We start from the raw sequence: 60,948 nt of genomic DNA on the forward strand, positions 1-60,948 counted from the left end.
TATATATGAAACCACTGGGTGAGATCATCTGTGGTTTTGGGTTACGATATCATCAATATGCTGATGATACCCAACTTTTCATCTCTACCCCAAACCACCCAAACGATGCCCTCAACATGAAGTCCTGATGCCTGGAGGCTGTGCGGATCTGGATGGGGAGGAACAGGCTCAAGCTCAATCACTCCAAGATGGAGTGGCTGTGGTTTCCGTCATCCCGATTTATGCATCTTGTTCCATTTTTGATGATAGAGGGAGAAATTTTAGACCCCTCAGAGAGGGCCCGCAATCTGGGTGTCCTCCTGGATATGCGGCTTAGTTTAAAAGAACACTTTACGGCCGTGACCAGTGGGGCCTTTTACCTGGTACAATTTTCCTGTCACCTGGTACGTCAGTTGCGCCCCTATCTGGGTCAGGATGCTCTGTGCACAGTCACTCATGCCCTCATCTTTTCTAGCCTGGACTACTGTAATGCTCTCTACATGGGGCTGCCCTTGAAGAGCACCCGGAAGCTTCAACTGATCCAGAATGCGGCTGTGCAGGTTATCCTGGGGACCCCTAGGTGCTCCCATGTTATACCCCTTTTAGGCGGCCTGCACTGGTTGCCGGTTGTCTTCTGAGTGAGATTCAAGGTACTAATTATGACCTTTAAAGTACTCCATGGCTTAGGCCCAGGGTACCTGCGAGACCACCTACTGCCACTAGTAGCCTCCCATCGTCCAGTGCGATCCCACAGAGTTGGCCTCCTCAGGGTGCTGTCGGCCAAACAGTGTTGGCTACTGACCCCCAGGGGGAGAGCCTTCTCTGTGGGAGCGCCTTCCCTCTGGAATGAGCTGCCCCGGAACTTCATATAATCCCCGACCTCCGATCCTTCCGACGTGCCCTAAAAAGTTGGCTTTTCCAGCAAGCCAGCCTCGCCTGAACAAAACAAAATAAATTATTGATCACTGTTAATTTTAATTGGATTTTTTTAAAAAAATGTCAATTTTAATTGGGTTTGTGATATTCTATTTAATTTTTTAAACTTTTGTATTATGTGTTTCCTTTAATGTTGTACACTGACCTGAGTCCTTGGGAGAAGGGGGGCATATAAATCTAATGAACCTAAACCTAAACCTAAATCTACTCGCTTACATTGTAGTAGAATCAAGTGACCAGGAAGCCAAGCGATGCAATATAGGAAAAGTTTATTGAATGCGCAGGTTCAAACATGCCAAAACAGCATAAGAAGTTTGAACCCCGAAGGGTTCTTAAAGCCATACATTTATAGTGCAAATCACGTCATCATCTATAGAGGCAGAGTTTAAGCATATAAGGTAATGAGAGGAACCAAAAACTGTCTATGCCAGATGGCCAACAATTGCTATTCTTACAATATACATAGTCAGCACCCTATAGATCATGAGTGGGTGACATAAACGACATAAACAGGACACATCTTGCAAGATGGCAGGAAACTCCCTGTCTGGGTCGGCTTGTTCCCAGAAGTGTAAAAATACATCTTGCTTTCTTCAGCAACTGTCAGCAATTGTTTTCTGCTTAATGGTGCAAAACCTCAGCTTTGATCAGAGCATTTGATATTAAACATGGCCTATAGAACTATGGTTCGCAATTGGGCCTTTTAGCCCACCTTAGTCCCCCCTTTGGGACTCATCTGACCTGTCCAGAAGAGTCACATACTCAGGTTCAGTGGATAGTTCTCCCACTGGTTGCATTCTTTCATATTCCCATAAGGCCATTACCTGTGCCGTTGCTTTTCGCTCTGCTATTAAGGATAGACTGTTAGAAATAGTACGCACAAAAATAGGTAATACACAAGGAATTAATACACATCCTGCAGCAATTAAACCTATTAGAGCAACTATAGCCTGTAAGCCTGGCAATCTAGGGAACCAGGAACCAAAGATCTCTTTGAAGTTGAATCCTCGCCACACCTGGTCAGGATTGTGAGTCAATTGACGCATCTCTGCAGTCAATTGTTTAACAACAGTTCCAGTTTCGTCTATTTGCAGGCAACAATTAGAAAGATTAAACTTACCACATACGCCTCCTTCTTTAGCCAGCAGGTAATCTAGAGCTAAGCGATTTTGATATACCGCTGTCCTTATTTTATCTGTAGCCTCGGATATTATATTAAGAGCCTTATCAATACGTTGGCCTGCTAAATCTAATACTGCTTGGAGGCGTATAATTCTATTCAGCATATAAATGGGTGTGCGATATCCATATGACCCATCTTCTGCCCACGTAGCCCTGCCATAGGTGCAGACAATTCTCTCCGAACTCCAAGTATCACTGTCTTCTAAGGTGGCCCAATCCTTACAAAGGAAATTGGAAAAAACTGTATCAAGTTCTCGTTTCCTTCTAGTTTGTAGGCCAACCTTCTCGTACAATGGGATTCCTAGCACCTGGCGGGCTTTCATGGGTAATAAGAAAAATGAGGGCTTAATCCAACCTAAGATGCATGAGCCAGACCAATCTCTAGGCAGAGTTTTATATGCCAGCTTTCCACAAATCCAGTACATAGCCTCTGGAGCTTTCCATAGGTTATCAGTAGAGGAGGAATCTAGGTAATTCAAATACGTCATATCAAAACGTGGGGGCTGAGTAATGTTAGCCGGTGAAGACCAGATACTATAGTCCAGATTCCAGGAGCCCAAACAGATTAAATCCCCAACATGTACTGATCCATTTCTTACGAAGCAATTTCTTCCTACCAGATTAGTGGACAAGGTCCACACAATCCCAGTAAATTCTTTCCTCATTGTAATATTACCAGTATAGGAAAGATTGTTATAGATTATAGGATCAGCTTCCATGGCTTCCCATGGCCACTGTTCTCCCATGTTAGTTCCTCCACAAACAAAGCAATTGTTAACAGTTAAGGTTTTAGCCACTTGCTCTGCCATTTCTATAAACAGATTATTTGCCTTGGTACTTATTGGTAATGGGTCTTCTAATTTTTGCAAGGTATCGTATACAGACCATCCAAGGGATTTTACTTCCCCATCCTTAACCTTCTCAACTTTAATAGTTAAGTATGTTTTTGGGTCTCGCCCTTGACCATCAATTCCAAAGCCGTATGTCACTATGGGTAGGATGTTACGGGATATTTCCATCCGTATTATATTCCCAACATCTCTACGGAATGAAGTTATGTAGGAACATCCCTTATAACCTCCTCCAGTATAATCACAAACACAGTCCCACCCACTACATTTTATAGTGCCTCCACATGGTAACCATTGGTTAGGATTACCATGAGCCCAATTAATCGTGGTTTCACATAAGTATTTATGATTAGCCTTATAAGCATCAACCCAATTCTGACCTCCACAAGACAACCCAAAGCCTCTGCTCAGGGCAGTGCATGCATCAAACATTAGAATTAGGGGTTGGTTACCCTGTTGCAGTTGTACAGTATAATTAAGGAAATACAGCTTGCCCTCTCCCTCTGGGTGATTTCTAGTACCCACCTTGGGCAAGCCTGTCCATAAGGTTACATTGAGGCGAACCGGAGTGTTGGGATTATAACATATAGTCTTTCCCTGTAAAGTACATAGGCTGTACATGGTTTTGTTATGCAAGCAATTCATTTTAGTGGATTGACATCCTTGAGGCAGCTGTGTATGATATACCAGGGTGTTAACAGTTCGCGTCCCCATTTTAGCTTTAGTGATGCAGGGCGAACAATCGTCTGACCCACTTTTGGTCACAGCAGTGGGTACTCTTCTGGTTCGGGTGGGACCATCATTATTCCAATAGGGTTTAATGTCCCTGGAGGGTTCCCACAATACTTGGCATAACCCACTCCATCCCAATGGCACATTTTGACTTCTATTATTATTACAAAGAAATAGTATGTCTTCTGGGCTCCCTTCTGCAGTTCTACAGCAACTAGACCATAAGGTTTTATCAATCCAGAGACACCTTGGGTCTCCCTGATCCCAGCTGCTCTTAGTTGCCTCCTTACATAAATCGTAAATCCCTTTTCTCCATTCATCATTATGGCTACTACAAGACCACGCTAATCCTTTCTTGGAATACCTGGGCGTTACCTCTATTGTAAAATCACATCCCTTATGTATTGTTCTCCAATATTGGAATTCCCCTTTTTGGAATCCCCCTCCTTTAATACAAATAGTGCTTAGGGGTGGTCCATTGTTTGTCAGCGGCTCTCTTTATGCGAGTCCAATGTATCCAGGTTTTAGACTCCGCGATCTTAACAGCAAGTGGAGATGTCATAATTACCTCATAAGGTCCCTTCCACCTCCCCTCTAATTGTTCCTTTTTCCAATGTTTTACCCATACTCGATCCCCTGGCTTGAAAGAGTGACATTTAGTTACCAATCTGGGAGGGGTCTGTTCCAACACATAATTCCTTAATTTTTCAACCTGTTTATTTAGTTCTTGCACCATTTCCATGGCCCAAACTCCTCCCTTATGCCCCAAATCAGGCCATCCAGCCAAATTACGTCGTAACAACGTTGGAGGCCGACCAAACATCAACTCATATGGTGAGAGTCTATGTTGTCGTCTGGGGGCACTTCGAATTGCATATAAGGCAAGGGGTAAAGCATCTGGCCACTTCAAGTGTGTTTCTGCACAGATCTTGGTAATCTTTTCTTTTAAAGTCCTATTCATCCTTTCCACGGGAGAACCAGACTGCGGGTGGAAAGAAGAATGGAAGCGCCAGTTTACCCCGATCGCTTGTGCAATGGCCTGATTAATGTGATGGACAAACTCTGGGCCATTGTCTGATGAAATAAAAGAGGGGTTGCCAAATCGAGGAATAATTTCCTTAAGTAAAACCTTTGCTACTTCCTGTGCCTTTTTCGTCCTAGTAGGAAATGCCTCTGGCCATCCTGTGTACAGATCCACAATAACTAACATAGCCCTATAAAACCCACTCCTTGGCATATCAGTAAAATCAATCATAACCGTGTCCATAGGATAGTAAGCAATAGGTATAGTTCCTGGTGGAAGGGAAGGACCTTGCCTAGGATTAACTCTAGCACACGTTTCACAGGAAGATGCCACTTTTACTGCCATTCCTGCCAACCCATCTATATAGTAATCCCTCATAAGAGCTGATTCCAAAGCTGTTTTCCCCATATGGGTGGTTTCATGAGTGGACCGAACCAGTTGCCATGCCACTGTGGAAGGCACATATATTCTTCCATCCGGAAGAACATACCAGCCCTTATCGATGACTGCCATCAAGTCGTTGACTGCCTTATCACATTCAGATAAAGAATAGGAGGGTTGGATGTCTACTGGTATAACCCCTAAATCCAAGGCGACATTAATATACATGTCTGGTAAAGGCTCATGACGCAACGCTGCAGCCCGTGCTTCAATATCTGCTGCCCTGTTCCCTAAAGCAATTCTATCATTTCCTCGTTGGTGACCTTTACAATGCATAACTGCCACCTTTTTAGGTTTTTGGACAGCATCTATCAATTTCTGGATTAAATGGCCATGCTGTATATATTTGCCAGCTGAGTCCCTAAATCCCCTTTCCTTGTATACCGCTCCATGAGCATGCAATGTTAAAAAGGCATATTTACTATCTGTCCACACATTCAAACGTTCACCCTCAGCCCGTTCCAATGCCCGAATGAGGGCCCATAATTCCGCCACTTGCGCACTCCTTCCTGCTCCCAACGGCCCGCTTTCAACTACCCCCTCATCATCTACAATGGCATAGCCTGCAACTCTCATCCCCTGGTGTATATAACTAGACCCATCGGTATACCAGTTATAATCCACTTGAGGCAAAGGTATGTCAGTTAAATCAGGTCGTGTGGAATAAACGGTTTCCAACACTTGTACACAATCATGTTCCACCTCAGTCTCCGTAGGCAAGAGAGTGGCAGGATTTAATGAGGTAGATACCACTAGATGAACCTGGGGGTTTTCAATCATCATGGCCTGGTATTTGATGATTCGTTGGTTACTAATCCACAAATGGCCTTTCTGATCAAGAATTGCCTGAACAGAATGTGGGGTGTGGACCTTGATCGGACAGGAAAAAGTGAGCTTATTACAATCTTGCAGCAATTCTGCGATTGCTGCTAAAGCTTTCAAACAATGCGGCCACCCTTGCGCCACAGCGTCCAGTTGTTTTGACAGATATGCGACAGGTTGCTGCCACTGGCCAAGCTGCTGAGTCAACACCCCTAAGGCGACGTTCTTGCGTGTATCCACATACAAATTGAAGGGTTTACTCAGATTTGGCAGGGCCAAGGCCGGAGCTCTTGATAGAGCTCCTTTGATGGCATCAAAGGCTTGGTCCTGTTCATGTGTCCAAATGAAAGGGTCTGTCTTACTTCCCTTGGTAGATGAATAAAGTGGAGCCGCCATTAGTGCGTAATTTGGAATCCAAATTCTACAAAAACCTGCCAAGCCTAGAAAGCCTCTCAATTGTCTCCGATCAGTCGGCCTCGCCAGATTAAGCAATGCTTGCTTTCTCTCTGGGCCTAATGCTCTCTGCCCTTGTGTTATGTCATAACCTAAATAACGGACCTTTTGTTGGACTAACTGAGCCTTACTTCTGGACGCTCGATATCCACAATCTAACAACAAACACAGCATTCGTCTTGTGTTTTCCCAACACCCGTCTCGTGACTGTCCTGTGACCAGCACATCATCCACATATTGTAAGACCGAATCTCCTTGTTGAAAGGGAATAAAATATTGTAAATCTTTGGCCAATGCGGTTCCGAAGAGGGTTGGGGAATTTTTGAACCCCTGAGGTAACCTTGTCCAGGTATATTGGCTCCTTGTTCCGGTGTACGGATTTTCCCATTCAAAAGCAAACAACGGCTGGCTAACAGGATGAATGGGTATAGTAAAGAAGGCATCCTTTAAATCAATCACTGAAAACCATTCAGCATCAGGCGGGATGAGGCTGAGTAGAGTATATGGATTAGACACAGATGGGTGAATTGTGACTGTCCTTTCATTAACCACGCGCAAATCCTGCACTGGTCTGAAAGACCCATCTGGCTTTAGGATAGGCAGGATTGGGGTGTTCCATGGGGATTGAATAGGGACTAACACCCCAGCATCTAAATATGTTAAAATACAGTCGTATATGGACAGGATGGCTTCCCTCCAATAGGGTCGCTGCTGTCCAATATGAACAGGAGCTGCCAGGGGCTTCAATTCTACAATAATAGGGGGGTGATGTGCTGCAAATCCCGGAGGGTTATCCTCCGCCCATAATCCTGGTACATCAAATTCCCTCCATATGTCCAGACAATCTTCCTCAGAAGTCCTAACCACCATCAACCTCCACATTTCATCTGGCCGGTGACTCACAGTGAGATACTGCTTTCCCTCATCAAAGGAAATAGTAGCTCCTAACTTGCTCAACAAATCCCTTCCTAACAATGGGACAGGACATTCAGGTATATACAGGAACTCATGTTGAATTTCGGACCCCTTAAAAGTACAGGTGACTGGTTTTAAGACTTGACGTCCCACGACTTGTCCAGACACTCCTTGTACTTGAATTTGGTATGGACCAGGGGTAGTTATTGGGTTGTTTATCACTGATCGTCCAGCCCCTGTGTCCACTAAAAAAGTAGTCTGCTGACCCCCAATATTTAGAGTAACCATTGGCTCGGGGGGAGTCTGCTCCAAGCCAGGTCCCCGTCAATCTGACCAACCGACTCCGGCTAGTCCAATACCCTCTATTCCTGCAGTTACCTGAGCATCAAACCCTCTTCCTCTTGGTTGCGACCCCCATCCACGACCTGGATGTCTGGGTGGCCCCCCTTGTCCTGTCATCATCCCTCGCCCAGTCATTCCTCGTCCTGCCATACCGCGGCCCAGCGGGCGTCGCCCGGGCGGACCCCTAAGCACTCCACGTCCCCTAGGAGCTAGCCTCTTTGGACACTCTCTCTGCCAATGTCCTTCAGATCCACAATGGGCACATTGATTCGGCCCCAAGCCTGCCCTTCCTCCCTGTAAGGCCAACGCCAACAACTCCGTCTTCTTATGCATACGATCATCTTTATCCTTTTTCTCAACCTTATCCCTATTAACATACACTTTTCTAGCCACCTCCACCAATTCAGTGGTGTTCTTTCCTAATGCTCCCTCTAACCTTTGCAATTTCTTACGAATGTCCAATGCACTTTGCGCAATAAATCTTTCATTCAGCATCCTTACATTCTCTGGGGCTCTTGGGTCCATTTGAGTGTACAACTCATAAGCCTCAATTAATCTCTGAAGGAATGCTTCTGGACTCTCATCTGCTCCTTGCATAACCAGCGAGGGTTTAGACAAATTCACAGGGGGCTTTCCTGCCTTCTTGAGAGCTGCCACTATCAGGGTTTGGTATGTTTGTATCTTTGCCAGGTCACCGGCTACTTTAGGATCCCATCCAGGATCCCGTTCCGGTGCTTCTTCCAAAAGTTTCTGAGCCCTATCTGCCTCTGTATGGTAACGTTCTCTAAAAACCTCTCGCATTCCTGCTTTACATTTCTCTCTCTCCTCTGCTGTCAGCAACGTAGTTAACAGCTGTTGTATATCTCGCCAATTGGGGTTATGACTATGCATAATGGTTTGAAACAAATCTGTCATTTCCGTGGGCTTCACGGACAGCGGACCAAAATGCTTCCGCCAATTCAATAAATCCGTAGTTGAAAAAGGGATATATTGAAAGCAAGGGCGGTATTCAGGATCTCCTTGGGCGTCCACGCCCACCTGTTGTTCTGATACTCTTAACGGAAAGAGTCCTTCCTTTTCCTCTAACAATGTACTTTCCTCTTTCTCGGCTTTCGCCCTTTCCACTCCCAACCTTCTAGTTACTGGTCCTTCTCTCCTAATTCCTGTAGCCCCTGAACCACCATCCCTGGGCTCTTTTCTCCTCACTACCGCTCCTGTTGCCTGGGGATCCCCTGTTCCCCCAGCACTTCCTTTATCTCCACCATCCGCTGCAGCAACACCCATAGCCTGGGGCACAACAATACCTACAGGTGCTGAGGCATAGGGAGGAGGAGGTCTGAAGAGTTCCTCTTCATCCTGGGCAAAAATCCTTTTCTTCTCTGACTCTCTTGTCTCTGGAGTTGCTATTTTTATTGTACGTCTGGGAGCTGACCTTAACTTCCCCTTTTCCTTCGGTCTCACCACACACAGACGAACCATTTCAGCTTGACACTGTAATAATTCATCTGCCTGTCCTGCGACTGCATCTCCCCACTGATCTATATATGGGAACTGATTGGGATAGCGTTCTTCGCTTGCAGCAATCAAAGAAGTTAAATCATCTATAATTTGATTCTGAAATGTTCCTCCCATTGGCCATCCTACCCCCATATGCGGCCACTGGTTCTGACACAAGTAGATAAGCCTATCCTTGGTCAATTTTGGGTAAGGGACTCTATATTCAGTGTGGTTAAAATATGAATCAAACCCCTTAAGCATGCAGTCCAGCGGTCTGCTGGGCACGCTGCTACCCCCACCCATATCTAACACACTACCAGCGACCTGAGGCCCCAGAAGCCGGAACTCAATGGCCACCTGCAGGAAATGCGCTGGTTTAACCACCCACACAACCTATACGGACTTCATTAGGAACGCCGTCCCGAGTCCAGGGGGGTGATCAGGCCCCCTCTTCTATCTTCAAACGAGATAGGTACAATACAATTAATAGAATACTCGCCTGAGACGTCTTCTCCCCACGGATCCCGGCCAGGAAACACCACAGCTCTTTTCCTAAGCTTGCAGGGTTCTTGGACTCACGATGCGTGTCCCCCTTGGAGTAGGTGGGCTGCTGCTGTCGCTTCCCGGGGCAAAAGAAGACCCGTGGCGCCTGGAAGCCAAGGAGCAGCAGCCCCACACCCCAACGGGGCAAAGTGGCCCTCAGCAAAATATTGCCTTAGCTTCGCTGTCCCATCTGAACATGTCTTGGCACTTGTTTCAATGTTTGAATGTATATACCTTTGTGTGGCATTGTTCCCTCTCTTGTTGCTTTATATACTTCATTTTGTATGTTCCTTTTCATCTGTCTGATGTGGGCTTCTCTTGGTAGTTTATTGCATTTAGTGTAGTTTGTGTGTACTCTATAGGCTTCATCAATTTCATTCCGTACTGCATGTCTATCTCTTTGTAATACTCTCGCAATTAAATCTGACAATTGTTCTTAAATCTTCATCTTTGTTCTCTGTTACATTTTGAAATCAGAAGTAGAAGGCAGCACATGCAATTTCCAAATAGATAAACTGAGTCTTCTAACTCTTTGTTCATTGCCATTAGTTTCTGATCCACTACTTCCAATTTCTTTTCCGTCTGTTCCAATCTGATTTCCACTGTTTTTATTTTTTGTTCTTTTTTTTTCAATTGCTTGCTGTATTGTACCTATTCTGTCATCAATTTAATGTATATCGCCTCTCATCACTTCATGGTTTTTGCTCATTGTTTCCTAAAGGTCATAAAATGGTGCAAAATTCATTTAACAAATGTCTTGATTAGCAACATAAATTTTGGGCTCAACTGCGGTCATAAGTTGAGGGCTACCTGTACAGTATGTTTTCTAATTGCTGTATTATTTACTCATCCCTGCCAGGAAAAGTCTGAATGTCAGAGTGTATATTTATTATTACAGGTTCTATACACGGATGTGATTTACTGTGCTAGATTTTGTGCTTGTTTTTCATGGATTAGGACCCTTTCCTTTACCGGAACTCTTAATTCTTCCAAAGCTCCTGATTGGATTAAAAGATCATTAAGACAAACGGAGGCCATAAGGAGGAAGATCAGTGAAATGCCATCACAAGGCATGTAAAGGTTTTGTAAAGGTATAGGTGGACAGTGCCAGGTGATAAGGTCATTTACAAGGCAAAATGGCAAATAAATGTTCTCTTCTTCTGACATTGCCTTTTGATCCATTGCAGTAAATGAGGGGTGCCTACCCTTTTGAAACAAGGGGGCATTGTGGGTGGTAAACAGCCACAAAGTTCAGAAATAAATGCTCTTAGGAGAAAAACATGAAGCTAAACTCCAATGGGTTCATTTCAAAAGAAATAGGTTATGAAGAAACAGGTCTCAAAGCATAGCTTTTTTACATACCTTCTCTTTGCATACCTACCAAGAGCAAAAAAGTTTTCTTCTAGTGGGGGGGGGGGGGGTTTGAGGGAGCTAGGTATGTATAGCCTATTAACAAACAAAGGTGCATCCCATTATACATTTACATATTTTAGGTGAAAGTCTGCTTAAAATACTTAATATTAGGGAAAAAATAAATTGTCCATGATGGGATGAGGAGAGAGCAAGAATATTAAAAATATTTAAAATAGGATTGTTAAAAGAAAGTCTGTAGAAAGCATAGAAAAAAGGTGGAAGTAAAAATACAACATTATTCAGAAATGAAATTAAAGAAGTGTAATTCTGGGAAAAACAAGAGTTTCTGATATGGATATTTAGGGGAAGAAAAGTCTAATTCCCACTTACAATTGAGTGTAGTCTTTCAAAATTATTGCCATTTATGGTATATTGCAGAGCCTATTAGTGCCAACTAGGAGTGAAAACACAGGATGAAAACTTTTTAATTGTCCTACACATGATCACCCTTAAGTATGTTTTAACTAGGGCACTGGGAACATCAGACAAATTGGCCATCAACAGGCATATAGAGATAAACAACATCTATACACCATTCAAAAGAGACAATCAAAAAGCCAAAAAAACCCAAAACAGACCAAAATATCAACACTGAGATAAGCAGAAATGAACACCAAGATTAATAGAAGGCCAATAAATAAAAAATAAAATTGATCAAGGAACTACCGGTACCAACTTAGATAAACAAGCTAAAGGAAATGACACTCTAATCAAGGAACCATCAAGAACACTCCCATCAATATTGATAGGACAAAGCCACTTGCACCAATTGCATAACACGTGGATGGACATAACCATGGTTTGAATTGGAAAACTAAACATCTTTAACTAAGCCATGTCCAAAAATGCTAGAGAATGCCTGGAAGCCTGCACCCATTAACAGGCAGCTAATGTCTACTCACCATTGAAAAGAGAGAATCAAAAGCTAAACAGGAAACAAAAAGACCAAAATACCTTCTTGCCTGTAATCAATTCACAGATGAGCAGAGATTAACACCACCGTTTACACCAGGGAATAATCAAGAAGTAAACAATACTCCAAACAATACACTACTAACTCAGACAAACAAGCTAACAGAAAACAACAGTCTAATCAAGGAACTGCCAAGAAAACTTTCACCAACCCTTGTAGGAAAAGCCACTTGTACAGTATAATAATAGATAGCAAACTGTCTCCCTTCTACCACTGATGATGTTATCTAGTTTGGTAATGAAATGTCTGCAAGAAAACAGTCAAGCTCAGAGAACACCAAGGACCCCATAGTATTCATAAACAGTAGCTGCTAAAAAACCAAAACTCTGCAATAATATCAGTGCTGTAATACAATAGATTTACAGGACTGACGCCTTCATCCTAAAGAATAGCCGTACTAATAATAAAAATAAGTGATTGCCAAAAGGTTAAACAATAATTGTTTCACAGTTGGTTTTTTGAGCTCTTGCCAGCATCTGATTCAAAGAATCAGATAAAAGTAGATTAAAAGGAGATTAATGCCATAATGAATATAAGAAGCAACCTTTTTTCTCTAATCTGTTTTTTATTTGTTCTAAAGTCTCTGCTTGTTTTTATTATTTTACTTTCCAAAACTGTAGAGAGTCATACTATAGGTTATGCAACATTAGAATTAGCGGCAGTCAAGGTCATCTCCAGACACAAAAGAGGCAGGGCTTTGTGCCCACATCTTGACATTCTATTATTAACTTTCCCTGGTAATGCACATAGCTGTAGTCAAAACTCAGGAAGATCACCAATCCTGGTTAACGGGCGTGAGAACTGGGTGAGTAGTTATTCATTAGCACAATGAATAACAAATGGAGTAAAGAAAGAACTAGTTTGGTATACTGGTTAGAGATTTGCTGGTCTAGAAACCAGGAGAATACAATACAATAGCAGAGTTGGAAGGGACCTTGAGGGTCTTCTAATCCAACCCCCTGGCTAGGCAGGAAACCCTATACCATTTCAGACAGATGGCTATCCAACATCTTCTTAAAGACTTCCAGTGTTGGGGCATTCACAACTTCTGGAGGAAAGCTGTTCCACTGATTAATTGTTCTAACTGTCCGGAAAATTTTCCTCAGTTCTAAGTTGCTTCTCTCCTTGATTAGCTTCCACCCATTGCTTCTTGTTCTACCCTCAGGTGCCTTAGAAAATAGTTTGACTCCTTCTTCTTTGTGGCAATCCCTGAGATATTGGAACACTTCTATCATGTCTCCCCTAGTCCTTCTTTCTATTAAATTAGACATACCCAGTTCTTGCAACCGTTCTTCATATGTTTTAGTCTCCGGTCCCCTAATCATCTTTGTTGCTCTTCTCTACACTCTTTCTAGAGTCTCCACATCTTTTCTACATCGTGGAGATCAAAACTGAATGCAGTATTCCAAGTGTGGCCTTACCAAGGCATTATAAAGTGGTATTAATACTTCACGTGACCTTGATTCTATCCCTCTGTTTATGCAGCCTAGAACTGTGTTGGCTTTATTGGCAGCTGCTGCACATGCCTGGCTCATATTTAAATGGTTGTCCTCTAGGACTCCAAGATCCCTTTCACAGTTACTACTGTTGAGCAAGGTACCACCTATACTGTACCTGTGCATTTCATTTTTGTTGCCTAAATGTAGAGCCTTACTCTTTTCTCCATTGAATTTCATTTTATTAGATAGTGCCCAATGTTCAAGTTTGTCAAAATCCTTCTGTATCTTTAGCCTATCTTCTGGAATGTTGGCTACTCCTGCCAGCTTGGTGTCATCTGCAAATTCCCCATTTATTCCCTTATCTAAATCATTGATGAAGGTGTTGAAGAGTACTGGGCCCAAAACAGAGCCTTGGGGTACTTCACTGCATACTTCCCTCCATGAAGATGCAGTTCCATTGAGGACTACATGTTGAGTGCGGAATGTGATTTAGTTGATGAAAGCTACCTGCCAGACTTGGGGGCCAGTCATACTCGCTCAGCCCAATTGAAATCATAGGATTGTTATTGTTAAAAGGGAAAGGGAAGGGAAAGGGAAACATAAGGGAAAGGGAAGGAAAAGAGAAAGGAAAAGGGAAAGAGAAGGGAAAGGAAAGGGAAAATGGAGAAAAAGGGAAAGGGAAGGGAAGGGAAAAGGGAAAGGGAAGGGAAGCAAAAGGGAAGGAAAAGGGAAGGGAACAGGAAAGGGAAGGGAAAAAGAAAGGGAAAGGGAAAGAGAAGGGAAGGAAAAGGGAAAGGGAAGCGAAATGGAAAGGGAAGGGAAAGGGAAAGGGAAGGAAAGGGGAAAGAGAAAGGGAAGGGAAGGGAAAGGGAAGGGAATGGGAAAGAAAAGGGAAGGAAAAGGGAAAGAGAAGGGAAGGGAAAGGGAAAGGGAAGCGAAATGGAAAGGGAAGGGAAAGGGAAAGGGAAGGGAAAAAGAAAGGGAAAGGGAAGGAAAGGGGAAAGAGAAAGGGAAGGGAAGGGAGGGGAAAGGGAATGGGAAAGAAAAGGGAAAGGGAAAGGGAAAAAGAAAGGGAAAGGGAGGGGAAAAGGAAAGGAAAAGGGAAGGGAACGGGAAAGGGAAGGGAAGGGAAGGGAAGGGAAAGTAAAAGATAAGTGAAGAGATGGATGACCCCAATCCAAACTTAACACCTTTGTTGCTATGATATACTTGTTCCTCTAAATGGCAGCTGACTGGCAATCCTTACATTTACTGCATGGAAGGATAATATTTTCCTCTTAAGGCCACGTGGCTTGTTTGATGCTACAGAGATTGGTCTCCTATTCAGAAGCGTATCTTTATTCACTTTTGCTAAGATATTAAAATTTATTTTAGAACACACAGTTAAAGCGGATTGCTCTTGTGTGAGGCAATCTGCACTGTGAAGGGGGAGGGGGAGCCTCCCTTTTTCCCCGCCTTTTTCTTCTGTGTGCCTTGGGTGCTCTGTGATTTACCTCACGAGGCTCCTGTTTGCTTGAATAACTAGTTTTCTGTATATAGATGTAAATATATATTTATTTATTTATATGTAACTACAAGTTTGTGTCACCATCTCTGACTTCATTTGCATGCCTGCTGAGCAACTTTCATATATATAAAAGCCATCTTGGCATAGCCTTGATCCCTTTCTTATGGTTTCTTACTGTCATTAGCACTGGTAAAGTGGTGATGGATCCTAGTTAAACTGCTAATCAGATAGATAGCACAAATCAGATTACCTCACTGCTTTCTATTAATGGTAGAAAGAATCTCCATTCAATATTTAAAAAACAACATGTACTTTTCAGAAATAATTTCTATTGTGATATTTACCTTCCTTTAAATCTTCCAATGATTTCAGTTTCTTGAGTCATATCATATATCCTTGAACATTATTCTCCCACACTATTGAACAATAATCTGAAAGGAAGTTTTGTCCCTGCAGTTTGAAAGGGGTGATGATGGCAACTTGTTAATCAAAATATAACAATTCTCATTTAGCAGACCTTCTGGTAGTCTTTATTTGTACCAAGATTATTCAACTTCTTTAAATGGAAATTACAACAAAAACAAAAAACAACAACAACAAAGCTGAATCAGCATGCTGATGTTGATAGACATTTTTCTGAAGCCTCTCCTTTATTTATGTTCTGCTACTTACCTGAGAGACCGCCTCCTGCCAATTACCTCCCATAGACCGATCAGATCGCACAGACTAGGCCTTCTCCAGATCCCATCTGCCAGCCAATGTCGGCTGGCGACTCCCTGGGGGAGAGCCTTCTCTGTTGCAGCTCCAGCCCTCTGGAACGAGCTCCCCGTGGAGATCTGGACCCTTACTACTCTCCCAGCCTTCCGCAAAGCCACTAAGATCTGGCTGCTCTGGCAGGCTGGGTGGCTGTTGAAATAGCCAGCCCCACTGTAACTATGAATGTTGTGTATTTTAAATTGTTGTTTGTCTATTTGTCTATTTATCCCCTTCCTTTGTTTATTGTAAGCCACCCGGAGTCCTTCGGGAGTGGGCGGCATACAAGACCAATAAAATACAAATAAATACAAATACAAATACTCCTCTTCTTTGTCTGTGAAGACTTTGAAACTGGTTAAGATAAAACTGCTGAGTTTGTCTTACAAAATGATGTCACCGAGTCATGAAACTAATTGTAAAAAAAAACCAATTATAGATACAGAAGCATGGCAGGGCCTGGTTAATTGTAGAAGAGGTTTTCATGACTACAACAAGTAGATTTCAACAAGTATTAAACATATTCCTGAAGGAAAAGAGCAGTAGCTGTTGGTCAGGATAGCTTCCATTTCCAGATGGTGATTCTGGGCATGTTTTTACTCAAAGGTAAATCCTATTGGACTCCACAGGAACTACTGCTAAGTAAAAAGTGCACTAAGGAATCAATGTTAAAAATGAGAAACCATTTCACAAGGCTAATTCTCCTTGAATTGCTAGCTCAGTTTCACAACCATCTTTCTCCCAGGAGGAGATGTAGCCACTAATGACATTCAGCTTCACCTGAATTTCCAAGAGCTGCTACCAAACTGCATTTTATAACTTGATTGAAGGGGCAACAATCGTATGTATTCCATTTAATTAATTGAATTTGAGCAGAATTAAATTAGTTTTCATCCCTATCTGATGGATTCAGGGACCAGCCATAGCAGGGTTCATTCCAAATTCTCCATCTGCCTCCACAGAGTTTATTCTTTTTACACCGTTTTTACAAGCAAAGCAAAGAGCATATAGAACAGAATCTTATTGGTGCATTCTCCTTGTCAATCTTTAAGAACATCACAGCCAGGGTAGAATCTCACATATCTAGATGGTGCCTGGCACTCCTAATTAGGTGAGCTCATAGACATCTGAGGTAACCAGTTACTATGGCAGTGTGCTGCGCATGACTTTATGTAACCTTTCCTCTATCTCTACACCTATGTTTCCATTGTTTTGTCCTAACCGTCTCAAGGGCAAAAGCAATCAATATTTGACAAAAGCTTTAGTATTTCTCCATTAAGCATCCCCCTTGGCAATATACATGGAAGTATTTAATGTAAGAGATGACCAGACTGAAGCTGAGGAAAGGGTCAAATGTGTCATCAGTCATGAGTCTCTTCGCACCCATCAGAGATCCTAATCCAGCCCACCTTCAATTCCTAGAACTCTTATATATCAACAATTTACTTGGGCCATTAGTAGTTCAAATTATTGTAGAGAGATTAAGATTGCAATAAATATACCCACTTGAAGTTCCTGGACCTCCTGATTTCTCTGATGCTTGACATTTATTCTGTGAAAGCAGCTAGACTGGTTTTCTCCAGCCTGATTCAGAAGTGTTAAATTAAAACCCTTCTAGAGCTGCAGCTGTCACAAATTCCAACGCATCTGGATGGACATTGGCTTGAGACCATTGACTCTGCAATTTATTTATTTATTTATTTCCTGCCCATCTTGTGGTTCAATGTGATTCTGAGTGGCTTACAAGAAAAAAGCATTTGACAATTATAAACATAAGAAAGATGAAAATCACAAAAATTAAAACAAATGAAAACCCACATATCCTGGAGATACCAATGTCATAAAGGACTCTAAAGGTAACAACCAAGAAACAGAAACAGATCAGCAACCAGTGCAGCTCGCATAATGTAATGTTGCATATGCCACCCAATATGCCATAACATTCTGGACCAATTGTAGATTCTGAATATTCTTCAAGGTAAGCCCCCTGTAGAACACACTGCAATAATACAAGTGTGAGATAGACAATAGTTGGCATCAGGATACTTGCTGGTCCAAAGGGTGAGAAGGGTGCCCACAGTTCAAATCAAAGTGCATGCTTCTATTCTTTTTTTTAAAAAAAGGTTGAACTCTGAAGAACTATGTGAAGAACACTAACTTGTGAGATCATAATTATGAACAGTGTAAAGTTTAGGATTTTTTTTGAACAGGAGCTGAGCCACTAGATAAGACTGTGAGGTGCCATCAAATACCAGGGGGAAAAGCTATTGTGTAAGGATAGCACATAAAATATAAAGTAAAGACTCTTGAAATGGATTATTTCAAAAGGAACCTTTAATCAGTTAGGATGGAAACTATTAGAAGCAAAGCAGCATCTGAAAACCTTTAGGCCATGCAAATGGGATTAAGCTGATAATGACCCCTCCCCTTTGTCTGAATGCAGATTCTGACCAATACACAAGTGTGAAGATGCATCCTTAACTCTTCTGCCCTGGGAGTCAATAAAGCACATGTTCCCATGGCAATCTCTAGTTAGACATCAAAGTTATATATCCCACATGGCTACCATAAACCTCCCTCCATAGATATTGGGACCTTCAGTCTCCTGGTGACAGGAAACCAGTTGTAAAGTTGTAAAACTCAGTTGTTTCGGTTGTAGCTAATTATTTAACTCCGAGGTTCCCCTCCTCACAATTGAATGGCAGTATTACTTTTAGGGATCCGACATTCCTTTGCAGAAATGATTAGGGTATACAAGAGGTTTTTCACTTACAACAGTTCATATAGTGACTGTTCAAAGTTACAAGATCATTGAATTATGACCATTCTTCACACTTATGACCATTGCAGCAATCTCATGGCCGCATGATCAAAACTCAGTCGATAACTGATTCATATTTATGACAGTTGGAACATTGTGGAATCATGTGATCTCCGTTTGCAACCTTCTGACAAGCAAAATCAATGGGGAAACCTGATTCACTGAATAACAGTGCTACTAACTTAACAACTGCAATGATTCACTTAATAATTGTGACAAGAAAGGTCATAAAATGGTGCAAAATTCACTTAACAAATGTCTTGATTAGCAACAGAAATTTTGGGCTCAACTGAGGTCATAAATTGAGAACTACCTGTACAGTATGTTTTCTATATATTTTCTGTATTATTTCCTCATCCCTTCCAGGAGAAAGTCTGAATGTCAGAGTGTATATTTATTATTACAGGTTCTATACACGGATGTGATTTACTGTGCTAGATTTTGTGCTTGTTTTTCATGGATTAGGACCCTTTCCTTTACCGGAACTCTTAATTCTTCCAAAGCTCCTGATTGGATTAAAAGATCATTAAGACAAACGGAGGCCATAAGGAGGAAGATCAGTGAAATGCCATCACAAGGCATGTGAAAGTTTTGTAAAGGTAAAGGTGGACAATGTCATTTAAGGCTATAGGAAAAAGGGCAAAGAAATGTTATCTTATTCTGACGTTGCCTTTTGATCCATTGCAGTAAATGAGGATTGTCAACTCTTTTGAAACAAGGGGACACCATGGGTGGTAAATAGTCACAAAGTTCACAAATAAATGCTCTTGGAAGACAAACATGAAGAAGAGCTAAACTCCAATGGGTTCATTTCAAAAGAAATAGGTTATGAAGAAACAGATCTCAATGCAATATTTTTTACATACCTTCTCTTTGCACACCTACCAGGAACAAAAAGATATGTACTTAAGAACATACACTGGATTGGACCTCTGGCCCATTAAATCCAGCAGTCTGTTCTCATTATAGTCACCAACTGCACAAGTAAGTGCAGAAGAAACTCTTTGTTGTCCCAGCAGATGGCTTTCAGTCATTCTGCCTTCAAGGCTAACAAATGATTATTTCCATGACTTCCATGAATTGGTTTAACCCTTTTCTGTGGGGGGGGGGGTGGAGTGAAGAGGGGATTGACTTACTAAAGAGAGACCCAACCTAGAAGTAAGGACAACTTTTCTGATGGGAAGAATAATTAATCAATGGAATAGTTTGTCCCCCTCATTTGTAGGTGCTCCATCATTGGAGGTTTTCAAAAAATAAACTGCTCAACCCCATTTATACTTATTAAACTTTGCAAAGTTATTAGAAAGCATATTTACTGTATGTGCTGAAATCTGTGATTCAGTTCACTGCTAATACAAATCGTTATCAAAAAGCATGTGTAACAAACAAAGGTGCACCCTTTTATACATTTGGATATTTTAGATGAAAGTCTGAGATAAGAAAACCATTAAAGGCAGGTGCATATTTGCAGAAGCATGAAAACACTGTAACAATGGTTTATCATTTTCCTCCCCTTGATCAGAAAGGTTAAATTCAGCATAAGATGTGGATGGAGGTACTTTTATAGCTCTTCACGTAATTTTAATTAATTTGGTGTCCTTGCAAGAGAGGACTTCTGGTAAGGGCAGAAGGTTTGAAAGAGAATAAATTAGCCACCAATGTGAATTTAAAGGCTCACATACCTCCTTGTATCTAAGTAAAGAAAAGGTTCTTTTTTTTCTTTGACTTCTTGGAATGAAGCTGCTGTTTCTTCTACCGTGGCTTCTCTTTCCCCCAAATTGCCAGAGTAGTCAAAAGCAGATCTTTCTTTTTTTCTTTTTCATTCACCAAAGATTTCTGTGTTGTCCCCTTTTTCACACTCATCTTTATTGTGGTCTCATAGATATTTTTGAGGTGGAGACAAAAGGAGAGATTTAAAGGGGAAAGTGGTTCTCTTAAAGCAATTGAAATGATTCATTCTGCTCTGTGATTCATTCATTTCTGTTCAAAAGCCCTTTTTCAGAATAACACATTTGGAAGGGATCATGGAGATCTTCTAGTCCAGCCTCAAACAGGGCTCCCCACACCATTCCTGACAAACAACTGTCCAATTACTTCTGAAAAACTTCCAGTGTTGGAGGATTCAAAATTTCTCAAAGGAAGCCATTCCACTGACTTTTCTCACTTTGAATGCATATTACTGCAGCTGACATTCAAACCACCATTTTATCAATCTCCTGTTTCAGAAAATGGAGGGGCTGGCAGAAGAATTACATTAAGAGACAACAAAAGTTCTTGTTTTTTCTACAAACTAAAAAAAAAATCTATTATTGCATAAAGGGTTTCCCCCCCTGGAGTGAAGGCAGGGATCACTTTGGTAGATGCATTGACATGGATTCAGTCTTTCCCACAATAACACCAACATTTCTCAGAGGCTACTGAAATGATAATACTGGATTCTACTGCACTAGTGAAACCACACTTGAAATATTATATTTAATTCTGGTCACCATGATACAAAAAATATGATGAGATGAGATGAGATGACAGCAACAAAGATGATAAGGAGTCTGGACACTAAAACATATGATGAAAAAAGAGGGACGTCCATATGTCCTGTCTAACAAAGAGGAAGACTATGGGTGATGATAGCATCTTCCAGTACTTGAGGGGCTGTCACGGAGAAGGGGGAGTCAATTTATTCTCCCAAGCAGCTGAAGGCTGGACAAGAAGTAACAAGTGGAAGGTCATTAAAAAGAGATTCAATGTGGAACTAAGGATAAATTTTCTGATATTGAGAACGATTAATCGGTGGAACAATTTGCTTCCTGAAGTTGTAGGTGCTCCATCACTGGAGGTTTTCAAAGAAGAGATTGGACATTTGCCTCTCATGGAATAGGGTCCCCTGCCTTGGGCTAGAAGGCTTCCCCTGGCTCTTTGGAAGGCAAAATCAGCTGGCCAGTGTGCACATGGAGGGCCAGGGGAGGCCATTTTCACCCTCCCTAGGCTTCAGGATTGTTCACCATCCTCCTTCAATTTTAGTTTAAAGTCCTTCTAATAAGTTAAGCCAGTCATTTTCTGAAAACATTCTTCCCTATGTTTAAAAGGTACATCCCATCCTTTGCCAAAAGCCCATCATGTATTGTGGACTATCATCCAGGAATCCAAAGTTTAACCAGTGGTTCACTTCGAGAATCTTTTGTTCATTTATACCCCAACTTTCATCTCAAATTAATTAATCATCTATAGAATAAAAATATTTGCGAATCTTTAGCTAAATATCAGTCATTGTGAAACAACCAACATTACTGCAACAACTTTTCATAATGACGGCAAGAATGGACTATCCTTTGTGCTCTATATGAATACAAAGACTCTAATCCTATATGAAGAGGAAGAATGATATATTAGAGGGGGAAAAAAGAAAAAGATGAGAGGGATCAGGAATATAGATTTCCCATGAAATTTTAGCTTTTACCCCCAGTCACTAGTTTGTCAAGTCTTGCCAATGATGGGTTGCAACTATTTTTACTACTGGTTCGGCACGCATCCATGCATGCTCATGAGCATGCACAATGCTTCTGTGCATGTGCAGAAGAGTCCGGACGAGTGGGCAGGGCCTGATAGGTCTATATTTTCTGGATCTATTTTTTTCTTTCTTTGAAGATGGGAATCACATCAAGTCTTTTCCAGTCCTCTGGCAGTTCCCCGGTGCTCCAGGATCTCTGAAAGATATAGTTCAGTGGTTCTGAGATCTCATCTGCCAGTTCCTTCAGAACCCTGGGGTGTAATCCATCCAGTCCTGGTGATTTGAACTCATCTAGGGTAGACAGGTGCTCACTTACCATTTTCTTCCCTATTTCAACTTGTGTTCCTAATCTGATTTTTGTGGTGCTGTTTTTGGTAGGTTGGACTGTTTTTTCCCTTTGTGTAAAGACAGATGCAAAAAATGAGTTAAATAGTTCTGCTTTCTCCCTGTTGCTTGTCACCTTCTTGCCACTTTCTCCCAGCAATGGACCAATTGTTTCCTTAACCTTTTTCTTGTTTTTAACATGTTGGAAGAAGCTTTTTGTTATTTTTTACTTTTGTGTCAAGCCTTTCTTCATTGTGAGCTTTAGCTTTCCTTACTTCATCTTTACAGGCTTTGGCTATTTGCTGATATTCTGCCTTAGTTATGTCCCCTTCTTTCCACTTTTTATATTTATCCTTTTCGCCTTTCAATTTGTCAGAGAGTTCTTTATGTAGCCATGCTGTTTCTTTTGGGAGCTGTTATTTTTCTTCTTCATTGGTATTGTACGAGACTGGGCTTTTATAATCTCATTTTTCAAAATTTCCCAAGCTTCTTGAGTTGTTTTCCCCTTGAGGATTCTCATCCATTAAATCCATCCCAAGCACTCTCTAAGTTTATTGAAATTAGCTCTCGTAAAGTCCAATACTCTAGTTTCGCTTTGTTCTATTACATATGTTTGCATAATGTTGAATTCCAGTATTGCATGATCGCTTGTCCCCAAGGTTCCTGTGGCTTCAACACCTTCTATCATTTCATCTCTGTTAGTGAGAATTAAGTCCAATATGGCCAATCTCCTTGTTCCTTTCTCTACCTTTTGGGAAACAAAGTTGTCTGCTAACTTTGTTAGGAACCTGTTGGATCTTCCGCTTGGTGCAGAGTTTGTTTCCCAGTTGATGTCAGGGTAGTTAAAATCCCCCATTACTATTGTGGTGTGCTTCCTAAATACCTTAGTTGTCTGACTAGCAAAACGTTCATCTACTTCCTCTGCTCGGTTGAGTGGCCTGTCGCCCCCCCCCTTTTTAATATTGACCCAAATGTATTCAAGGTAGTTCTCATCATTGTTGTGCTCTATTTCTGTAGAGATGTAGTTAACCAACACTTCATCAACAAATGTTCAGACCTCTGGCAAGAATGGACTATCCTTTGTCCTCTATATGAATACAAAGATCCTATACCAAAAGGAAGAAAGAATGCTAAAGAAGAAAACAAGGAAATGTTAGCTTTTACCATAGTCACTAGTTTATCCAGTTTGCCAATTATTTGTCCAATTATTCGCTTAACTGATCTTCGAAACATCATTATGAACAGAAAGGCAATTCATAAAAAGGTGAAAGGAAAAGTTCTAGTTCTAGCAAAGACAATGTTGATAAAACTATTTCTAAATAAATGAAAATTGTCTAGTCAAAATACAGCTTATTTTTAAAGTTATACAGCAAATGTGGCCACATTCAGAGAATTGAAAACAGACAATAATAATTTAGACACAATTAATCTGAATGACCTGGAAATGAATAACAATCATAGAGAAAAAGTATGTGATGATCGAGAAGTTTCCTTGCCTACTGACTGTGAGTGATGATCTCTTCTTCAGGAGCAAAATATAGAGATATAGAGATACAAATTAATGGGAAGAATGAGGTTGTTCAGTTGAGTAGCAGCTATAAGGAATGACCTCGATCATGGGATTCTGATTTCTTAATCTCTTTTCTCTTCAATCACTCTAAAATGGAACCACGTTTTTACTTCAAGAAAGCTCATTGAGTAACTAATTTTTAAGATGACTGAAAGAGAAAGCATTTCCTCCTTTTTTTCTATTATGAGAGAAGAATTTAGAAATTTTAGATCAGATTCAGCATCAAACTGAAATAAGAAAAGCATTAAAAGCAGTCTATATTTGAAGAAGTATGCATACATTGTAATATTGGTTTATCATTTATCCTCCCCTCAAACAGAAAGGTTAAATTCAGCATAAGAAGTGGCTTCAGCTACTTTTATAGCTCTTCCCCCAACAGCTTTGCAATTTTAATTAGTTTGGTCTCATTGCAGGAGAGGTGATGGTAAGGGCAGAAATTCTGAAAGAAAACAAGCTGACCACCAAAGAGAGTTTCAAAGGCTCATATATCTCCTTGTTTCTAAATGAAGAGAAGGTTGTTTTGCATTTGTCCTCTTGGGATGAAGCTGCTGTTTCTACCGTGACTTCTCTTTCTCCCAAAATTGCCTAATAGTGTAATCAAAAGTAGAGTTCCCTGAGGGAAAACAAATGTTTTTGAGTTCTCTACAAAGGGAGAAATCTATTATGGCATAGAGGGTTTTTCCCCCTGTAGTGAAGTCAGGGGTTCCTTAGGCCAATGCATTGACGTGGTTTCAGTCTATCCCAAAATAACATCATTTTTCAGACTCTACTAGTCAGATCATTGAGATCATTGACTGGCAACCAGCACTAAATGCAATGCTACCAATATTGAAAGGATGCAAGATTGCTGAAAAAGTGCATCTTACTCACTGAATACTATGAAAACCAACTCTTGGCATTTAATAGCAATAGCAGTTAGACTTATATACCGCTTAATAGGGCTTTCAGCCCTCTCTAAGCGGTTGACAGAGTCAGCATATTGCCCCCAACAATCTGGGTCCTCATTTTACCCCCCTTGGAAGGATGGAAGGCTGAGTCAACCCTGAACCGGTGAGATTTGAACAGCCAAGCTGCTGAACAGCAGGCAGCTGAAGTAGCCTGCAGTGCTGAATTTAACCACTGCACCACCTCATAAATTTAAGACCCCATGCTCAAGAGGCCCCAACTTTTGTTGTATTAACATATGAGCCACGGACACCATTGATATGAGCATTTAATCCTCTCCTTTTGGCTTTTGCTTTGAAGGATGCTGTCAAAGGAGCTTTCTAGATGTCATTGTTGGAGTGACAAGCACTAAGCCAGTTGGAAAACTGCCCTCCAGTAATATTGTTACAAGTTTGAATTTGGGAAAATCCTTTAGCAAACATTTTCGCATATAAGGGCACGAATGAAGCTGAAGAACATGCTTCTCACAGTCAACAGGAGAAGAGCTCAGGTTGGCTTGGAAGCAGAAGGAGATTTCCTGTCCACAAGCCCATCCAGACTCAAAAATGATCCAAGCTCTCTTGGTAACTATATGCTTAGTGGTTTTTCCATATCAAGGTAAGATGTTTTCTTTGGTTTCCTTGTTCAAATTCTTACTGCTAAAAGTCTATGGCACCCAAAAGGTTTCTATGGTTTTTCTTTTGATACTTAACCAAAATTTGCTCCACTTCATTTTCGACAGACAGAGCAAAAGAGTTCTTGCTCTCAAAGATCACATTTGTTGTAAAGTTATATCGATGGTTTTTTGGTATTTGTTAAATTTTGTCAAGATAATAGACCCTAAGAAAGAAAAGTCCTAATATCCTCAGAAGAAAATCATATTCAATTTGAAAAAAAGATTTTCCAATAATGTGAGTAAAAGAATTAGAAGACTGAAGAGGAGAGAGAGACAGAGTTTGTGGCAAGAAACGTTCAGGAAACAAAATGTTAATAATATAGTATGGTTTACTGAATTGTGTGAATCAGACAATTGTAATTTATAGTTTCTCTTGTATGCTTATCACTCAGTGCACAAACTTGCACATTCAGTGAGATTTATTTATTTATTTTTCTGCTTATTCACGCTCCAAAATCTTTCTTTTGCACCTGCCCAAATCAATTTCTCTAGATAGTCTCCCAGTGGTCAAACATCATCCAGCAAATTTCATATCCAAACAAAACCTGGATTTGTGTAGTTTCTTCCAATAGAAAAAGATTTCATGCTTCACTGATAATTGAGTAACAAACTGAGTTGTGAATGTGAGAATAGTCAAATAACATCCAAAAGTAATACAAACCTTTCTTCTATCCCCTCCCTTACAAAGGAAGCTCTATAATCCTGGAATCTGGGAATGTTAATGATTATGAAGTAGTGTATCCACAAAAAGTCCCCGCATTGCCCAAAAGAGGAGTTCAGAACGCTGAGCCAGAGGTAAGAAAAGGATCTCAGCACATTACTTCTTGTCAGCCAACAGAGTTTTTGGTATTTCTTTGCTGCCATGTAATGATTATCTGGATTTTTGCATTACAATCTATGTGCCTGATTAATTAATTAATTCATACATACAAACATTCAACACATTTATATGGCTGCCCAATTCATACAAAATTGAGGAGACTCCTGATAACTTAGCACAGAATTTCCTAATATTAATAGGCTACTATAGCTAATAAAGTATTGGGAAACACCCAACCCTATAGGAAAGAGGGATCGAGCAGGGAATTAGCCGTGAGTCATTTCATAGCTGCAATAGATCTTACTCATCTCTTTTCTCTCTCTCCATTAAATCTTATCTATCTGTTCTGAAGAGAAGGGGAAGTTGTGTTTCTAGGTGAAGATGGTATAGTAGTTATAACTCAAGGTTAATACTAAGAACCAGATTCAAGACCATCACTGGATGACTTTCAAGCCAGTCTCTCTGTCCCAGCCTACCCTCATTCACCAAGATGTTCAATTTGAGAATGAGATCTTGAACTTATGCAGGAACGTTTAATTTAACTTAAGATTTTATAGTGCCCTTCAATCACTAGATTAAATACTCTAGATCTAATAAATAATTTGGCCCCAGATCTCCATTTGACACAGGCGTGGAATTGTTAAGAAGGTACACATTTTATTTGCCTATTTTTAAAAATAAACTCCGAACTCTTTGCATTTTAGACCAAGTATGAAGATACAATGCAATATGAATTTAAAGTGAATGGAGAGCCAGTGGTCCTTCACCTAGAAAGAAATAAGTATGTTAACTCAGAAGTTCTCTTAACTTTACTAGAACTATGTGGAAAATGTATATTTTCAAACATAATCCAAGAGAAATAATAACTGTATTGCTTTGTTTGGGAAATTAAAACTCAATTAAATTTTATAATTTAATTTATATAGGACAGTGGTGCCTGTGAACCCCCAGCAGCCTACCCCTGGTTGAAAGGGACCTTAAATGCCTTCTAGTCCAACCCCCTGCTTAAGTAGGAGACTATACCATTCCATAGCTTTTGAATCATTCCTGGTGTTCTATCCAGTGATAGAACACCCACAAATTCTCAAGGCAAGCCATTCCACCAATTAATTGTTCTCATTGTCACGAAATTTCTCTTAATTCTAGTTTGGATTTCTCATATGTAAATAAACTACTAACATTGCTAAAAGAAAGTGTATCATTTTCATTACCCCGAAACATCACCATTGAAAATAGTATGGCTGTCACTGTACTGTAAACATTGGAAGTCTCTGAAGTCCTAGTGCAATTTAATATTAGTATTAAGTCCGAGATACATAGCTGGTGCATTGAGAGTGACTGCCTGGTTTTGATTTTACAATGCATTTTACTTTTGAGCATGCTGTATCCAAAAGATTTTATTTTGCCTCTGGATGACTGAGAATCTACATAGACCATGCTATATGTGCCTCTAAATGTATATTGCCTTTATTGTTAGGTACAGGCTATAAAGAAATCCCCCTATATATGGGCATTCCTGTGTCACTTTATCTTGTAGCACTGGAGAGATTTCATATTAAATTCTAACGTGTGCTTTAGAAATTCTAGTGCCCCCTTTTGTTTTGTTTAAATATGAAGGCTATCCAGTTTTCAAGAGCAGCATCTGAATGATCACATTTTGGCATGGAAGCCAAGCAGGGCTAGAAGTGGAAGACTAGCAAGTAACATGTAGATTGGAAAAAGAGAAGGCAATGCCAGAAGGCATAGTTGTGACACTAGGAATGGAAAGTGACTCTATATATTGGTTTAAAACTTCAAGACAGATGCTTCTGTATGAAGCTTCAAGGCATCCATTTATTTGAGGTTGCTTCATTTTACTCTTAAGTTAATAGAGCTATGAGCCTCTCCGTTATAGACCAAGTAGTTTCATCAAATTGTGGCATAGACCAGAAGAATAAAAAGAATAGGCAATACAAAATGTTTTCTCCTGGTCAATCATACCACATCTGAGCATTAATGAAGAGAATAGCACATTTTCCTTGGTGCAAATCTCTTTAATCAGGCAAATCTTGTCTGTACAGCACTCCTCTTAAATAGGTATCCTCTTGAGATTGAAATTCCTGCTATTTTCCTTTGATACCAAACAATATAAGGTTAAAATACAGTAGTTGTAGACTTACTATAAAATTATCTCCGTCCTACTTAATTCCTAACATAGATATTCACTTTTTTCATTCTTTCCAGAGGACTTTTTTCCAAAGATTACACTGAGACTCATTATTCCCCTGATGGCAGAGAAATTACAACAAGCCCTCCAGTTGAGGTAATATCCAGAGTGTCTTACTTTTAGGAAATAAATTGAGAGGAATATTTGAGCACTAATATTTCAAATATGTAAGTACCAGATCAGGCTACTCAAACAAGGACTGTAGATCTATAAAGTTTCTTATACTTAAATATTCATATACGGATGTATGGATTGTTAAACCCAGTTTGTTTTATTCATTGAATTAGTAGGGCAAGAATTCAATTAAATAGTTCTTTCCTACTGGTTAAAAGCAAACATTCTGGGGAGTGAGTTTCACAAATGAGTTTGAGTTTATTAGGACTTGTATGCCGCCCACTCTCGAAAGACTCAGGGCTGCTTACAGAAAAGGCAGGGAAGGGAACATATAAAAATTAAAAAGTACAAACATTAAAATCACACAACAGTCATAAGATAAAATGGGGCTAGATAAATCAACAGCCCCAGGCCTGCTGGAAGAGTCAGGTCTTAATTGCTTTGCGGAAGGCTGGGAGAGTAGTAAGGGTCCGGATCTCCATGGGGAGATCGTTCCATAAGGCCAGAGCAGCAACAGAGAAGGCCCTTCCACGGGGCGTCACCAGCCGACATTGGCTGGCAGATGGAATCCGGAGGAGGCCTAATCTGTGCGATCTTATAGTCTCTGGGAGGTAAATGGCAGGAGGCGATCTCTCATGTAGCCAGGTCCTAAACCATGAAGGGCTTTAAAAGTAATGACTAGCACCTTGAAACGTGTCCGGAGACCAATAGGAAGCCAGTGCAGCTCACGGAGGACAGGTGTAACGTGGATGTACCTAGGTACACCCAGTCTTGAGGTGACGAGGGCATGAGTGACCATCCGAAGGGCCTCCCGGTCATGATAGGGTTGCAACTTGTGCACCAGGCGAACCTGGGAACAGGTCCCCCTGGTCACAGCTGACAAGTGATGTTCTAACATCAGCTGCGGATCCAGGAGGACCCCCAAGTTGCGAACCGTCTCTGAGGGGTGTATAGTTTCACCCTCCAGACTAAGAGATGGAATAGCTGGACCATCCTTGGGAGGGAGCATCAATACCCACTCAGTCTTGTCGGGATTGAGTGCAAGCTTGTTCACTCAAATAGATTGATTATGAGAACATCAGGTTCATAAGATATACATTTTAATTTTTAAAGCAGATTACTGTGATAAATTCAGAATCATTTGTTTGTAATACTAAAAATGAAAAAAAAATCACTTTGATCCTTCCTACATGTGTAGTAAGTTATAATACTCCCTATGGTGCAGCGCTAGATGGTCACCAGCAGTTTTTCATTCAGTTGTTGTTTCCTGAGAAGTATCAAGTACTATAATCTCTGCTAGGCCCCTTTGATCAGTGCTTCATTAAGTCCTTGGCTTCTTCCTCCCAAATTGATATAAAAGTGCATCATCTTTTTACAAAAATAATCTACTTCTGGCTTAGCCTCTTCAAAGTTCATACAAATTGTTCCTACTGAGTGTATAACAGAAATCTCCTGACTTTAATGCTACATAGATCCTGCTTCCAGATGATGCTAGGAATTACATGTCTGTAAATTTCTGAAAGCTTTCATTATGCAGGCTCAAGGGAATAACAATTAATTGGAATCATTAGTAAATGTGGAATTTTTAATACATTATGGTACGGTTTCAGAATGTAGGACTATCATCAAGTCTGAAAGTTTGTTCCGCAAATCCTTGGTTCATCAATAGATCTCCAAGAAGACAAGGTTGATGGAGAAAAAGGCTTGTAATTTCAACAACACATTCTCTTTTTTTGTGTTGTTTATCAGCCCAAAAGTTCTTAGTATTTTACCATCAATGGGGCTCCCCCTGCCGTGTGACTTGTTTTTATGGAGAGTTGTGTTTAAACTGTTTTCATTTTGGAACAATCAATATTAAGCAGGTCTTCTATCCCCTAAAAACAAAATGTTCTGAATAATTGCTTTCTTAATATTTCATTCATGCGGTGAAATACATTGGAACCGCACTTTTGTTCATCAAATCACACTACAAATAAGCTTTAACCAATGTAGTCCTCTTGCCTCCACACAGGATCACTGCTATTATCATGGACACCTCCAGAATGAAGCTGAATCAACTGCAGTCTTCAGTGCATGCAATGGCTTGAAGTGAGATAGTCTCTTATATTTTATTTATTTTGTTAAGAATAAAATGCTCCTCTTGGAGATGTCATAATTAAATAGAAGGACATCAGTTATTCATGCAAATTAGTTGGGTTTGACTAAGACCTCTGCAGAATTTAGAAAGACTTTGGTTGAATACCAAGAAGTGCTGCTGCCAGCCAATAGAGACACAAGGGAGCTAAATTGGGTTTGTATAAAGTTTAGTTTAGTTTTAGTTTTATTGAGTTTGTATGCCGAGACTCAGGGCGGCTCACAATAAAAAAGGGAGGGGATACAAAAAATAAAATAAAAACAACAATTTAAAATTCTGCAACAGCCGTAACCTCGAATGGGGCTGGATAGTTCAACAGCCCCAGGCCTGCCGGAATAGCCAGGTCTTAACCACTTTGCGGAAGGCCAGAAGGGTAGTAAGGGTCCGGATCTCCACGGGGCAATCCAGAGGGCCGGAGCAGCCACAGAGAAGGCCCTCCCCTGAGGAGTCGCCAGCCAAAATATGAGCTGCCAAGCCCATATCTCCTTTGTATATAGGCAGTAATGTTACAGGTAGAGAAGATAAGTAAGCTTCAGATTGCATACCTTGCTAGAATGACTAGATGAAGAGGCAAGCAGACTTTTCAGTTCTACCCAGAAACACTTCCTTGAGTCATTCTGCACACCTTCTCCAACCAGCTAGATATCTTAGCCACATAAAGACCCCACAATTCAAAATCATTAGTCAGATTCAATGTTGTCCCAACAGCTGATATTGAAGGAAGGCACTAAAAGATCCCCTTTGTACAGAGACTATGTCCATACAGTGGAGGAATAAATGAAATGATGGAACATAACATAATAACAACAGAGTAATAAAAGAAGAACAGGATGATAGAATAATGGAATTGGAAGGGATCGTAGAGGTCTTCTAGTTCAATCTCTTGTTCAAGTACAAGAGCTATTGTATATCATTCTTGAAAAATGGCTGTCAATCTCTCTTTAAAAACCAGTGGTGATGAAACATCCACATTGTCTGAAGGCAAACCTTTCCACTGTTTAATTGTTTCAACTGTCAGGAAATCTCTCCTTCGATCTATTGTTTCTTGTTCTGCCTTCAGAGACTTTGGAGAATAGATTGTCATGCTTTTAGCCCCAATATTCTCTTCTCTTAGTTTTCCATCTGTGACCACCCTTTTATATATTGTTTTACAGAGGACATTTCAAGCATCAAGGGAAGACATACTTTATTGAACCCTTAAAGCTTTCTGACAATGAAGCCCATGCAGTCTACAATTCTGAAAATATAGAAAAGGAGGATGAGAGCCCCAAAATCTGTGGGGTAACCCAGACTACTTGGAAATCGGATGAGCCCATCAATATGACCTCTCAGTTAAATCTTACTCCTGAAGTAAGTCTTATATTAAAATCTCATGTATATAACATGGTTAGATAACAGGGATTCATTTACTTTTTTTCTAAAATGTAAAGTAAAAGAGAAATTCTTTTTTTGGGGAAGGCGGGTAATTGGATAGAATTCATAAGGGAGGAGCCCCCATTTCTAAATTCTTTATCCTCAGCAAGTTTGGGTTATGGTATATTCATTATGTTTATTTGATCCTTAATTGGTCCTTTATCTTGAATGTTCTAGTTTCAATGTCTGCTCACTGTCACTTTAGTCAAACTGGCTCTTTTGCAGCAGAGTTAAGAAAGTGACTGTCAGACAGCAAGGAGAGAATGTCCATTCTAGAATTGGCAATTTGGCTTTGCAGTTCTGTATGCTGAAAAACACGAATACTTTTTCCTAGGGAAAGAAGCAAATAATACACCCTCACACATGCAGATCTTAGCAAAAGTGTACTTCCTGTGTAATTTGGGAATTCTAGTGGCGAGCTCTAACAGTAGCATGCTGGAGGGAAGGACTGTTTCCCAGGAAAATAAGCAGCAGATTAGCAATGAGTCCTTGGATTGCAGAAAGAGGCTTAGAAGGGACTCTTTCCCTAAAACTTTCACAGGATGTATCCAATGGTTACACAGAATGTACTTTAGTCTGGCAAGATTCCTGTGTATAGGAGAGCAGCAATAAAGAAACTATTCTGAGCAATTAACCATCTTGTTCTTGTTGCTTGTGCCTGAGAAGTCGAAAACAATACTCAAGTAATCATTTTAAAATTACATCAAAAGAAAGATATAAATCTTTGACCATTTAGAGTGAGTTCAGTGGGTCAGAATGTCAGATTTTCTCCCCTTATCTTGTCATTAATGCATAGTGTGGTATTATTGTTATTTCCATAGCAGGACCACATCACCATATTTCTCATATGATTGGTTGAGATCCTTTGTTTGAGAAAGGGGAGGAAAAGTGAGAAAGTCATTGGAGCATCAGGCTGAAAAATAGGTCAAAGAAAGCAATTCCTTCACATGCTTATTTTTATTCCTATTAAATTCTGTTCAGAACTAGGTATTCATGTATAAATTTATCTTTAAGTATTGGATTATAAAGTCCAAAAACAAATTAATTGGAAACAAGTGCCACACCATATAAATACAAAGAAAGGGATTCCTGTCATGACATACTTGGGTGAGATCATTCGACGGCACGGGATCAAATACCATCAATATGCGGACGATACTCAGCTGTATCTGTCCGCCCCATGCCAACTCAGTGAAGCGGTTGACATGATGTGCCAATGCCTGGAGGCTGTCAGGGTCTGGATGGGGGTTAACAAGCTTGTACTCAATCCAGACAAGACCAAGTGGCTGTTGTGTTTTCCTCCCAAGAATTTGGCCAGTATTCCATCACTCAGGCTGGGGGGTGAAAATTTACGCCTGGACCCACAGCTGACTTTAGAACATCACCTGTCGGCTATGACCAGGGGGGCATTTGCCCAGGTTCACCTGGTGCACCAGTTGCACCCCTACCTGAACCGGGAGTCACTCGCAACAGTCACTCACGCCCTCATGACCTCAAGACTGGACTACTGCAATGCGCTCTACATGGGGCATCCTTTGAAGAGTATTCGGAGACTTCAACTCGTCCAGAATGCAGCCGCACGAGCGATTGTGGGTGCACCCCGGAACACCCATGTTACACCTAATCTCCGTGAGCTGCACTGGCTACCGATTGGTCTCCGGATACGCTTCAAAGTGCTAGTCGTAACTTATAAAGCCCTTCATGGTATTGGACCTGGGTACTTGAGAGACCGCCTGCTGCCAATTACCTCCCAAAGACCCGTCAGATCTCACAGGGTCGGCCTCCTCCGGGTTCCGTCCACCAGCCAATGCCATCTGGCTACTACCCGGGGGAGGGCCTTCTCTGTAGCAGCTCCGTCCCTTTGGAATGAACTCCCTGTGGAGATCCGGACCCTCACCTCTCTCCAGGCCTTCCGGAAAGCCGTCAAAATCTGGCTGTGGCGGCAGGCCTGGGGTTGATGAGTTCCCCTCCCCTCTCGACTGGTATGGCTGTGTGATTTTCGTGTATTTTAATTATGTGTACTGTTGTTTATGTTCCCTTTCCCCCCTGAGTTGTTCGCCGCCCTGAGTCCCTCCTGGAGAAGGGCGGCATACAAATAAACTAAATACAATACAAATACAATACTTTTTTTTAAGGTGACAACTTTTGTTTCTGCTTGACAATCCATTGCATAATGTACTTTTTCCTTAAAAAATTAACACCACGTTCCCTAACTCTGAGTTCCACAACCTTTCCAGCTTTGCGGACTGGCAGGAGGAAGAAGGGATTGTTCCCAATGATCAGCTGGATCATGCATGCGCCCAGCTCCATTTGTGCAAGCAGTGGGTGCACACTTGGGCAAATGGAGCATGTCCATCCATACTTTCTTGCTGCCGATGCAAGTGGAGATGCCCATGCTCATGCCAATGCTCACCTAACACTTCCAAGTAGTGGGCTATGGCCCAGGGGTTGGGGGAACCCACTCTAAGGGCTAAAATTTAAACAATCTGTCTCCCTATACATGTCTTCCTCAAAGAGCCAATATTTCTAAAAGCCCAAGTATTTTGACCAGGGAGTATAACAAGCAGTTTTCTGATTATCTGATGATGACCAAAATTCTTGTTCGCTGCTGGGAGCAACATGTCTAAACAGCCTTTTGTTTATTTTTATTTTATTTTAGCAAGACAGATACTGGCAGGCCCAAAAATATATTGAGTTTTTCATAGCTGTGGATTATAGAATGGTAAGTATCTGGGATATCATTCCCATTAATTTCTGCCTTTTTTAATGTGGGTATTTTTGAAGACATTAACAAACATCCAAACTGGATTTCTCTTAACATGTCTTCATCATAAACTTTGATATTTCTTTTTCTTATTGGACCCAACCAATATTTACAAAGTTAGGAGACATTTCTGTAAATATACTCTAATTTGCACATTTATTCTTCCTGAATTCCATCTAAATTCATTTTTATCCCACATTGGTTAAACAGTTATATAGGTTTCTTTGAAACTTTCCTGCACAATTTCTATATCCAAGTTGACAACACATAAAGAATAAGATGTCTAGCGGAGAACGCATATGTTACACTTCTCTAAACATGGAAATATGGTATTCAATTTAGGAAAGAATCTCAGTAGGGTGACCCAAATTTTCACCAATCAGGAGTAGAGCATAAGTATGCTGCTGAAAAGTTAATAATTTTGATATATTAATGGCACAAATGTAGACTAAAAAATCAGCAGAAAAGAATTATTTGGATTGCTTGAATAAAAAGTAATATTTTGTCTAAATCAAAAAAATTCAACGATCCTTTCACTGATATGTTCTTTATCTTCCTCCTTCTCTCCCTTCTTCCTATAATTATGATCTCATCTTAACTTTTTTATCTTTTCTGTAGTGCCTGAAATACGAGCGCGATTTAGCTGCTATAAGAACAAGAATATATGAAATTATCAACACTTTAAATATGGTAAGAGGACATGGCAAAAATTATTTCACTTGTTGGATTTAATCTTTTCTCAGCCCCTCCCCAGTTTTTCACTGTGTTCACATAACACACTTAACCAGGTAAAGAGATCTAGGAGATGGACTTCTATAAGAACGCTAACTTTTGTGGCTTTGAGTGAGGCAAAATAAGGTCATTAGGCCAGCTGGTGATCCAGCATGTAAGGCCATCCCAGGAAATGGGTTAATTGAGTAACTAGGTTAATAGGCCTCTTATGTGAATACAGCCACTGTGTTGAGAGGTTGCAAATCCAAAAGTGTTACAAGAATACAGTCAGAACAGCACCTGTAGCTGGATTCTTTGAAGGCTGCGGTTAATGGTTCTGAACTTGGACATTAGAAAGAGATGGATAGAGTCAGCCAATTGATTGTGAAACTGATCCCTAAGAAGAAACCTGGAGAGAGGAACTTAATTTGAGTTGGATTTTGGTACCTAGGAGGAGATACACTCATATTGTAATGTTCTATTAGCCTTCTTTACATTTTCACTGTTGATGATCTGTTGGAATCAGGGAGACAGCAGAAAGATCAATGAGCCAAATATCCCTTAATCATCCTCCTCTGTTCCTGATTACAGAGAATAATCAACTGCTTCATTTTATCCTTTGATTTATTCCTCCTGCTTAATAAATCCTCATTATTATAAACTTTTATTCATTACACATGAAACTCAATCAACTAAACATTTTAAAATGTATCACAAATATCATTGGCTGCCTCTGATTACTGATAAGGGTTGCTGCTAGTGTCCTAGTTATCATCCAAGTATCTTGTATGTTGTTCCACGTTGTTGTTGTTTTTATATTATTGTTGTTATTATTATTATTGTTGTTATTATTATTTCTTTTATTTATTAAGCATGAAACTCAGTCAAGTATACATTTAAAAATGTGACACAAATTTCATTGACTATTGATTCATTTATTATTGTTATTGTTATTATTTGCCCAATATATGGAGTCCTTAGTGCTGTCTGAGCTTGTTGGTTTCCTTGCAGACATTTCATTATCTGACTAAACAATGTTAGAGCAGAAAGGAGCACCAAGGACTCCACAATTCAACCTTGAGCTACAAGGATTTGTCTTCTATTGATGCCTAGATCTTTTTTCCCTTTAACCTGCCCATAGAAGCCAATATCAATTGCTTTTTAATCTTGAAAGTTTCTCAAGGTTTACTTGTATTTGAGTTTCTGATTGTTGCCATGTCTACCTGACAGATGCTGAGACCTTTGCGAATTCACCTTGCACTGGTTGGCATAGAATTTTGGACCAACGGAGATAAGATTTACGTGCAGGAATCGACGGATGCCACTTTGGAGTTATTTGAACAATGGAGAGAAACAGATTTGCTGCCACGCAAAGGAAATGATAATGCTCAATTACTCACGTATGTCTCATTGTGGGGAAAGGGAGAGGGATGTCTGGGAGTGGAGTATTATGGGAAGATTAGTGCTTGTACAGCTTTTCCACTCTATGCTGTGTACTTTAAACCATATGTGAACTATCTCTGGCTCAAAGTCAACTGCTTTTTTTAAGATGAGAGCTGGTTTTGAGAAGCAGATACTCAGCTTGATTTCATTTCACTTGGATTTAAAATTGAAACTCAAATGAGTTTTATTATTCTTTTGTCTCTTAATTATTCTTCTGTCAATTCCTTCATGGTTATTCATTCATTCAACATATCTTTAACTGTGTCTGGTACTTTAGGGAGTTCAGATTGTTCCAAATATTGTTGTATGTTATTTTCCAGAATGTTCTCCTTATCATACAGTTCCTCATAATACTATTTTTAATGGTTTTTTTCTCCTCATTCTGATAATAAAGAGTCCCTTTCTCATTGATCTCACCTTGTTTCTCATAGGAACATTGACTTCGAAGGAACTACTGTAGGATATGCTCCCATAGGCAGCCTCTGCAGGTCAAAGGAATCTGTAGCAATTATTCAGGTTAGTAGAAATGATACCTGTTACCTATTTGTACTCAAATTAAAACTTATATATAGGCATAACGTATTAACAAATAAAGCATCTTCTTCTTTTTGATCCAAGTCATTTTCATCCATCTTTATTTGAAGACTTGACATTTCCAGATCCTGCCTCAATTGATGGCATTTTGGCACAATGCATTCTAGACATGTAGATTGAGCTTTTTGTATGCCATGAGCTATATATCAGAAGGTGACAATATATTATAATGTTTCTGTAAGAGTCTAACAGTGCTCTGACTGGCAAATAAGCAGGTTACAACAGATTACAACACTCCCAAATAATGCTTCTGAACAATATTCTTAGCAATCCTAATGACAAACATGAATCACTCTTATTTACTTACAAGAAATTTAGGATCAAGATTGCATATGATTGAATTAATGTGCATTGAGAAAATGAGGGGATACTAAATCTACTTAAAAAAAAACCTCTAGTATTTTAAGACTCTACAAGAAAACTATATTAGTTAAGGTGATACTATGCATTTATTGAGAAACAAAAAACTTAGTTTTTGTTCACATAGAAAGAATGGAGAGACATGGCAATAAAAAAAACTCATAAAGTTTTGTTTCTTAAGAAGCACAGTTAGGATTCAAGTAGTATGAGGTAATCCTAAACTTGTTTGCTCAAGAAGGTCATTTTTATTCAGAAAGAACAACTGATTCTTAAGCCTGTTTAGGGCTTCAGCCTTCAATATTGTGAAAATACTAACTCGCACAAAAATTGCTGAATATTTTTGGATGGAAGTTGCCTGTTGAGTTTTAATTACTAAATAAATGAAGAGAGCTGTATAATTACTTTATATTGTTATGTATGTTTTGTGTTTTGTTTGTCTTTGTGGTGTTTTTCTTTCTGTTTTTAAAGATGAAAACATACAATAAAAATTATTTAAATAAATAAATAAATGCAGAGAGCAAATGGATGGATAGGTTTTGATCTTCTCCTGTGCTGTAGCTTCCCAGCTTTAAAAATTTCTTCTGGATGTATTTGTGTATGTTCTGGAGTCTTGGTGAGCATACATGCATTCAGAAGACCTAGCTAGATGAATTCTGAGATGGTATCCTCATCTCAAAATTTTTCACTTAGTCACCATTTTTAGACAATTAGTGTTAATGATAATTGGATTCACTTTCAGTTTCTTGGCAGATTAACAATAAACAAAGTATTCTCTTTTCTTTAGGATCATTCCAAAGAAACACATTTGATGGCAACTACAATGGCCCATGAGTTGGGTCATAATCTGGGCATTGATCATGACACAAATGGCTGTAATTGCCCTGCTAACAAATGCATTATGACTCCCGAACTAAAGTAAGGATTGAGGAACACTTTTATGCCTTTCCAAATTAAGTTATTTTTAAATACTTGCAATTAACTGTGAAATTAAATATAGTGAGAACTTAGAAAAATGAAATAGTCAGGGAGTTATAAAAAAGAGAGTTTGGGTCATTTGTATGTCACTTTACTATGTGTAGTTAAAATGTGTCATATTTAAAAAGGTGGAATTGCTCTCAACAATTGAATAGCAATCATTCAGCAGCTTCCTCCAAAACACAAGAGTTTAAAGAAACAGAATAGGAAGCGTAGCCCAAGAAACAAAATATCTGTGATGGATAACAGAGGAAAGCAGGTTAGACATTAAAGACTTTCCACAATAGGAAGCAGAATGGGGGGGGAGGATTATTGTTTTCCCTTGCCCCTTGTAACATAAAAGGTATGTTACATCTCTGCCATATATTGCATTCTTCTGAAACTAACAGGGAACAACATACAGGGAGTGATTGACTTATAACCATTTGTTTAGCAACCATTCGAAGTAACAATGACACTGAAAACAGTGGTTTAGGACTGGACCTCCCAGTTACAGCCTTCACAGCTTCCCTTCAGTCACAGAATCAAAATTTGGGCAGTTGATGACACCAGTATGTATTTACCGTGGTTGTACCATCCTGCGTTCATGTAACCGTCATTTGTGATTTTCCCATCTGTCTGACATTAGCCATCCCTTTTCCATCTTATATGTTCTTGCAATGAATTCTGTTCCTACTTCAGATATGGATGATGTGCTAATCTTATTTTGTTTCATCGCTGCAGTGGTGTCCCTCTCTATGACTTCAGCTCTTGTAGTGTTGAGCAATGCAAGAATTTTCTAACTTCAAAACTCCCAGAATGCATTCTCAACAAACCCTCCAAAACAGATGTTGATGCACCTGCAGTTTGTGGAAATTACTTTGTGGAGGTGGGAGAAGAATGTGACTGTGGCTCTCCTGAGGTAATTTTTTTTTAAATCAACAAGAGTGTTTTCAAAAATTTTCTCCTTGAAAAATCATCTGGCTATATAAGTGGTTTGAGCCATGCAATAGGTTGGTTTCTGAATGGCATAGGTTTATGTGCTTTATGTACATACATGAATGCTGTGGCTTCTCAGATTTAAGGAACCAGTCATGGAGGAATAAATAACTGGTATCTCACTAACAATTGGGGAAGACAGCATATTTTTAAACATAGGTGATTTACCTCTCCAACAAAATTCTTCCCTACTGAAAACCCTATTTTGTTGACATGGACACATTATCTGTCCACTATTTTCCTGAGCTGCTTCCTCCCAGAACTTATGATCTTTAATCTATGCTCTGATCCCTAATAATATTTTTATAAGAACTGTGATTTACTGAAGTGATCTCTTTATATTGTTAAATACACATATAATGGTTTGTAAGAATGTCCTTGAGAGACAAAAGAAGGAGGAAAAATCTACTCAATGGTCATATAAGTGTAACATATTAGCCTGCTGAAGCAAGGGGACGAGGCAAACATCTGAAGAGGAACACCTCCCACCCATTCTTTTGGTCCATAAAAATGAGAGGATGGAAATGTTCATTCAGTATTTAAAGATTCTGCTACTGTAAACTTACAATAAAGGTAGTGTTCATATTCATGGTTGGTGCTTCTTCTCTAGACTCCCTCCAAGGCTGGCATGAAGATTACAAAATCCCTCATGAATAAGAAAGGAATGGGGGCTCAATTGGGAGATGAGGATATTTTTATTTGTTTTATTCCTTTCACATAGGAACTATCAGATAAGTCTGTTTCACATAGATATGCCATCAACCGTTTACAATAACAAACCGTTTGCAAGCTTGAACCCATAAGAGGGAACCCATCACAGACATATCTTTTTCCTTCACAGTTTCCCTCTTCAAAATAGACCAATTTAAAAAGACCAGGCTGAGAAGTCTATGACATCATTTGATATGTTTTGCTTCTCAGGATTGTAACAGTACCTGCTGCGATGCTGCAACTTGTAAGCTGAAACCTGGGGCACAGTGTGATGCTGAAGAGTGTTGTGAGCAATGCACAGTAAGACTTATTTATTTTTAACACCAAGAGAGAGTTTACCTTGCTCCATACTAGCCATATAAAAATGTAATATTTCTTGGCTGCTTACTATGATCAAAACATTTTAACCTATTCCTATCCCCTCTTCCAGCTTATTTGACCCTTATGAACATATCCATAGGAAGGATAATGTAACAAAATTTCAGCCTTGTCTTAATTGAAAATACACTCTTTCTGTACATTAAATCTCTGAAAATAATAAATTTGTTCTTTGACTGACTTTGCATGGATGTCCAATTTAAATAAGGGTGTCCAATGTTTGAGATTGATGCCCTAACTTAGCTCTTTGACCTTTGGGAAGGTTCTGGGAGGTCTCTGGTAATGCTGTGACATTTTTTTCACTGAGATTTTTAGGATGGAAATAGGTTTAAGAGATTTCTGGAAATAAAATTGCTTCTCTCCACCCCCTCCTTAAATTCTCTACCTGATTTCTAAAGCTCTAAATTCAGTTATTTTAGTGGCACATTCTGGAGGTGCTGCAGGTTCATGAAGAGAGAGGTGTAATTTCCTCATTCCTTCCATATGGGATCCCAGTTGACTCTGCAATGAACTTTTTGGGCAGAGGGGCCAAAATCATTTTTTCATCACAAACCCAGATTCATAGGAAGAGAAGAAATTTTTCAGCACCACAGAAAATTCTGTGAATGCTTCTTCCCATATAAGGAAATAAAAATATATCATGAGAAGTTCATCAATTAAACTTTGGCTGCTTTTTCATGGCAGCCCAATTGATTTTCACTTCATGGCCAGACAATATGTAAGTCTCGGGCTTTTCATTGCAATCATTTTCCCATAGCAAAGAAGACAGGCTGCAAATGTCTTCTAGGCACAATGCACAATTGCAAAATGGCAATTTTTTGCAAGGGATGCCTTGCTTAGTAATCCTCAAGAAGATGAAGAGGAAATTTTGAAATGTGTCATGAATCATAGTTTGACTCTGATCTCTGCTGCTAAAGAATTATAGGTGGGAGTATTTTCCATTCTCACCCACAGTTTAAGAGAGCAAGAACAGTGTGCCGGCCAGCAAAGGATGACTGTGACGAGGCTGATCTCTGCACCGGCCAATCGGCTGAGTGTCCCACAGACAGCTTCAAGAAGAATGGAGAACCATGCCAAAACAACCAAGGTTACTGCTACAATGGAAATTGCCCCACCTTGCATAAACAATGTCTTGATTTATTAAATAATGCACCAGGTAAGTCAACTTGAGATTTTAAAAGTAGTTTTATTGAAAAAGACTAACACAGTAATTGCATAAATCAAAGATTTTCTCATTTGTATCCATAGTAAATCATGATTACATATAACAAAGTAAGAAGGAGCCTTGGGGGTCTTCTAGTCCAACTCCCTGCTCAAGTAGGAAACCTTATACCATTTCCCATCTCTTCTCTAAAAATCTCCAGTCTTGGAGCACCTACAATTTCTGAGGGTTTTGTACAGATGGAACAATTTTTCAAGATGAAGTTCTTTCTTTCGAGGCTTTAGAGCCCAGCTCTACAAATCCTTTAAAACTCCAGTCATCCTTAGAGAACATGCTCAATGGTCCAAGATAATGGCAGGGAAGGCAGGGCCTCACTACTGTTATCATGAAAAAGAAAAAGATAATAAATGGAAAAAGAGTGAGGTAGTTGCTGCCAGAGTCACAGTGGATGATTCTGCTTAGTGCTTAACTGTTTAAAAAAGCCTCTAAAAAAGTGCCCTCTGCAGGAGGAGGCAAGAGAACCACGTGCCTCATTTAGTCTATATTTATGATCAATTGAGCAGAGTTAAGCAATGGTTAAAAGCCAAAAAATTCCTTATGTAGATGAGGCACATGGTTCTCTCACCTCCTCCTGTAGAGAGCGTTTTTTTAGAGGCTTTTTTTTTTTAAACAGTTAAGCAGAGTCATCCATTGGAGGCTCTGGCAGCAGCTAACCTAGCCTGGCCTCAGCAGCTCTTGCCTTTTTCTTTTTACATTTTTTACATTTTCATGATGGCAGATAAGAGCAGAGTTGAAATCCTCTGTGATTGTGAAACAGCTGAAAAAGGTATGTGGGTTGCAGGGTGGGGGAGGAGTTCAAAATTAATGTAATTTGTAAGTAATTTTTATTGTAAGTAATTTGTGTGTGTGTGTGTGTGTGATAGAGAGAGAGAGTTTGTTTGAGAAGAGAGGGGCAGCCTTGCTTGAAAAGAGAGGGGCAGCCTTGTTTGAGAAGAGAGGGGCAGCCCGCCAGCAGAGGCGGGTCTTTTACCCGCCTCTGCTGGTGGGCTGGTGCTTTCATTCTTTTGCCCACTGTGCCCTCCTTCCCTTTCTCCTCTCTCCCCACCGGGAGCCCTATCCTTCTCCCCTCCTCCTTTCCTCCTCCTCCTCCTCCTTCCCCCTTTCTTCACTGGCTGCAACTGAGTGAGGAGGCACCGCGGAGCCAGGCCCATTGCACCCGCATCCAGCCCGCTGGAGCTTGCTGCGCTGGGGGATCAATGAGATCCCATTGTCCTGCAGAGAGCGCTGCTGCTTGAGCGGGGGGTACAAGAAGGAGGAAGAGGATGAAAAGAGTGGTGAGGCCTTGTGCCAGCTGGCCAAGCGGGGACTAAGTTGGGCGGGGGGTGGGTGGGCTGGCTGGCTGGCTGGGGAGGGGGGATCATGGCCACTCAGGTGGCCTCCGCCGCCACCGCCAGCAGCTTGGGTGTCCTGGCTCCGTCCGAGCTGAAGAAAGCGGAGGAATGTTCAGCGGAGGAGGTGGGGGGTGAGGTTGCAGAGCATGGAGGTGGTGAGAAGCAGCGTCCCTGCCGCTGTGTCCGACAGAGGCGTCTCAGAGGGGATGCTGATTTTCACCGCCACACTCCACCGCATCGCACCCGGCCTCTTCCGACGAACAATCCTCCACTTTCTTCAGCTCAGACGGAGCCAGGACACCTAAGCTGCTGGCAGTGGCAGCGGAGGCCACCTGAGCGGCCATGATCCCCCCTCCCCAGCCAGCCAGCTCACCCACCCCCTGCCCAACCTACTCCCCGCATCTCACGTCTATGGCTGACACAGCACCAGGGCATCTGAACGCCCTGCAGCTGTGTCCGATATAGGGTGGCTTTTGCCTGCTTGCCTCACCAACCATAAACCTCACTGGACATCACTGTGGCAGTTGTAGTCAAGAAATCTGGAAATACTGATTTTGGGGAAAGAATCTTTTGTGGGTTATGGATACATTCTCAAATTGGACAAAGATCTGAGCCAATCTCAATGAGACATAATATAAATTGATTATGGGGCTGTGTGCTAAGAATATTCAAACCCCAGGATTAAAATTTTCTTTACATTTGGCACAATAATTGAAGCAACAGATCTTGGGAAATTTGATTCTTGTCACTGATTACTCCTGACTTTCAGACTATTCACAAAATTTTCAGCATGGTTTTATGTTGAAAAGGAAACTGAAAATAAGTTCCTTTTTTCATATAAGGTAGATAGTTTTCAGTAAGCATGGAGATTTATCTTGGCCATGGATCAGTAGTGAAGTGAGGCTTTGCATTAATATAGTCAGAATTAACAGAATAACTGAATTGGAAGGAGCCTTGGAGGTCTTCTAGTCCAACCCCCTGATCAAGCAGGAAACCGTATACCTTTTCCATTCCCTTATTTTAAAACATCTAATGCTAGAGCACCAACAACCTCTGAAGGCAAGCCATTCCACTGATTAATTTTTCTGTCATAAAAGTTCTTCATTAGCCTTCAATTCCATAATCATATTTGTTCCCTTTCTTTGTATTCTTTCTAGAATCTCAACATCTGTTCTATATTGTGATGAACAAAACTAGATGTAATATTTCAAATGTGGTGTTGGCAAAGCATTATAAAGTGGTACTAACACTTCTCATAATCTTGATTTTATCCCTCTGTTAATGTAGCCTAGGACTGTGTTGGATTTTTGGCAGTTGCAACACAACTGCTGGTGCATATTTAAGTGATTGTCCACTAGGGCTGCAAGATCCCTCTTATAGTTATAGTATTGAGCCAGATATCACCTATTCTGTACCTGTGATTTGGTTGTTCTTGCCTAAATATAGAACTTTTAAAAACTTTTTTCACCATTAAATTTATTTTGTTAGATAGGATCTCGAGATCCTTCTGGATCTTAAGCCTATGTTCTGGAGTGATGGCCATTCCTGTCAGCTTATTGTTGTCTGTAAATTTGATATGTTCCCTTTAATCCCCTTGTCTACATTGTTTATGAAGGGTCAGATGACATGTGATGGTGACTGGGAATCCGAATTGCAAATTAGAACATTGTTCCACTTGCATAATCAATCGATCCATTGGATTTATGGAGGATGTGATTTAAGCAATAAATGGACACTTGCTGGATTATTTCCATTGCTTTGAAAATGGAAATCTCAGTTCAAACAAACAAATCTTTATTTTGGTCAGTTAAATAGCATAACATGATTTAACATTTCAAAGAACGATAATACCTCCATCTTTTGCAAGTAGTCCAGCTATATTCAAAAAGGCTTATACCCAGGTCTCAAATCAAGAATAACACATGATGATTCTTCCATGCTGAGTTCTTTCTTCTTTCATTCCTGTAAACAAAATCTTGCTGGACTAAGGACTCTACTGTCTTCATACAATACACTCAGTAAACTATTAGAGAGCATCTGTCTCACCCTTGTTCTCTCACATGTAATATCTGTGGTGTGTGAATTGCCTCTTACTCATCTGGAGTGCACCATCTCCCACCCAGGATCCCTCTCCTCACTACATTCCAGCACAGGGATATTTCTATAACCGTGTTAAAGTTGGAAAATGAGAATGAGCACACAGAGGAATGAAACTGCATTCAGATTCCCCTCCAGCCATTGATTTTCTGCATGATCTTCTGCAAGAGGCATAAAAGTGGCTTCAATAAGGAAGTTTAGTGTATCACTGTATCAGATAGAGAATGATTCAGGCATAATGAGGATTAAATAAATAATGGGTTACAAAATAGTAGCTTACAAATAAATAAATTTTAACTATAGTTTCTTTAATACTCTGGAATCTCTTAAGTTATTCTTTATCCGGCTGGCATGTTATACATTCATGTATCTATCTTGGTTTCTCACTCCCTCTTGAAGATGCAGACGTGGCTCGAGATGGATGTTATGATAAATTCAACCGAGGAGGGAATGATTTTGGCTACTGCAGAAGGGAAAACGGTGTAAAGATTCCATGTGGACCACAGTAAGCAATCTAAATTATTTCCTTCTATGATCATATTATATAAGGATAATAAGAAATATTTTAGGGTCCACATCTGTGGGAATATGATTCTGTCATCTGGCTAAAACAGTAGAAATGTGAATCAATTTCTGAATGGCTAATTTTCCTTTGTTTTCCATCTTGGGAAACTACCTTTTAAAACATTGTGTCAGAAGTGACAGATAGTTCTTGACTTACAACCATTTATTTAATGACTTCCAAGAAGTGACTTAGAACTTGCCTTTTCACTTAGAGCTGTTGCAGCATTCCTATAGTCATGTGACCAAAATATGGGTGCTTGGCTTGGTGCAGTGTCCCAAGATCACATGTTCATTCTTTGAGACCTTCCAGCCAGCTTCCAATAAAGTTTAGTGTAACAATGGAGGTATCAGATTTCCTTAACAACAATGTGATTTATTTTCCAATTATAGTGATTCACTTAAAAACCATAGCAAAAAGATTATAAAATTGGGTGCAGCTCACTTACCAACAGCCTTTTTCAGAAATCGAAATTCTTCACACATTTGTGGTCATAAGTCAAGAACTATGCTATAATCAGTTTTTCTCTTTGGGCTGACATCACCCAGCTGTTTACCCTGCATATACTGAGCAAACCCTGGTTGATGTGTTTATAAATTGCATTTAGCCATAAATCATGATTTAGAAATCACAATGGCCAAATTTGTACCACATGTTGAAGCCAAACTAAACAATAAGCCACATTATCTTTTAGTCACTTGTATAAATCGAGATTCTTCTTTTGGCTCTTACATACTGTAGTGTCAATCTTTAGATTTCAACTCCCAACATCCCCTGTCATCAACTGATCAGAGATTATGAGACTTTTAAGTTAGAAATCTGGAAAATCTCTAAAGTCTCCTAAATCTGCTTTAAGGGTTTTCCAGGTGGATAATCCTGAGTCAACCATCTTCATCCTTAAAAACAGGGAAATCACAGTGAGCTGGTTGGAAATACAGGAACTGTGATCTCAAAACACCTTGTGAGATATTTCACTTATGTGTCGGGGGCTACTAGTTCCCATTGAATCTGAGCAAACTTCTGGTTCTCCATTTCTAATTAAACAAAAGAATGTAAAGGTTAAGCCAAGATCAAGATTCTTAGCACAGTCACTCATGCTCTGGTCCCAGCTGGACTTCTGCATAGGGCTACCCTCGAAGAGCATTTAGAAGCTACAACTGGTACAGAAGACAATGATGCTAACAGTGGCGGACACCCTTGGAACAAGGCACGTGTGACCACATTGTTACACAAGTTGCATAGATTGCCAGTTTGCTTCTGGGCCCAATTCAAGCAGTTGGTCATTACTTTTAAAGCCCTTTATGAAATAGGTCCAAGATATTGGTGGAATTGCCTTTCCTTGTTGGGATTGACCTGCCCCAGTCCTTTGGTGGAAAGGGCCTGCTTCAGATTCTGTCAGCCAAAGACTTTTGGCTCTCCAGGTGCAGGAGAAAAGCCTTCTCTGCATGGCAATATTTTCTTATCAGAAGTGAGATCTGCCCCCAGAATTCTGGCCTCCTGGAACCTATGAACCTGGTTCTGCCCCTTGGCCTGCGTCCTCAACATGGGCCTGCTATGTTGGGGATGGCTAACCAGGAAGAGGCAATTCCCACCCCCAGGCTGCCCATCATCTTGGTTTTTAGCTTTTATTCTAATTATAATTGTTTTTAGCAATTTCTAACTTCTTATTATATTGTAAGTCACTGAAGACATTAGCAAATGAACATCCTCTCATTACACCATTCTTTTTAATTAGAATGAATTCACTGTTTCCTTTTCAGGGATGTAAAGTGTGGCAGGTTATTCTGCAGAGGTGGAAATGAATGGGAATGCCAAATGAAATATTTTCCAGAAACAGAAGATGATGGATTGGTTACACCTGGAACAAAATGTGGAGATGGAAGGGTTAGTAAAAGATTACCTCTAATCTATGTGCACGGATTCCAAGGGTTGATGACTACAAATAGATCCTGCTGAAAGCTGGTTTAGGTTTTTCAAACTACAGTGAATGTACACAGAAGAAAAAATATCCCTCTAGCATTATTTTGTTTTTCTTATTATTTTGTTTTTCCTTCAAACAGCAGCCACAACAAATGAGGTGAATGTCCAGGGCTATTTCTTTCTTCTAAGAACAAAGTGCCTGGCCTTCTCATAGCCTTGTGCTTCTCCCTGGCAAGCATTTTCTGGACAGAGACAGTCATTTCTCTTCAATTGTAGGTATCTCCATACTAGGGAAGGTGGAAGAGAGAAAGGAGAAAATCAGGACAGAGCTGGTTGTGACCCAAAGGTCTACAGTTCAGTGAAGCCACTTAGAAGTCCTGAAGAAATCCTGAAGCTTATGGGAAAGGATCAGAAATCACTTCACCCTGTCTTTTTATACAATGTAGAACCTGAAAGAAATTTGGGTTAGTGTTAAGGAACGACAGAGTTTAGTTGTGAGGAAAATGCTGTCTTACTCTATTGCAGGGGTGTCAAATTCAGGGCCCAGGGGCTGGATCCGGCTCACATGTTGCTTAGATCTGGTCCACAGGGCCACCCTGGAAACAGTGAAGGACTTGCCCACGGTGCCTCTGACAGTGAAAATGGAGGTCCGAACTCCATTTCTGCTGGCAAATGATTGCAGGTGGCTGTTGCAGCAGAAAATGGAGCTTGGCAACCTGTTTTCTCTGGCAGAGCGCTCAAGCTACCACAGGAAAACCTGACACAAGTGATATTAAGCTGGCCACACCCACCCTGGCCATGCCTATCCCCCCCCCCCCAAGGTCAAACACAACCCTGAGTTTGAGATCCCTGCTCTATTGGTAATCTGTTACTTTGACTTTCAGGTCTGCAGCAACGGGTATTGTGTTGATGTGAAGACAGCCTACTGATTCAACCACTGGATTCCCTATAATTTGATTTTGGAAATCTTCCTTCCAGAAGGCTTCCTTCAAGTCCAAAGAGACACACCCGTCTTTATCCTACTAGTAAATCATTCTTAGCTTCCAGATGGCATCTAAAATTTGCAATATTTCTTCTCCATATTTAACCTGATTATCTTTTGCTATAATCAAACCTTTTCCCTGCCACAAAGCTCCATGGTCACATACAACATCACAGGCTTATTTGCTGTCAAGAAAAAAAATGGCCATTTTACCACTTGCCAATTGCAATGCATATTCAATGTAACATGTTCTGCTTTTGAGCTGGTGTATTGAAAGACAATGCTTCCTCTCCCAAAATTTTTTGCTGGCTTTCCCAGTTGTAGCCTCTTTCATCAATAAACTATTCTCATTCTGCATTTGTAAAGGCTCATCTTTCAAATCTGGTTTGATGATGTAAACTGTATCAAGAACTTGCATGCAATCATGAATTAAACCTTCTAGGTGAAATATCTACTGGTATTAAAGAAGTTCGATTTAGCTTATTCACAGTCACCTGTCTCAATCTAGCTCAGAAAGAACCTCTAAATATAAATCTTTCCCATATTGCAACATGTGTGCTTTTCAAAAGGCAACTGGACTTCCTTATTTTTTCCTTGAAAATGTTTCACTTTTATACCGTAGGGTGAATTGTCACTGTAAGTGAACTTATAATTCTCAAGTCCAGTACAAAATCCTCGATAATCTGGCACCAAAACCAATCAATAAGTAAAGTTCATTTTTTATAATAGTCCATTGCTGTGGCAATAATATTTTCAGGAAAGCAAAGCCTTAAAGATTTTTTTTAAAAAATGTAATGTCACATTATTCATTTTAGCTAAGTAAATATAATTTCAAACTGCATTCAAAGCCTGCCACCTAAAGTAGTTACCTCATCTCTAGCAGCAAATCTTCCCCAATTTTCAATAGTTCTGTCAGAGGATTAATTCCCATAAGTGTAACAATCTTCTGCCATTACTTTGTGGGTTGTGAAAGCATACTCAGGTATGTTTTATCTACATATCTCAACAATCTACAATAATCTGTGAACAATCAAGAGTGGGGGGAGCTGTCTTCACCCTCTTTCTCTCACACATGATATCCAGGCAGAATTGCCTCTTAATCCTCTGAAATTTACCCCATCCCTTCTGGAAATCATTTCTTCACTGCATTTCAGCACAGGAATTTATCTGTGACTATACTAATGTTGAAGAAGAAGCACATAAAGGAATCAATCTGGATTTAGATTCTGCTACAACTATTGATTTACCAAGTGGTCTTTTGCAAGTTGGATAAGTATCTTGAGCTTTCTGTCTATAAAATGAAATAGGCAAGTTTATATAGTGACACTGTATGAGATAGTGAATGCTTCATGCATAATGAGGATGAATAAAATAAAATGGGTAATAAATATATGGATATTAACTGAATTGTTTGAAATTCCTCTGAGATTTGTTAAACCATTTGTTATCCTGCCAGGGCATGTTATACTCCATTAAAAGTGATCAGTTTTAAACATTTAGATTTTTAAATCATAGTATTTTTTTAAACGATCTTTGTATGTGTAGCAACCCTGACATCTACTATGCAAGAGTCTCAACTGCACCCTTAAATACATGCTATTTATTTGTCTTCTATCTGCATATAGTCATGCTGGCCACATTGCCACAGAAGCTCTTCAGCTGTAAATCAGAGGTGAACACTGCCCCCTAGAGTTAGACACATTTTAATGCATTGGTAACAATGTTTGATACGTTTTTCATATCATATTTGGCCAGAGGATTTAGGAGCAATAACAGCTACAGTAAATGAAGCTCACCAGTTATGTGGATTTTGTCAACATAAAGTCAGTAATCTTTGTGGTTTTGGTGCCAGATCTTCTTTCACACACTTTGGTCTGCTGACACCCAAGATAATATCCAAGAGAATAGGAAGGGATGATGGCATTTCTAGCTTTTATTACATAGTACTAACTTTGGTTTTGAAAATTCTAAATTAAACACTTTGATATTAATGGTAGATAACTTTCCAGACAGAGCACATGAATTTCACACTGTCCTTTGAATCATAAAGAGTAATGGTGTGCGGGAATGACCCTGAAAAAGACTGAGCAAAGCGAGGGAACATAACATAAGAGACAATATGGCCCATAGCTGCATAGTAGGTGGAGCAAGAGGCTCAAAATGGATGTTCCCTAATTTCTCAGGCTGCAAAGGAGACAGTGGGAGAATTGTACTTTCAGACATTAGAGGATTTGGTTTTCAGGAGCCTCATCCGTCCACTTCTACTTCTGTTCTGTAGTGGAAAAAGCTTCTCAAACAGAGGCATTAAAATTGCTCACTTGTGTCCTGGTTCTTAGTACTCAAGTACTTGATTCCAAAATGTTGTGTACTACAGTTTCCTCTCTGGTCTGTTTGGCTAGAGGGGCGTGTCCTTGTTTCTGATTGGTTACCTGTTTGACAGCTGGGGTATATAAAGAACTGTGAAATAGGGCTCAGCTGTTGCCAGTTAGCTAAAACGCGTGAAATGTGAAGTGCCGCGTTTGGCAACCTTTTAGAAATAAACTGTTAGCTGACTTGAAGTCCTGGCTCGCCTCTGTTTGTCTGACCGTGTTCTCCCAGCTATAACATTGGCGACGAGGGTGGGATGCCTCTGAGGCTGAGTCCAGGCAGAGCTGAGAAAGTCACTAATCAAAGAGCGATGTCATTAGAGCTAAAGTCCCTCAGGGAATCCCTTGACGAGACGTCAAGCGAGTCACTTCTACTACGAAGACCGATTTGGGGTTAAGCCAAAGGGGAGAAAAAGTTACCTCAGAATGGCTTCAATGAATACATTAGCCAGTTTTAACCTGGCCAAACAGACTTGGGACTCTTATATTACCCGATTTGAGTGTTTTTTTAGAAGCCAACGGCTTTGCTAACCTAACTGAACAGAGAAAGAAATTGTGTTTTTTAAATCTGTGTAGCACGGAGATGTTTAACCTTGCGGAATCGCTAGTGGCTCCGCACTCAGTCCGCATTGTGACATGGGATGTTTTGATGACAAAGGTAAAAAATCATTATGCCCCATCACTTTCTCGCACTTCACACCGGTTTGCCTTTTACAGCAGGTTTCAGCGTGAGGAAGAGACAATTAATGAATATATGGCTGCTTTAAGAGCTGCGGCCCTCCATTGTTGTTTTAAAGATTTGGATGAGCCCATTACAGATCAGCTTGTAGGTGGGGTTAGAGACCTCTGTATTCAGCGCCATCTACTGGCCAAACCTTAGTTAGATTTACAAACAGCTTTAGATGAAGCCAGGGCAGTAGAGGTTTAGGTTTAGGAACAGGCCAGAGATCGACAGGGTAATGTTTTGCCTCAAACTACCTGCCCAGGGTGTGGAGGTAGGCATGATAGAATGGAGTGCCATTTTGAAAATACCATTTGTCTCCGTTGTGGAAAAGGGGGTCATTTAGCAAGGGTCTGCAGGGCCACTGCTCCTTGTGCAAATGCGCAGAAAGGCAGTCTCCCTAGCACCAGTCAGGGCTACAGAAAAAAAAAACCAAATTTACCAGGGGCCAGAGTTTCAGGAAAAGGTATTCCTGTTTTGCTGTAAATGAGGATAGGGAAGAAACTGAAGTGGACCAGATTGTCCATGGTCCGAGAGGGAAAATTTTCCTTACGGTCCACTTGGAGGGCAGACCCTGTCAGATGGAGGTTGACACAGGATCAGCTATATCAATAATTTTTTGGGCAACTGTTAACAGGATAATTCCGGCTTTAGCCAAGACAAGTTTGGAGCCTTGTCTGTTAAGATTAAGGGATTTCCAAGGAAATCTCGTTCCAGGGCTGGGTAAATATCTCTTTAAGGTAGCATTTAAGCAGTTCAACAAAAAGTTACCTCTGATTGTGGTGAAAGGTCCCCGGCCAGTATATTAGGATTGGAATGGTTTGAGGCTTTGGGACTTGGCATAACAGGCATTGATCAAATCCAGAGTACTACGGATTTGGATTTGTTAATTAAGGAATTCCCCAAAGTTTTTGGGGAGGGTTTGGGGAAGTACACTGGTACTCCCATTTCGCTTTAGACCCACAGGTTCTGCCACGGAGGCTGAAGCCGCGGCGGGTACCTTTTGCATTAGAACCTAAAGTGGATGCAGAAATTGATAAATTACTGGCCCAAGGGATAGTAGAACCCATAGACCATGCTCGTTGGGAAACTCCGATAGTGATGCCAGTGAAGAGTGATGGATCTGTGAGGATCTGTGCTGATTTTATGTGCACATTAAACAGAGCATTGCAGCAGAGCACATACCTGGTGCCCGTGGTGCAGCATCTGCTGCACTCTCTGGGGCAGGGGACCATATTTGCAAAGCTAGACCTAGCACAGGCATATCAGCAGTTGCCTGTGAACGAGGCAACTGCTGAAGCACAGACTATATTTACGCATAGGGGTGCGTTCAAGTGTAACCGGCTCCAATTTGGAGTCAGTGTGGCACCTGGGCTCTTTCAAAATTTAATGGAAAGGCTGGCTCAGCTTCACAACCGCTTTTCTACCAAAGCCAAATGTAGCCACTAATGCCCTACACTTTAATTCCCCCACCTGCATTTCCAACAAGCTGCATTTTATAATTTGACAGAAGGGGGAATGATCCTTCTGCAAATATAAGAACATTAAACTAAAACAATTTTAAAAAGAACAAAAAACAAAGGATTTGGAGAGGACAGATCAGTATAGCCAGATTTTAAGGCTTTACCTGAGGAATAAAAGAGAGAGTGGATCTTACTTCCTGTGGCAAAATGTTCTAAAGGGGAGGAGCAATGGCAGAAGATGTTCTTCTTCTGGATTCCACCAGCTGAAATTCATTGGCAGAAGGATCTGCAGCAGCCCCCTTCTGCCAGCGTGAGTGGGGAAAGTCAATCTCATTGGGGAAAGATGATTCTGTAGATATCCTACATCCATGGCATAAAGGGCTTTAAAGATAATAATTAACATTCTTAATAGAACCCAGTAAAAGATCAGATAGAGTGGCTCAGTGGCTAAGACACTGAGCTTGTCTATCAGAAGGTCAGCAGTTCAGCACCGCATAATGGAGTGAGCTCCCGTTATTTCTCCCAGCTTCTGCCAACCTAACAGTTCAAAAACATGTAAAAAATGCAAATAGAAAAATAGGGACCACTTTGGTGAGAAGGTAACAGCACTCTGTGCGCCTTTGGCATTTAGTTATGCCGGCCACATGACCACGGAGACATTTTCTGACATCTCTGGCTCTTTGGCTTAGGAATGGAGACGAGCAACGTCCTTAGAGATGGAAATTACTAGCACGCATGTGTGGGGAACCTTTACCTTTGCTATCCAAGGAGCCTCCAAAACTATCCATCGGTGGGTGGGAGGCTCTAACAGAGACTCTAACAGTGGGAGGGGAGGCACCCTACTTCCGTGCTCCCGGCTGGCAAGGACTGCTGCTCCAGCGCAGGCCGGCAGAGAAAGAGAGGCAGCCCCCTCCTCTGCCTCCTCCTGGATCACTTTTTTCAATCCAGGTTTTTAAAAAATAATTAAATCAGGGAGGAGGAGCACAAAGTGGAATAGCCAGGCAAAGCCCTTGCTTTGTGGGTAAGGATTTCGGGAGGAGCTCCCAAGCAGGGAGAAGGAGCCTTGGGAAATAAATGAGTTGGCTTCTCTGCTTTGCTTTTAAATGCACCCATAGGTGTACATTTCTCTGTTTTCTTCCCTATCGCTGGTATGAGGCTCTTGCTGGAGGCTGGATGGCCTTTCGGGGGCTTGTTATTTACACACAACACACTATATCCCCTTCTATGGCCCTGTCATTCCAAACAGAGTTTTGCGCCCTGCGAGGGGGCCACCTCCAGCACTCCTCTGCCACCTTCCTTGCCTCTGGTTCATCCTACCGCCCCCCAGGGATGGTACTGCCCACTTTGGGAACCACTGAGTTAGAGCAGCATCAGTACAAAATATCTTAATGCAATTCTTTGAATTAGGCATAATAGGAAAAGTACAACAGAAAAGAAATATATTAGATGCTCCTGTACATGCATGCAAATTTTAATACAGGCTTCTTGTTAATACAAAAGTTATAATGATTGAATTTAGCTATAATTTACCTATTTCATTTATACCCCAAGTTTCATCTCAGATTAATATTTAATATAATAAATTCACAGAATCTATGAGATTAGACTATGCTATAGTTTATAGAATAAAAACCTTTGCAAATCTTTAGCCAAATATCAAACGCTCATTGTAAAATAACCAATACTTCTACAACACATGTTCATAACTCTGCTAAGAATGGACTATCTTTTGTCCTCTATATGAAGACAAAGACAGAAAGGCAGGAAAACTAAAGTTGATATAGAAATACTACAATCCCAAACAAACATTCAATAAGTAAACTCATTAGAATACATTGAGCGCACAAAGAACACACAAAGGAATATATTGCTTTTAATCTTTTAAAGATTAATGTCTTTTGTTGGAATAATCCTAGCTGTTCCCTAATTCTGAAGTCTGTCATGTGTTTCCTAGTGTAGTCTTTCTCAACCTCAGCAACTCAACTCAGCATGCTGACTGGGGAATCCTGGGAGTTGAAGTCTACACAGCTTAATATTGCTGAGGTTGAGAGAACACTCTACTTGTGGTGTTGCGGGGGGAAACTCACAATGGCAGTTGTATATAAGAGAACTTATATAAAATGTTGTACCGATGGCACTTATCATCAGTGAGATTGACCAAGATGTATCCAAACATTCTGCAGAATATTGGAGATGCAGACATAAATCTGGAATGCTTTATCATATTTGGTGGACGTGTTCCCATGCCAGGAAATATTGGCTTAAAATTAAGGATTGGTTGGAAGAAACCATGGAAGAGAGGATAGTATTGAAACCAGAATTATATGTATTAGGTATTAGACCAAGAGATGGATAAGAAATACCAATATATAACATTACACATACTAACTGCTGCAAGGATTGCCTTTGTGAAAAATTGGAAAAACTGATCCCCCCCAACCGATGACATGATAATTATGATAATGATTAAATGTGTTGAAATGGACAGGATGACCATGGAGTTAAAAGAAAGGGAAAATTATAAAATTTGGAGTAGACTGTATGACTAGAGAATTAAAGCCAAAACAAGAAATAAAAGTTTTGAAAACTATCGAATACACTATGAAGAAAAATGTATATATGTAAAATTTGATTATATGTACTAACTATATTATTATATTATAACATAATTATCACATGATCATTAATTAGTTAAAAACTAAGGGAAGGCAATAATTAAACTATAAATTACAAAAGGAGAATATATATGCTGATACGGAAAGCTGTGAAAGTATATTACATTGTTATATTTTTTGTGTTTTTATCTGTTTTGTATTTGTTTTTGTATTTATTTCTTCTGGTTCGTTTTAAACTTTAAAATGTTTAATAAAAACTATTTTTTTTAAAAAAAAAAGATAAAAGAATTTGCCACTTTCCAATTTAGTCAAACTCCTATTATTGTAAGGAAAGGCAGGCTTAAACTTCAAAGAGAGACCAAGAGATATCTCACATGGAGATATCTCTTAGTCTGCAACTTTTATCATCTATCTTCATCCAAAAATAAATACCTCTGCATGTTTTCCACAGCCATTATCAGCTCATCAAACTTTTTTTTAAAAAAAGTGTTCATGTTCATAAAGCAACATCTAAAAATAAAGAAAAAAAGGAAAACACCAAAATTGAGCCAATAGGATTCTACTCAAAGTGACAGGCACAACTACCCTTCCTTCCTTCCTTCCTTCCTTCCTTCCTTCCTTCCTTCCTTCCTTCCTTCCTTCCTTCCTTCCTTCCTTCCTTCCTTCCTTCCTATTATTTCATGGATTTATAACCAGTGGTTATCATACAGCATTCTAAGGTAATGTGGCAAAACTTTGTTGATCTTGATGCTTGCAAATGAGGATCAGTTTGATCCAATGGTTAAGTTATCAGGCTAGAAATCAGGAGACCATAAGTTTGAGTTAACCCTATCAAGGCCAGCTGGGTGACTTTGGGCCACTATCTCAGCCTCACAGGGTTATTAATGTAGGGAAAATAGAAGGAAGAAGGTGTGTCTGTGTGTGTGTGTGTGTGCCAGGGGTGGGTTTCAAAAATTGTTCGAACCTACTCTGTGGGCGTGGCCTCCTTTGTGGGAGTGGCTTGCTGCCCATGTGACCGGATGGGAGTGGCTTGCCACCCATGTGACCGGATGGGAGTGGCCTGCCACCCATGTGACCTGGTGGGAGTGGCCAAGACGATGTTATTATTAGATATTACTAATTACTAGATATTATTAATATTACTAGATCATTATTAATGCATAGATAACTGTGGGACATTACACACCCACCCACACCCACAAACTATGACAGTGCTAGGAAAACACCAAAAAAATAAAATCCCCCCCCCCCCCAAAAGAAAGACTGCCAATGAAACCAGTTTTTTTTTCCTAAGCCTAAGAACAGGAAAGACAAAGTCACTGGAATAAAAACCATCAAGGCAATGTGGAAAATTATAAAGGACAGGCACTCACAGAACCATCAACCACCTCAGAATTACCTAAACAAGTAAGGTGACCAGATTTTCAGATTGGTAAAGAGGGACACCATTGACCGGGGGGGGGGGAGCTAGGCCGCGGCGGTTACTGCCAGCCCGCGACCTCGCTAGGGACGTCTGGTCACCTTAATTATATACATCCTCTCTCTCTCTATCCATCCATCCGTCTGTCTGTCTATCTGCCTGCCTATCTAGTTATGGTATCCCTCTCCCTCCTTCTTATTATATTGTAAGTCACTGAAGAGATTAGCAAATGAACATCCTCTCATTACTCCATTCTGTTTAATTAGAATGAATTCACTGTTTCCTTTTCAGGGATGTAAAGTGTGGCAGGTTATACTGCAGACATGGAAACAAACTGCAATGCAAAATGAAATATTTTCCAGAAACGGAAGATGATGGATTGGTTACAGCTGGAACAAAATGTGGAGATGGAAGGGTTAGTAAAAGATTACCTCTAATCTATGTCCTCGGATTCCAAGGGTTGATCACTACAAATGGATCTTGCTGAAAGCTGGTTTAGGTTTTCCAAACTACAGTGAATGTACACAGAAGAAAAAGTATCCCTCTAGCATTCTTTTGGTTTTCTTATTACTTTGTTTTTCCTTCAAACAGCAGCCACAACAAATAAGGTGAATATCCAGGGCTGTTTCTTCCTTCTAAGAACAAAGTGCCTGGCCTTCTCAGAGTCTTGTGCTTCTCCCTAGCAAGCACTTTCTGGACAGAGACAGTCCTTTCTCTTCACTTGTAGGTATCTCCATACTAGGGAAGGTGGAAGAGAGAAATGAGAAAATCAGGGCAGAGCTGGTTGTGACCCAAAGGTCTACAGTTCAGTGAAGCCACTTAGAAATGCTGAAGAAATCCCGAAGCTTATAGGAAAGGATCAGGAATCACTTCACCCTGTCTTTTTATACAATGTAAAACCTGGAAAAAAAAATCGGGTTAGTGTTAAAGAATGACATAGTTTAGTTCTGAGGAAATTGCTGTCTTACTCTAGTGCAAGGGGTGTCAAATTCAAGGCCCAGGGGCTGGATCCAGCCCACATGTTGCTTAGATCTGGTCCACAGGGCCACCCTGGAAACAGGGAAGGCCTTGCCCACGGTGCCTCTGACAGCGAAAATGGAGGTCCAAACTCCGCTTTTGCTGGCAAAGGGTTGCAGGAGTCTGTTGCAGCTGAAAATGGAGCTTGGGAACCTGTTTCCTCTGACAGAGCGCTCAAGCCACCACAGGCAAAACCAGCAAAAATGATGTTGAGATAGCCACACCCACCCTGGCCATGCCTATTCTGCCCCCCCCCCCCCCAGGTCAAACAGAACCTTGAGTTTGACACCCCTGCTCTATTGATAATCTGTTACTTTGATTTTCAGGTCTGCAGCAACGGGTATTGTGTTGATGTGCGGAAAGCCTACTGATTCAACCACTGGATTCTCTATAATTTGATTTTGGAAATCTTTCTTCCAGAAGGCTTCAGTCAATTCCAAAGAGACACACTTGTCTTTATCCTACTAGTAAATCATTCTTATCTTCCAGATGGCATCTTAATTTTGCAATATTTCTTCTCCATATTTAACCTGATTATCTTTTGCTATAATCAAACTTTTCTCTGGCACAAAGCTCCATGGTCACGTACAACACCACAGGCTTATTTGCTGTCAAGAAAAAAATGGCCATTTTATCCCTTGCCAATTGCAATGCATATTTAATGCAACAAGTTCTGCTTTTGAGCTGGTGTATTGAAAGACAATGCTTCCTCACCAAAAAATTTATACTGGCTTTCCAAGATGTAGCTGCTTTCATCAATAAATTATTCTCATTCTGCATTTGTAAAGGCTCATCTTTCAAATCTGGTTTGATGAAGTAAACTGTATCAAGAACTTACATGCAATCATGAGTTAAACCTTCTAGGTGAAATATCTACTGGTATTAAAGAAGTTTGATTTAGCTTATTCACAGTCACCTGTCTCAATCTAGCTCAGGAAGAGCCTCTAAATATAAATCTTTCCCATAATGCAACATGTGTGCTTTTCAAAAGGCAACTGGACTTTCTTGTTTTTTCCTTGAAAATGTTTCACTCTGATACCATCGGGTGAATTGTCACTCTAAGTGAACATATAATTCTCAAGTCCACTACAAAATCCTCGATATTCTGGCACCAAAACCAATCAATAAGTAAAGTTCATTTTTTCTAATAGACCATTGCTGTGGCAATAATATTTTCTGGAAATCAAAGCCTTAGAAAGGTTTATTTTTAATGTTATATCACATTATTCATTTAAATTGGGTACCAGACTATCTGTCTGATTGCAAAGTTTCCAGGATGAATCCCAGAAATAATAAGAATGAGTAAAATAAAATAGGTTAGAAGTATATGGATATTAACTAAATTGTTTGGAATTCCTCTGAGATTTGTTAAACCATTTGTTATCCTGGCAGGGCATGTTATACTCCATTAAAAGACAGCAGTTTTAAACATTATGTTTTTAAAACATAGTATTTTTTTAAACGATCTTTGTGTGTGTAGCAACGCTGACATCTAGTATGCATGAGTCTCAACTGCACCCTTAAATACATGTTATTCATTTGTCTTCTATCTGCATATAGTCATGCTGGCCACATGACCACAGAAGCTCTTCAGCTGTAAATCAGAGGTGAACACTGCCCCCTAGAGTCAGACATATTTTAATGCATTGGTAACAATGTTTGATAAGTTTTTCCTATCATATTTGGCCAGAGGATTTAGGAGCAATAACAGCTACAGTAAATGAAGCTCACCAGTTATGTGGATTTTGCCAACATAAAGTCAGTAATCTTTGTGGTTTTGGTGCCAGATCTTCTTTCACACACTTTGGTCTGCTGATACCTAAGATAAGATCCAAGAGAATAGGAAGGGATGATGGCATTTCTAGTTTTTATTACATCGTACTAACTTTGGTTTTGAAAATTCTAAATGAGAAAACTTATATTAATGGTAGATATATTTCCAGACAGAGCACATGAATTTCACACTCTCCTTTGAATCAGAAAGAGTAATGGTGTGTGGGAATGAC

General features: G+C 40.2%; 1 protein-coding gene and 1 long non-coding RNA gene across 2 annotated transcripts; both read left to right on the forward strand.

Moving 5' to 3' along the window:
- Window positions 1-25,424: 25,424 nt before the first annotated feature.
- LOC106552491 (zinc metalloproteinase-disintegrin-like atragin) lies at window positions 25,425-49,697 on the forward strand. Its single transcript, XM_087703614.1, has 17 exons — window positions 25,425-25,567; window positions 26,314-26,420; window positions 27,150-27,226; window positions 28,669-28,747; window positions 30,777-30,853; window positions 32,054-32,249; window positions 34,972-35,034; window positions 35,695-35,766; window positions 37,018-37,187; window positions 37,662-37,746; window positions 38,969-39,099; window positions 39,883-40,060; window positions 41,059-41,148; window positions 42,181-42,382; window positions 46,276-46,381; window positions 48,199-48,322; window positions 49,243-49,697. The coding sequence occupies exons 1-17, from the start codon at window positions 25,516-25,518 to the stop codon at window positions 49,285-49,287; spliced, it is 1,854 nt and encodes a 617-aa protein (XP_087559740.1). The 5' UTR covers window positions 25,425-25,515; the 3' UTR covers window positions 49,288-49,697.
- Window positions 49,698-58,263: 8,566 nt separating this feature from the next.
- On the forward strand, window positions 58,264-59,847 carry LOC148048951 (uncharacterized). Its single transcript, XR_015695329.1, has 2 exons — window positions 58,264-58,340; window positions 59,269-59,847. It is a non-coding gene; the product is annotated as an uncharacterized LOC148048951 (long non-coding RNA).
- The last annotated feature ends 1,101 nt before the right edge of the window (window positions 59,848-60,948 follow it).

The sequence above is a fragment of the Thamnophis sirtalis genome, unplaced genomic scaffold (genome assembly GCF_051295495.1).
Source record: "Thamnophis sirtalis isolate CommonGarterSnake01/CBP01778 unplaced genomic scaffold, rThaSir2_p1.2 scaffold_2, whole genome shotgun sequence".
Taxonomy (NCBI): domain Eukaryota; kingdom Metazoa; phylum Chordata; class Lepidosauria; order Squamata; family Natricidae; genus Thamnophis; species Thamnophis sirtalis.

Coding starts and splice junctions, on each gene's coding strand:
- LOC106552491 (XM_087703614.1), top strand. CDS start 25,516: ATGATCCAAGCTCTCTTGGTAACTATATGCTTAGTGGTTTTTCCATAT. Junction 27,227..28,668: donor CTTCACCTAGAAAGAAATAA/GTATGTTAACTC, acceptor CATTCTTTCCAG/AGGACTTTTTTCCAAAGATT. Junction 37,188..37,661: donor GATAATGCTCAATTACTCAC/GTATGTCTCATT, acceptor TGTTTCTCATAG/GAACATTGACTTCGAAGGAA.